This window comes from Phaseolus vulgaris, chromosome 1, assembly GCF_000499845.2.
Source record: "Phaseolus vulgaris cultivar G19833 chromosome 1, P. vulgaris v2.0, whole genome shotgun sequence".
Taxonomy (NCBI): Eukaryota; Viridiplantae; Streptophyta; class Magnoliopsida; order Fabales; family Fabaceae; genus Phaseolus; species Phaseolus vulgaris.
In genome coordinates, this window is record NC_023759.2 from 29,665,867 (window position 1) to 29,737,955 (window position 72,089).

At 39.9% G+C, this 72,089-nt stretch overlaps 3 protein-coding genes across 3 annotated transcripts; 2 read left to right on the forward strand and 1 right to left on the reverse strand.

The window, feature by feature from the left end:
• The first annotated feature begins 8,092 nt into the window (after window positions 1–8,092).
• Window positions 8,093–11,747, forward strand: LOC137813874 (alpha-L-arabinofuranosidase 1-like). The gene is made up of 15 exons (XM_068616340.1): window positions 8,093–8,191; window positions 8,330–8,445; window positions 8,550–8,700; window positions 8,865–8,934; window positions 9,227–9,372; window positions 9,464–9,509; window positions 9,611–9,663; window positions 9,755–9,899; window positions 10,056–10,174; window positions 10,296–10,367; window positions 10,475–10,578; window positions 10,680–10,736; window positions 10,869–11,067; window positions 11,211–11,351; window positions 11,470–11,747. Exons 1-15 carry the CDS (start codon window positions 8,114–8,116, stop codon window positions 11,566–11,568), a joined length of 1,596 nt encoding a protein of 531 aa, XP_068472441.1. The 5' UTR covers window positions 8,093–8,113; the 3' UTR covers window positions 11,569–11,747.
• Window positions 11,748–21,440: 9,693 nt separating this feature from the next.
• LOC137815841 (uncharacterized) lies at window positions 21,441–22,253 on the forward strand. The gene has a single exon (XM_068618953.1). The coding sequence runs from the start codon at window positions 21,441–21,443 to the stop codon at window positions 22,251–22,253; it is 813 nt and encodes a 270-aa protein (XP_068475054.1).
• An 11,578-nt stretch (window positions 22,254–33,831) lies between these two features.
• LOC137816136 (alpha-L-arabinofuranosidase 1-like) lies at window positions 33,832–38,405 on the reverse strand. Its single transcript, XM_068619225.1, has 17 exons — window positions 38,201–38,405; window positions 37,717–37,771; window positions 37,388–37,593; window positions 37,134–37,249; window positions 36,879–37,029; window positions 36,645–36,714; window positions 36,207–36,352; window positions 36,070–36,115; window positions 35,916–35,968; window positions 35,680–35,824; window positions 35,405–35,523; window positions 35,212–35,283; window positions 35,001–35,104; window positions 34,843–34,899; window positions 34,512–34,710; window positions 34,228–34,368; window positions 33,832–34,109 (listed from the first exon to the last, which is right to left on the reverse strand). Exons 1-17 carry the CDS (start codon window positions 38,384–38,386, stop codon window positions 34,011–34,013), a joined length of 1,965 nt encoding a protein of 654 aa, XP_068475326.1. The 5' UTR covers window positions 38,387–38,405; the 3' UTR covers window positions 33,832–34,010.
• Window positions 38,406–72,089: the final 33,684 nt, after the last annotated feature.

Below are 72,089 nucleotides of genomic sequence, written 5' to 3' on the forward strand. Positions count from 1 at the left end.
TGTTATGATCATTTTGTTAATTAGTTAAAAGAATAAACCTTTGATAGATAACAACTCTAAATAATTTAATGAAAATATCTCTCATTATTATTTTCAAGTAAAGCATCAACATATTAAAAGTTTTTCCTTTAAATTATTTAATAAAAATATATTTTTATATCTAAAAAATGAGTAATGTTTTCTTACAGGAAAAATAAACCTTTATCTTAGTTAATTAAAGGAAAAACTTTAAAAAGGAGTTTATTGTTTTCCATTGATACTTATTATGATTTATTCATATCTGATCACACTTATGCCAGCAAGAGAAATATTAAAAACAAATATTCAATGTATACTTTTAAAGATACTTTTTTGGTTCTTATCTGGTTTTAAGATTTTATATTGAAATAAGTCAACGATAGATTTTCTATATTCTAATTTTATCAATTATCATTTTAACTTTATAAACAAAATGCAGACATGTAAAAAATTAATTAATTATTAAGTAGAAAATAATGATAGGAATAGTTAAAGAAAATATTAATTAAAATATTAAACATATAAATTTTAATAGATAAACCAATGAGAAGAGTTTGCTTATATAAATCTATATTTTGTAGAAACATTAAAAGTATTTAATGTTTTTAAAGTGTTTAAAATGTATTTAAGTTTTTTCCTTTTCTCAGAATTAAATAGACAAACACAACATTTTGGTTGCTTATATATATGAGGTATTTGTGAGAGAAGGATGTATCATCATACAATCTTGTTAAGAATGGCGTTTTGTTGTTCAAAAGTTTCATTACATGTTATATTATATTCTTTATTGGCCATTTATTTTCTTAGTTCTGAGAATTGCTGTGTTGATGCACACTCAACACACTCAACCCTAGTTGTGCATGCTTCTAATAATGTGTCTCCAAGAACAATTCCTAACACTTTCCTTGGAGTATTTGTTGAGGTAACCAATTATTTTTCTTAACGGATATAATTTCTCCTTATTATAATCATTTTATGTTCATTTTAAACATAAAAAATAAATTTTCCACTTCCATCACGTATACTCATTTTTTAATGAAAATATAGTAATGATTACACTTTGTAATCCCATATTTTTTTTATGAATTATGTGGAATACCTCTGTTATTTTTATTTATATAATTACTTACATATATATTCTTTATAATATTATATGTTTATTAAATGTTATATTACTTGAATTTAGTACTGTATTTTCCAAGTTGTATACTCATTTATATTATCCAATACATTTACATCTAATATATTATATAGACCAATCTCGTATATTCGCACAGAAAAAAGTATCACAACAAAATCAATTTCATTTTAATATCTTAGAAGTCACTAATTTCTTTGAATTTATATTGCAGGAAATCAATCATGCATGTGCTGGGGGACTATGGGCAGAACTTGTCAGTAATAGAGGTTATTTCTTTAAAAAAATGATTCATCTTGTCTATTCATTCAAGAGATTCAATTCAGTTATATTTTAATATTTTTTTTATCATTTTCGAAAATTTTCTAATAATATTATGAATTTAATTTCAGGGTTTGAAGCTGGAGGCCCGAACAACACCTTGAATATTTATCCTTGGTCAATTATAGGAAAGAAATCATCCATTTCTGTATCAATTAACTAGAAACAAAGAATTATTAGAACTTGGAGGCTTAAGGAGAGAGAGCGGAGAGAGAGTGGGAGAAGTTTGAGGGTGATGGTAGAAGCTTCTTTCTTTTTCACTAATTTTCCAAATGATTTTCAAGAAAAAGATTTATGGAGAGTTTTTCAACATTGGGGAAGGGTTGTAGACGTCTTCATTTCTAGAAAGTTAAATGCCAGGAAAAAACGTTTCGGTTTTGTCAAATTTCATGAAGTTAAGGATGAGTATGCTTTGGAAAAACAGCTTGATTCCATTTGGATTGGTACATGGAAGCTTCAGGCAAACAAACCGAAATACAGAAGGCGAGAGAAGTTATTGCACATTCCGCGGAGTCCGACTTTACATCGAAAAGTCTGGAAACAGAAGAATCAACAGTGCTCTTATGCACAAGTAGTTATGGGTGGAAAAGCAGGTCGCGTTCAGAAGGAAGAAGATGTTGTTTTGCCACATGTTAGAGTTAATGCGGAGACGTCATTTTGGTTGGAGAGATGCTTCATTGGGAAAATGTTAAGGGCAGCGGATGTGCAAAAAATCAAAGAGAATTTTATTTTGGGAGGTTTTAATTCAGTAAGGGTGAGAATCTTAGGAGGAATGTTTGTGTTACTATCAAGTGAAGAAGAGGGACAAATTAAGAGGTTGATTGCAGACAACAAAGAATGGTTTGAAGGATTTTTTGAGTCAATTGTTCCATGGGATGACTCTTTTGCGGTCTCTGAGAAGATAGTTTGGTTCCGATGCAGGGGTATACCGTTGGCTCTTTGGAGCAACCAATGTTTTGAACGCATTGGGGCTCTTTTAGGCAAGCTCGTAGAGGTTGATGAAAGAACAATTTCTAAGGAGGTGTTAGAATATGCAAGGTTGTGTATTACAATCCCTTTGGGCATGGAGGTAAGTCAGGCGAAATCAATGAAGATAAATGATAGGTTATGTCAGGTTTTTTTCGAGGAAGAAATTTTCCCTGTTTCTTCACTTGGATTTCCATTTCACAAGTGGGGGGTGGCTTCAGAGGATGAATCGGAAGCACAATTCGACTCCAGCATAGGTGAAGTTTTATCAGAGTTTGAGTACTCAGATCATGATGGTAGACAAGGAGAGAGGAGAAGGGAGGAGACGACTGTTCAGTATCCGGCAGAAGAGGGAGAAAATTCAAAAGGCGGAACATGCATTAATGGAGGAATTATTTCTGTTGGAAAGAGTCACAATGATAGTATGTTGGAACCAAGGAAAGAGGGGATTATCAACTTGGAAAAAAGGGAGGCACAAAATAATATATTAGTAGAGAATAATAGTGGAACGGCTACAGTTGGGAATATTGTTGGGGGATGGGCAGATGACCTAATCTGCAGTGGGCCGGTTCAAGCCCAATTGAGTGCAGAAAGTTGGGTAGGGGAAACCCTAATTTCTGACCCAATTTCAGACCCAATTGCTGACGTGGCAATGCAACTAGGGTTTGGAATGGAAAGAGTGGAGAACATGGTGGAAGGCGGAGGCGGCGGCGGCGGAATCCTCGATGACTTTCGAGGGTGCGACGGAGAGGTAGGGAGAGAAGAAAGGGTGGAGACGTCGACGGAGAAGCTAGCTGCAGTGGAGAAAGTCGTCGGCATCCCTTCTCAATCACAGTCGAAGGTGGGCGACGCGGGGAAGAAATTCACGGCGTCTGGAGCGCCGACCGACGTGGGAACGGTGATGGGCGGTGGTGAAGGAGCACGGGTCGCTCCAGAAACGCAGGCGACGGCGACGGCGTACACTGGTACTGGCTTTTGCGAGCCTGGAACGCCATGGTGCGTCGCGGGGGGTGGCGCCAGCGAGAGCTCAAAGCGGGGCGGTGATACGAAGGGAATCAGCGACGTGGAGGTGAACGGTGGTCGCGAGTTCGAAGAGGCTGGACAGCTTGATGAGGAAGAAGGTGAGTTGAGAAGGTTTGATCAAGGAAGCAAAGAGACCGTCGAGTGCGAGACCGACGACGAGACAACAAAAGTTACGAAAGAGTTGAGCATGGAGGGGTCAGTACAGGGTGCAATGATTGCGGACGTTGAAGGGATCGTTGTGTGCGAGGTAGACGACGAGACAACAAAAGTTACGGAAAAGATGAGTACGATGGGGCTAGTACGGGGCGCAATGGTCACGGATGTTGATGATAGAGCTGTGGTGGAAATTACACCAAAGAATAAGATGTGTGGGATGGAGTTAATTTCTGCTAGTTGTCCGGTAGGGAGGTTGTTGGACAATATCGGAGGAGGGGTAGGCGATATATCGATTCTAAGAGATGGAAAGTCACCGTTGGTTGAAAGATTATCTAAGTCAAATTCGTTAAAGGGTTTAAGGTCAGAAATTTCTATCTCAGTTAGAGATGTTAGAAAATATAGAAAAATGTTGAGATTAAAAGATGAACAGGGTGAAATCAAGAGGGCGTGGAAATCTGGTAAGGAGATGGGTTTCACGTTGTTAAAAGAAGAAGAGGTAGTTTTAAATAGACTGAGTACCTTGGAGAGTCGGGACTACAGATGTTGTCAGATGGAGAATAATGTTTTAGATGATGAGTCTAATTAGTATGAATATAAGGGGGATTGGTGGAAGCACGAAAAGAACATACTTAAGAGACTTGATTAGAAAAGAGGAGGTTGGAATGGTATGCCTACAGGAGACAAAGTGCTCAGAGATTAGCAAGGAGCTATGTTATTATTTGTGGGGTTCAAACGAAATTGAATGGTTAGAGAATGGGGCAGTTAATAATGCAGGAGGAATTATTACTATGTGGAGAAGAAGCAGTTTTGATATGACGGGATTTTTTAATGGAAAAGCTTATTCGGTTATTGAAGGAGTTTGGAAAGCAGGAGATGGGGTACAACTTACGATAGTGAATGTGTATAGCTCCGGTTCGTTGAAAGCACGGAATGAGGTATGGGAGGAGATTAGTGAGATCAGGAAGAGACAACAAAACAGGGTGTGGTGTGTTGTTGGGGATTTCAATTCAATTAGAAGGAAGGAGGAGAGAAAAAGCACAGTTTCAGTATCAGATTATAGTAGAGAAATCAAGGGGTTCAATGGTTTTATTGAAAGTACAGAATTGTTGGATATCCCGATGGTTGGAAGAAAGTTTACTTGGTACAAGCCGAATGGTACGATTAAGAGCAGAATTGACAGGATTCTTGTTTCAAGGGAATGGTTGGATGTATGGCCGAACAGTAAACATTTAGTCCTCAGTAGATCAGTTTCTGATCATTGTGCCATAGTGCTCCAAACAACATCGGTAGATTGGGGGCCGAAACCTTTCAGAAGTCTAGATGTGTGGCAAAGAGATGGAAGATTTTTAGATTTTGTTCGGAGCAAATGGCAGAATTATGAAGTGTTGGGAGGAGGGATGTTTGTACTAAAGGAGAAATTGAAGAAGTTAAAGCTTGATTTGAAGAAGTGGAATAGAGAGGTTTTTGGGAATGTCAATCAAGAAGGTATCTTATTACAAAAGAAAATTCAAGAGTTGGACTCAAGAGATGACGAAGGTTTTTTAGATGAGTTTGGGCGGGAGGAGAGGAGACTTTTGTTGGCTGAACAAAGTCAGAACTTATTTAAACAAGAAGCGATTGTGCAACAGAAAGCAAGGAAAAATTGGTTGAAACAAGGTGACTTAAATACAAAGTTTTTCCATTCATCGGTGAAATGGAGGAGAATGAGAAACGAGATTAACGGGGTAGAAGTGAACGGTCAATGGTGTGAGGAGAAGGAGGTGGTAATGAATAAGGTCAGGGAGTTTTTCGAGGCTAGATTCGTTGGGGAGCCCGAGCCAGTGGTTAGGTTGGACAATGTTCAGTTCTCCTCGTTATCAAAAGGAGATAATGAGTCTCTAGTCGGAGTTGTCTCTGAAGAAGAAGTTAAAAATGCTGTTTGGAGTTGTGATGGTTCGAAGAGCCCTGGTCCTGACGGTTTTAATTTCAGTTTCATTAAGTTTTGTTGGGATTGTCTTAAGGAAGATTTTATCTCAGCAGTAAATGATTTTATGGTCAATGGTAAGTGGCCTAGGGGTTCAAATGCTTCTTTCATCTGTTTGATTCCTAAGAATGATAATCCGCAACAGCTTAATGATTATAGACCGATTTCATTGGTAGGGTGTGTGTATAAAACAGTTTCGAAGATTTTGGCTATCAGGTTGAAAAAAGTGATCAGTAAAGTTATCGATGTTAGGCAATCTGCCTTTCTTCAAGGAAGGGGGTTATTGGATAGTATTCTGGTAGCCAATGAAACCTTAGAAGAGTTGAAAAGGAAGAAGAAAAGTTGTGTGTTTTTCAAGGTGGATTATGAGAAAGCATATGACTCTGTGAGGTGGGATTTTATATACTATATGCTAGGAAAGCTTGGTTTTTGTGAAAAGTGGATTTCCTGGATTAAAGCTTGCTTGGAATCAGCGTCGATGTCAATTCTCGTAAACGGGAGTCCTACTAAGGAGTTTATTCCGAAGAAAGGGCTGAGACAAGGTGATCCATTAGCTCCATTCTTGTTTCTTATTGCGGCCGAAGGGTTAGCTGGGGTATCTAGAACTGCAGTAGAGAAGGACTTGATTGAGAGCTTGGAGATTGGAAATAAGTCGGTAAAAGTAAATATGCTTCAGTATGCTGATGACACTTTGTTCTTTTGTAAGGCAAAGAGCAAAAGTGTTTTTAATTTAAAGGTTATGTTGAACTGTTTTGAATTGGCATCTGGTCTTAAGGTGAATTTTTCCAAGAGTAGACTTGGTGGGATTGGGGTGGAGCAGACGGAGATTCTTCACTTTGCGAAAATTCTAAATTGTGAGGTAATGAGCATTCCTTTTAAATATTTGGGGATGCCTGTAGGGGGATGTCATAAGAGGGGTGAGTTCTGGGATGAGGTGGTTAACAGGGTAAAGAAAAGGTTAGGCAGGTGGAAAGGAAGATTTATCTCGATGGCGGGGAGGATTTGTTTAATTAAGTCAGTCTTGTCGTCAATACCACTGTTTTATCTTTCTCTTTTTAAGATTCCGTCTATTGTTTTAAAGAAGATTGTGAGTCTGCAGAGGAATTTTTTGTGGGGATGGGGGTCAGATGGAAGGAAGATTGCCTGGGCGGCATGGGATAAGGTTTGTAAACCTAAGGAAGCAGGAGGGCTTGGTATTATAAATGTCAGACAGTTTAATTTGGCTCTGATGGGAAAATGGATATGGCGCCTGAAAACAGAAGCAGGAGGGTTGTGGAAGGAGGTATTGGAATCTAAGTATGGAGGATGGAGAGGTTTGAAGGAGCAGCGAGATAATAAAAGTAAGGTCTCTTTGTGGTGGAGAGATTTAAGGAAGGTCTGGAGGTCTGAGGATTGGGGAGGGAAGTTTGAAGATCGTTTGAATTTGGAGGTCGGAAACGGGAGAGAGATTATGTTTTGGTCAGACAATTGGATTGTCTCAGAAGAATTGAAGAGCACTTTTCCAAGGCTATATTCTTTATCTGTTAATAAGGAGGCAGTTTTATGTGATTGTGGATTGTGGGAAAACGGGACGTGGAAGTGGAACTTAAGGTGGAGAAGGGGTCTGTTCGCTTGGGAAGAGGAGCAAGAAAGTCAACTTTTAGAGTTGATCTCTAATAAGACACTAGAGACAGAAACAGTGGATAGTTGGGTTTGGAAGGATAGCGATTCAACTGAGTTTTCAGTTAAGTCCGCTTATGGGTTTTTAAGGGGAGAAGGTAGTGAGGAAGACTTAAGAAGGTATAAATTTTTCTGGAAAATTAAGGCGCTTCCCTCAGCTCAAGTCACAGCTTGGAGAGTGATTGAAAACAAGGTTGCTTGTAGGGTTAATATAGAGAGAAGAGGAATTGAGATCGAGAGTAATTTGTGTTGCTTGTGTAGGAGGTCAGAGGAGACAACAAATCATTTGTTTTGCGAATGCAGAGTTGCTTGGCTAATTTGGAATCTCTGTTATAACTGGTTAGGAATAAGATCAGTGGATTGTATGGATCCTGGGTCTCATTTTGAACATTTTAAGATTCTGGATGCACCTATTTCAGTTAATCTTATTATGGGAAACCTGTGGATTGCGTTGGTTAGTGAGATATGGAGGCACAGGAATAATTGTTTATTTAAAGGTGGAGTGGTTGATCACACTGAAATTTTCTCTCTAACACAGATTAAGGTTTGGTCATGGATCTCATCAAAGATACCGTCAGCTAATTTCTCATTCTCTGATTGGTGTCTTGAACCCTTGGTATGTATGTATTCTGTTTAGTTTTTATGTAAAAGGTTGTTTCTGGGTTTCTTTTATTATTGATTGAGATGGGAAAGAGAGTAGGAGGTCTTTTGGTTGATATGTAGATGGAAAGGCTCTTTGAGAAAATCTGTTTTGTTGTATAAGGGTTGGACCACCCCTGAAGTGGTCTTATTTAATTTCATTGCTATTTGCTGATAAAAAATCAATTAACTATTCCTCATGCTTTGAACGTAATAAAGCTGCATTACAAATGGAGGTGTATTGTAGTGATCAGAACCCTTGTCCAATTGGTGGCGTTGGTATTTCTAACCCTGGTTATTGGGGCATGGTAAGCAAGATTAATATATACTTCATATTCACACACACACATATTATAGAACTTTTATTTTCATAAGAAAATGTATTATTAGTTTATATTATATGAACTAACTTTTCTCCTTCTAAAATTACTCCTTTTCATGTTCAGAATATCGAGCAAGGGAAATTGTACAAGGTGGTGTATCATGTTAAATCAGAAGGAGAGTTTGATTTTCAACTTTCATTCACGGGTGTTGATGTTATAAACATGGTATCAAATATCACGTAAGTTTATCATTTTTATATGCTTAGAAGACATTGTGGAAATTCTAATTTTTTTAATGACATTAAATAATACTAACTTAAAAATATTTGTTGTGATGATTCAGAGAAATTTCTGAAGATGGAAAATGGAAAAGGGTGGAGACGGTGGTGGAAGCAAACGCTACCAATCACTATTCAAGTCTTCAAATAACCACAACCAATGAAGGAAGTTACTTGTTAGACCAAGTGTCAGTGATGCCATTGGACACTTACATGGTTAGTACAACAAACAAACACACCTTATAAATCAACAAATGCAACTATTAAATTTTAAGAAAGTTTTTGGATCAATAATGATAGATTAATTCTCTTTTATCATCTAAAGAATGAATAAGAATATGCTAATTCCTTCACATCAATTCAATCTTCTCTTCAAGCAGGGTCATGGCTACCGAAAGGATCTTTTTCAAATGGTGGCAGATTTGAAACCAAAATTTGTCAGATTTCCTGGTATGTCCAAATTCTATGATTCCAAGGGAGGTTTGACATACAAATTTTCTTCTAGGGACCTTTATACGTTCAATCCTCATTAAATAATATAATTGATTAAGTACTTAAATATGTTTGTATAGAACTATAAATCATTAAAATAAACTTAGTGTCATGATGGTAAAATAAACCCTAGATTTTAGTTGTGCAGCAGTTTCACATGTAATTAAAAATAGTGAGGTAGAAATATATAAGATTCACTTAAAAATCCTGAGACCTAATTAACTCTATTTATCCATGTCCATTGCATAAGGTGGAACGTATGTTGAAGGAGACTATCTCAAGAATCACTATATGTGGAAAGATACAATTGGACCATGGGAAGAGAGACCAGGACACTACAATGATATTTGGAACTATTGGAGTGATGATGGAATTGGTTATTTAGAGTATCTCCAAGTGTGTATATATTTTTCTTTTATAACTATGGTTTTAAATTTGCCATACCTTATAGTTGAATAAATATAATAATTTAATATTTCTTGAGCAGCTAGTAGAGGACCTTGGTGCATTGCCCATATGGGTGTTCAACGCTGGTATATATATGTTCTTCTTGCCTTAGCTCAAATTCATTCTTAACAACACATATATTTGATTTTATCTTTTGTTTTCTAACTATTTGAATGTCTCATTTTAGGCTTCAGCCGTCATGAAGAAATTAATACAAAAAATTTAGCACCTTATGTGCAAGTATAATTTTCTTCTCGTACTCATTTCTTTTTAGGTATTTATGAAACAATACATGTTATTTACCATTGTTTTGAAATCTCTCCATTAATAGGATGCCCTTGATGGCATTGAATTTGCAAGAGGATCTCCTGAATCAAAATGGGGTTCTGTTAGAGCTAGATTGGGACATCCAAAACCATTTGATTTGAGATATGTTGCCATTGGAAATGAAGATTGTGAGTTTTCGAATTATCAAGGTAAATGCACTTTATTATTATTTAAGCACATGCATGTCTTAAACTTCTCATATATGTTGTACGTAAAAACTTGTTTTACTTGACTCATTTGATATTTCACGATTATAAATTTATAGATTTAACTACTGACATTTGTATACCCTTTTGTTTTTGCAGGAAATTACCTTAAGTTCTATGATGCTATAAAAATTGCCTACCCAGATATGAAAATGATCTCAAATTGTGATGCTTCTAGCACAAAATTAAACCATCCAGCTGATTTGTTCGATTTTCATGTAATGATACACTTCGATATGTTAATTCTTAAACTTTCTTTGTTGATTCAAATTTGGAAAAACATGCTTATTTGTCTTGTTTCATTTGTCAACTTATCCCTTTAATGTTTATTTTCATTAGATTTATACAAACTCGACGGACTTATTTTCTAAGTCTACTCAATTCGATCACACGTCACGATCTGGACCAAAGGTTTGATCAAGTTTTAGTTTTAATGAACACTATGTTATTCGCTATTTATGGATTGTAAATTTATGCACAGTTTGATACATAAATAATTAATATATATTCTTCTATAGGCTTTCGTGAGTGAGTATGCTGTATGGAGACAAGATGCTGGAAATGGAAGTCTTCTGGCTGCTTTGGCAGAAGCTGCATTTCTTATTGGCCTAGAAAAGAACAGGTTTACTTTTATTAATGTAGTTTATGTTTTATGAAGTGTTTTTAGTTTTTACATTAACCACGTACAATTTTTCATTTGTTACATTTTTTTTGCTAATGCAGTGATGTTGTCGACATGGTTTCTTATGCACCACTTTTCTCAAATATAAACGACAGGAAGTAAGTCTCTACCAATTATCACATTTTTTTGTCTACCTAGAACAAAACACTTTGAAGGTTTTGTGTGCAATTATTTGTAAATTCCACAATGACATATATAACATGAGTTTGCACAAACGTGTGTCATATCAGATGGATCCCCGATGCAATTGTGTTCGACTCTTATCAGCTCTATGGAACACCTAGCTATTGGGTGCAAAAGCTTTTTATTGAGTCTAGTGGAGCAAAACTTATGCACTCAAAACTCAAAACAGCTTCATCTAATAAACTTATTGCATCTGCAATTAGTTGGCAAAATTCTCCATATGAGAAAAAATACATAAGAATAAAGGTAAGAGGTGACTTTTTCAACTCAATTGTGATTATGACTGTTTCTAATGTGCTAGAATGTCAAAAAACATGTCTTGGATTACCTTTATTTGATCTTTGATCAATATATCTATGTTTATGAGTTATTGATTTTGATTTGCACAGGTAGTGAACTTCGGAGCAGCCACAGAGACACTTTACATACGCACGCGTGGGTTCTCAAAAATGCAACTATTTCGTTCTGTAAAGACAGTGATTACATCAACCAACGTAATGGATGAGAATTCTTTCTCACAGCCTACCAAGGTACCATTTGCTAAGTTTGTTGAATTCAAAAGAGTAACAAAAAATATTTAATGTTGGCCTAACTTACGTAAACAAATCATGTGATTTATAATTTATGGTCTTTTGATTTTAAATGCAGGTGGTGCCACAAACAAGTTCCGCAGTGAATGTTAAAAGGAAGATACGTGCAATTGTTTCTCCCTATTCAGTCACATCATTTGATTTGTTAGTTTATTAGAGGATAATTACTACACAGGAATGAGTAATGTAAAAAATTAAGAGATTGTGTGCCCTTTTTTATATTATCAATAATTGTAATATATGGCCTATTGCTTTCCATTTAAATTTTTTAGGATGCCTTTATGTAATGTTTCTCTATAGTTATCTTTAATACATTACTCATCCAATTTTATTTTATTTTCTCCTTTTTCTCCTTTTATTCTCTTTCCTCCATTTTTATCTATTGTCTCATAATTTTAAATAAAGAAAATATTAATTATTAAAGTGTAAGTGTATTAACATCAGATTAAGTTAAATGTGTCCAAATGAAATATATTTTTTTAGTAGTTTCTATTTTTCATTCTAAGACCGGACCCAGAACTTTAAATGTGATATGGTTAGTGTGATGGTTATTGAAATTTTCATTTTTTTTAATATTTAAATTCATAATCATACAGTGAACTATGTTTTTTTTAATTATTATACTATCATCACCAAATCACTATTGTTAATAAGTTATTATTTTTTCCAATATTTTTTTTTCTAGGAATGAAAGTGTGAAGTTTCAAGAGGGGAAGTCAACTATGAAGGTTTACCCTCTTAGTAATATGAAGTTGTTTTAAATCAAACACTTAAGATAAAATTTGTATAAAAATCTTAATGATTATTTAGTTGAGTTCATGAAATCTAAGAATGAGATCAACCATTTGATGTACTTGCAAATTCTTTGAAAACACTACAAGATGTTTTACCTTGTCGTGTTAATGGTAAGATTATAGTTAATTATTTATATCAATCTTCATTTCAAAATCCTTTAAGTCTTTATTACAAGTAAGTGCAAATATATAAAGAACAAGTAGAACACATAATAAGAAAGGAGTCTCGATTTTTGTATTAAAACCTTTTAAACATTTTCAAAATATCAACGTCTCAGGAGAACATCCAAACATAGTTTTGGCTTGATATACTCACTATCAAGCGATTTTTCGTAATACCAACGTTTAATGAAATACAATCGATGTAATTTTAACCACAGTCTTGTCAAAAGTTTTTCTAAATCTTTTTTTAAAATGAACTCTCCTTCTTCAGTAAGTTGTAGTCTCATAAAATATAATGTCAGTATTTTTTGGACCTAACTACTCTTAATTGAAATTTATTATTATTTCGACTGCAACTCTTTTAAATAAGATCGAGTATTCTTTGAAATGCAATTACTATTGTTTAAGGTTGAGTATTCTTTGAAATGTAACTACTATTGTTTAAGATTGAGTATTCTTTGAAATGTAATCACTACTGACTAACATATTGGAACACAATCACTCTTGTTGTTCTGAAATAAACAGTAGAGAAGAAACAAACCTATGTTTATTTACTAAGATATTGGAACACAATCATTCTTGTTGTTCTGAAGAAGTATAAAATATTTTGTATATTCTTTTCTTGCCTATATTCTTTTAATTATGTCACAATCCATTCTTGTATCAATCTTGCTTCCATTATAATTGCATTAAGCTTTTCAGTCTTAAAACAATTTTTATAAGAACTTCAAGAAGGCAGGTTTTTTAGAAAAAAGTCAATAAACCAATTTAAGTCCCTCCTTGGTTTAAACAAGCCATTCTTTATTTTATAACATTTGGCCTCAGAGAAGGTTTATGAAAGTTTTTCAAAACAAAGATCCGGATATAAATTGGCCTCCACTGCTTTGTTGTGAACTTTTGTTGAAAGTCAAAATACAAATATTCTGGTAATCAACTAATAGATGTATTTGGGATGCTGGCTTGAATTGTCCATTTATTCCTATGCATGTTATTAATAATATCGAGGAGGAAAAAGATTTTGTTCTCTTTAGACAATTGATGAAGCAAGAAAAGTGCAATATGATGATGTTAAGGCCAGAAACATCATTGCCTATACACTTACACTTGATGAGTTTTATAAGATCTCAATTTGTAAAAATGCTAAAGAAATATGGGAAGTCTTGGAGGTTACCCATAAGGATATAAAAGAGGTTAAAAGATCAAGAAGGATAACCTTAATCCAATAATATAAGATGTTCAAAATGCAGAAGGGTGAAAGCATATATGATGTGCAAAAAAGATTTACACTTGTGGTCAATCATGTGGTTGCTCTAAAAGAGTTTTCAATGCTGAGGAACTTAATAAAAAAAATTTGAAAAGTTTAAATAGGTCATGGAGGCCAAAGGTCACTGCAGTCTCTTAATCAAGAAACTTAACAACCATGCATATGATAACAACACTCTTTAGAAAGTTAACAAAAAAAAACTTAATGACTTTTTACGGCAAGTGCACCGCGTTGTAGAAGTAATAATGTGTTCATAAGGACGGATATCGATCCCACAAGGAACAATTGAATAATCAAGTAAAATATTCGTTAAATATACAACTGAATAATAAAGCTTTTTGGAAATGATTGGGATGACAATGATTAATAAGAAAACAAGACAAAGAGTTCGTTTCTTCAATTGGAAAAATAGGGATTGAGTTTCATCTTTCTCACTCTCATGTATTTTGATTAGCATGGTAACATTATGTTCTTTGATTAAAATTGATGCCCGTATAAAAATCTTAATGATTATTTAGTTGAGTTCATGAAATCTAAGAATAAGATCAACCATTTGATGTACTTGCAAATTCCTTGAAAATACTGTAAGAATTATTTTACCTTGTCGTGTTAATGGTAAGATTATAGTTAATTATTTATATCAATCTTCATTTCAAAATCCTTAAGTCTTTATTTCAAGTGCAAATATATAAAGAACAAGTAGAATACATAATAAGAAAGGAGTCTTTATTTTTATATTAAAATCTTTTAAACATTTTCAAAATATCAATGTCTCATGAGAACATCCAAACATAGTTTTGGCTCGATGGACTCACTATAAAGTGATTTTTCGTAATTACAACGTTGAATGAAATACAATCGATGCAATTTTAACCTCATAGATGTCTTGTCAAAAGTTTTTCTAAATCTTTTTTTAAAAAGGAATCTCCTTCTTCTGTTAGTTGTAGTCTCATAAAATATAATGTCAGTATTTTTTGGACCTAATTACTCTTAGCTGAAATTTATTATTATTTCGACTGCAACTGCTTCTAAATAAGATGGAGTATTCTTTGAAATATAATTACTATTGTTTAAGGTTAAGTATTTTTTGAAATATAATTACTATTGTTTAAGGTTGAGTATTATTTGAAATGTAATCACTACTGACTAACATATTGGAACACAATCACTCTTGTTGTTCTGAAATAAACAGTAGAGAAGAAACAAACCTATGTTTATTGGCCGATCAAAGTTTTGAAACCAATAGCGTAAGTGGCCTTACTCTTATGAAAATATAAGTAAAAAAAAAAATTCTTGATGCCTTTATTGAAATGTATGAAGAAGTAAAAAGACTATTTTATAAACAATATATTAAAGGAAGAGGATAAATGGTTAAAAAATAAAGTGAAGTAATTAAAAGAGGAAAATTGAAATCTTGAAACTGATTTCGAAAGTATTGAACTAATTTGTAATTCCTATTGTAGTTGTGAAGCTAATTTGAAAACTAAATCTTCTAAATGTGAATCTTGTAATGTTTTGGAAAAAAAAGAGTAAAAGTTCTTAAAGGTTAAAGGAGAAGTAGCAAAATTAACATTTGGGAAGTACAACATGGATGTCATCCTTAATGCTCAAAGAGATGTAAATGACAAATTTGGACCAGAATTTAAACCATTAGAAAAAGAAACAATTTATAAAAGGTCATATATATATATATATATATATATATATATATATATATCACTACAACAATTATTACTTTAGGCAACAACATAAAACCGTAGTTTAAAGCATTAAAATCGTGGCCTAAAGTTTAAACAACGGTTTTTTAGCCATGATCGAGGTGAGAGTGGTCGTTTGTAATGCCACGATTTTTATAAAGACAACAATTTTAAAATCGTTGCCTAAAATCTTTATAACAACCACAATTTTAAAAGCGTTGCTTAAAGTATTGACAAAAAGAAAAATACATTTTTTTTTTAATTTTAAAGAAATTATTCATACAAAAATTCAGGATGGAAAGAATAAGTATTGAAGGATAATGTGTACCGAAATAAAAGTGATCCAACAATTGATTTACATCATTAATCTCAAATAACATTCCCCTATTTGGATAAAACTATTAAAGAGTTGTTCTCAAAAGGGTTAACTTATCAAGTATAGCATTTTAATATATAGTATAAATAAAACGGGGAAGTGTGAAAGAGAAAGGAAAAAAGAAGAAGAAGCAATGATCGATAAGAAAACTTCCATTGATGATTTTTCCATATTTTTGACCTACCCTCATTTTCTTCTATATAATAGGGGCATCAATATAAGTTTAGAGAAAAGCAAAATAAGAGGATGATGTATGATCCTACAGTTCCTATGCCCATATATATTGACTATTATGTACCCAAAACATAAAAAAAAAAAAAATGATAGAAAAGATCCAAAAACTAAGTGTTCATCAATCTCCCACTCGGATCACAAGATGAGTCACATGGCAACTTCTGATTCAGGCACGTAACTTAGTCTTTCTTCCCACCAACTTGGATTACATGAGGTGGTGAGAACTTCAGGACACTTGGAATATCGTTGGCAGTGATAGATATAGGCAGCCACCTTCATACAATCTCTACACTTCTTCAAAGCCATTAAATTCATTTGGTGTAGTCTTTAAATATGAAGATAAGAGCAACGGTTCGACTCTTTCAGATAAATTTTTTGTTCCCAATTCAACGAGTTCTTTAGCCTTAACGTTACTGAAATTTTAATCTCTTGGCACATAATGAACCTCGTCTGGTTCCTCGTATTCAACACCTGTAAAGACATAAATTAAGCATAATTGGGCCTTTCTTTAGACCATGTAATTAAAACATGATAAAACGTAACTCACCATTCTTGTTATTGTAGTAAAAGAGTATTTGGTCTATGTACAACAGGGTGAATACGAAGAACAATGTAACAATTAAAAGTACAATAGAGTTTAATTAAAGTGCTAATTTCATGGACAAATTTCATGCGCTCGTATTATTATTAAGACGAGCGTGAGGACCGTGCCGAAGTGCGGCAATGGTGTTCCGTCGTCGGTGGCAAACTCCGATCAGTGGAGTCTGGCTAGCAGTTGGAAAGTATAAATGGCGAGCAGGGGACGTTATGGTAGATATCGTGATTTGGGGTTTGCGGAAGCTTTCTCTAACTTCTTTTTCTCAAACTTTCCTCATGGTTTTGGAGAAACGGATATGGTTAAGGTTTTTTAAAAATGGGCAGGGTCAAGGATGACTTCATCTCATGAAAACTTAACAAATGGGGGAGGAGGTTCGGTTTTGTGAGATTTATCGAAGTGAAAAATGAGGTGTGTCTGGAAAGAGAACTCGACCAGATTTACATTGGCAACAGGAAACTTCATGTCAATATATCGAAATATCGTAGGCACCAGTTTGGAACGAATAGGGGAGAGTGGAGGGCCCCGTGGGAGCAGCACAAGGAGAGTCAAAAGGAGGTAAGGAAGCGACATCCAAAGGTTGCAGAGCCTAGAGGGAAACAAAGGAGCAAGGAGATTTGGGTGGAGAAGAAAGGCAATAGGTCCTTTGCTGAAGTTGTAGCAAGAGAGTCTCAAGAGAAGTGGAAGGGACCATCGTTTAGGACACAACAACTTTCTTCCCGTGGATGGAAAAAAGTGTTGTGGGGAAACTTGGTGATGGTATGGACTTTGATAAGTTTGGAGAGGAACTTGTGAACGGGGGAATGTCTATGGTAAGGGCGAGATTTTTGGGTGATGACTTGGTCCTGCTTACCCCAAAAGAAGGGGAAGTTATGGAGGACATTATGAATATTAACAAAGAGTGGTTTGATAGTGTGTTCATTAGCATTAACCCTTAGATGGTTATCAGTGGTGCAAGCCATAAATTTGTATGGGTGAGGTGTTACGGGGTACCCTTACCTTTCTGGAACAGGGATTGCTTCACCAAAGTGCTTGGAGAATTGTCTACGTCGGCATCGCTGATGTCCATAGATGACTCTACATTGTCATGGGAGGTTCTAGAATATGCAAGGCTTCGAGTCCGCATTGTGAATAATGGCAATGTTAAAATGGCGAGAAGAATGAAGATCAATAATCATATATGTAGTATTATTGTTGAGGAGGAACCTCTCGGGTTTAGTGGAGGAGGGTGCATTGTTTCTCTTTCTTGTGGTGACTCCTCTGATAGTGTTTCCTCTTCGGAAACATATGTTGAAGAAACAACCCTCTCGGTGAGGAGTGGTGTAAAGAAGACTCGATTAAGGGACGACGAGGAATGGTGGTCAGATGGGGACGACGGTGGTGGAGAGGAGATGTGAGAAGGTGAACAGTTAACGTATAAGTCAACTTTTCCAATTATGGGATCTTTCTTGAAAAACAATGGTAGTTAGGGGAAAGCTAGGATTTCTGTCACGAAAGAGGAAGGAAAGGGACGGTAAGGAACAAGATGGCATTGACGTAGAAGAGGTATTCCAACAAGCTCAGCTTAAATCGTGGCTTTGGATGAAGCATAAAGCTCACAGGTTTAATTACTCTTTCACAGATTGGATCTTGAATCCAATGCTTTGTATCGAGAGTTATAAGTAATAGGGATCCCAAGGTAAGGGATCGGTGAACAATCTGATGGCTGCTGGTTTGCTTTGTGATAGGAGGCTTATATCAGGTTTTTACTAAAAAACTGGTGATCTTACTCTCTGCTTAATTTCTGGTCTACATAATTTTGGGTTACAGGTGTTGGGAATTACAGGTTGGACAAAGCTGCTTTGGCTCGGGTGCTATTGGTACTATACATAGCTATCTGAATTTAGTAAGAATTATTCAAAGCAATCTGTTGGCACAGACAATGCACGGGTTGGTGTTTGGTTTGTTCGTACCTTCACCTTGTTGGGAATGTGGTTGGCTGGAACAATAGCCACTGTGAAGACGCGACAAGGCCGGGCTGTTATTTTTGTTGCTATGGCAGTGCGTAAGGAAATGATGGACTAAACTTTACGGTGTTGTTGCATGGGTTGGGTGCTGCTAAGGGTGCCAGGTAATAGCTCAGAATGGAGCAAGTTGGGCTCAGTGTACTGGCTCGGGTGATAGGGTTTACTATCCCTTTGCAAGGTGATACTAAGGAGTCTACTCCTTACTTTGCAGTGTCAAAGTGGGATGTTGGTTCCGTTGGAATAGATGGATCGTGGGCCTTGGAGGTATTACATTATGTTTGACTTTCTGGGTTTGTGTTGTATAGAAAGTACATTCAGTTTTTTCTGTCCTTTTCCACTATACGAATTCTGGAGCAAAGGTTACCCATGTTTGTTTTGTTGTGGCACCATGTGAAGGAAATGGGGCCATTTTTCTTGATGCTTTATGAGGAAATGGACTTGGCTCACGCTTGTTCTTTTGTGGCCAAGGTCTGATTAAAAATCAGGATTACCTAGTTATTTTACAGTTTGGTCTTTTTCTGTTTTCTCATAAACCCTAGGTTGCCCCTTTTGGGTTTGTTTCTGTTGGTGTTGTATAAGGGTTGGGACACCCCTCAAGTGTCCCTCTTAAATTTACTTAATTCTTTGCTGATAAAAAAAAAGAAATTTTAAGTAACCTTGGCTTCTCAATTCTTAGAAAGTGAAGCCTTCTTCTCTAAAGTAATCCAAAGTAAGAAACCTATGAGTGAAATTTTTATCACTCCAAAACTTTCTAAACTATTTTCTTGATTAATCTTCACTAAAACATCCTTCTATGGATGCTAAAAGTCTATATATAGTTGGGTTTTTCCTTTGTGAATTGCAACCCTCTTGACTTCTGGATGAGAAGGAAAACTCATCATAGAAGAAATGTATGTGGAAGAGTAGTAAAAAATTAGAGATTAAATAATACTAACACAAAGCATGATTTTCGTAAATTGTAATGGTTAATCATGTTGCAAAAGTATTTAAAGACCAAAAGATTCACATTTTTACCATGAAATCTAGGTTATTAGAAATTAAGACGCATTTATGGACACAACATAGTCATTTTAATCCGCTATAACAACTCTTCACGATAATATTAATCAATTTGATTTTTCGGTAATCGATTAAATAACTCTTCAAATCCAATTAAATGAATGCAAAGGTAAAATAGATTATTACTTATGCTAAAATATTAAAATAGAAGGTTCAAGACAAAAACACTCACAAATAATCCACTAAATCGTACAATAATGGATTAAAAAAACAACATATAAAGAAACACAACACAAACAAAACAATTGATTAATATTAGTGTTAATCGATTAAACTACAACATTATGTAGAAAAAATGTCAAAGACAACCGGTTAAGGTGAAAAATAACATACATTCATTGTATGATCCTTTCTCGTATAATAGAAATAAGAGACTTTGATATATAATTCATTGTAATGAAACAGTGGTGGGAACTCAAAGGTTAAAGTGTTTGAACAGTGCACAAAGAAGTTCGAGCGCCAACAAGTCTCAGCCATCGATCGTTATACGTGTACGTGGATTAGCAAAGAATGATGAGATGTCACTTCGGTGTACTGTTCATGCTCGTTATTCAATGCCACGTAGGTCGCGCAACACGATCACTTAGTCTCTTCGCTGAAACAAATTACAGCTCGAGACTGGGGGGCTTGTGTCCCGACCAGTCCTCGGTCATCGACTCAGAGGCTGACCTCAGACATCGCGCACCGATGCTTGGTAATGAAAGGGAACCACGTGAAGTGAGCCCAGACGCACCTATCAGGGGTTTGGTTAGTCTTTGATATTACTACCCTGAGCCCGATGTTAGAGATCGATAGCGGACCTCGCCAGTAGAGGGAGAAGATCGGACATCGGTCATTTGAACAATGTGCAGGGCCACGCAAGGTGGACCTTTGAAGTCACGATGAGTTAATAGTTAAAGACATGAGATATGTGGGAAGCCTAAGTCACGAGGGATCCATGCACATGGTGTGTATCATGGTGGCACAACACATAAGGATAATCCTAGGAGGCGTTAGGGCCCATTCGGGTTAGGGTTTCCAAGGAAAGTTGCATGCATGGGACGTGAATACTTAGGGCACCCACGAAGATAATGGCGCTAGAGAATAGGTGCACAAGTTGGTACCCAAGCGGCCACTCTATCATTCGTTGCACTCAAGTTAAGGGAAGTTCATGTGCCAAATACGCTAATATTCTATGAATAGCTACGCAAGGACATTCTCCAAGGAACCCTAATCAAGGGTAACGACGCAAATGTAAACCCTAGTTTCAGCCTATATAAAGGGTGTCCAAAACCCTAGTAAGGTACGTAGTTTTTAAGACTGAAGCTAATATATACACTTGTTGTTTCTTTGCCCTAACACTGACTTGAACGTCGGAGTGCAAACGGCCACTAGGGCGCCCCTTTGTCTTTTGCTGGTGAGAGATTTCTTGATCAAGAAGGCACGTTTCTCAGGCAAGACCGAAGGGAGGCAAGAGTCGTTAGAGTCAACCGGCGGAGCGAGTCAATCGGAAGGAACATTTGGCGCCCACCGTGGGGCCCGTTAAAACAAGGTCCCACTCACAGTTACGTTAAAAGTCTTTACCAACAATATGAGGAGTACGAGACAAGCAGTTGTTAGGTCCGCGGGCAGGGTACCCTCCGGGGCAAACAACGTGATGACGCAACAAATCTTGGATACGATGCACGCTCTCCAAGCAGAAGTAGCGGCTTCCCGAGCGGACAACGCAGAATTGCGCAGGGCCAATGAGGAACTGCGAAGGGACCTACAACAAGTAGGAGAGCGCGCGGCGGGCGCGCGGCGGACGAACGTGCACCACTAGTACCACTTAGGGTACGTCCCATGCCATTCTCGCGAACGATCATGAATGCTGCTTTACCAACAACGTCCCTAGGTCCAAAGGTCTCCTTCACAGGAGTAGAGGACCCAGAGGCCCATCTCACAGCATTCCACACCCAGATGATGTTCACCAGGGGATCTGACACCGTCTACTGCAAGATGCTCATGAGCACACTATCAGCCGCGACGCTAGAGTGGTTCATTAGCCTTCCCGACAGACACATCACCAGTTTCGATCAGTTTGCCACACTGTTCAGGGAACAGTACCTTGTAAACAAGGCCCCCGCCCGACTTTCTTACGATGTTTTTGACGTCAAGCAGTACCAGGGGGAATCCATGAAGGATTACTTGAACAGGTTCGAGATTCAAGTGGTTCGATTGAAGCCCATTGATGAGGCCATTATAGTTCCTGCCTTTGTCAAGGGAATGCTACCTGGGCCTTTCAGCAAATCATTGCTACGGGTTTACCCGAAGACGTTCACGGAGATTCGACGTCGAGCGCTAGCACACATAGCCGCAGATGATCGAGTAACGCAGAAGCAAGGTCTCGTCGGCCCTGTCCGACCTCGAGCAGTCGCCCGACCTCAGCCTATGAGGGTCCACGAAATGATCGCGAAGAAGAAAGAGGCGGAAAAACCCTATGAGTGTGCCCAGGCGGGAGCACGCACAAGAAGGGATCCTTCCCCGAAACATAACTTCCAAATGGAGCTCAAGGAGTTGATCGCTATCCCAAACATAGCGGCGAGACTGAAGGTGTCGGCGAAGACCGATAGGAAGATGGGGCCCAACAAGAACGCTTGGTGCGAATTTCACCAAGCAAATGACCACTACATATGAAATTGCTTGGCCTTGGCGCAACAACTAGACGAATTGGTAAATAGCGATTTCTTGAAGGTAGTCCTTCAAGAAGCACCAGATGATTAGATGTTGGCGGCTGCGGGAGCAGATCAGGGGAACGAGGTGCCTATTCACGGAGAGGTAAGCACTATCTCGGGAGGATTCTCAGGAGGAGGATGCACCGCCTCCCAGCGGAAAAAGTATGCACGAAGGGTGACGGCATCAGAAGTACTACACACGGATCTAATTCCTAATGTCGACCTCACCTTCACGAAAGCCGACCTCCGAGATGTCATACCTCACGATAATGATCTAGTGGTAGTTTCTCTAGTTACAACCGGGAAAAGGGTGCGCTGTGTCCTTGTAAATCAAGGAAGTTTGACCGATGCTATGTTCCTGACAACCTTCAACCATTTGCAGTTGTCTATAGACCAATTAAAGCCCTACACTGGGTGTTTGTATGGTGTTGTAGGGGACGAGGTGGAGGTTCGCGGGTATATCGAATTAAGGACAACATTCACAGACGACACGTCTTCACGCACTGCTAGCATCAGGTACCTCATCGTCAACGCACCATCGACTTACAACATACTGTTGGGGAGACCATCCTTGAACAGGTTGGGAGCAGTTCCCTCCACGAGACACATGAAGATGAAATTACCTTTCCTCGAGGGTGCAGTGATCACCATCAAGTCTGACCAAAGGGAGGCTAAGAAGTGTTACGAGAACAACCTCAAGACGAAGAGAGGGGTGTTCTCTTTCACGACCAGGCCGCCGAGGGAAGACGGAGTGACCTGTGAAGAGATCATCCGGGAAAACCGGCCCGAGCCCGCTGGAGGTGTGGTTGAGAAGGAGATCAGAGGAAAGATGTTCAAACTTGGGCAGTCTTTGAGTAAGGAGTCGTAGGATCAAGTCGTCGGGGTCATAGCACGACACCTCGACGCCTTCGCATGGTCCACCGCCGACATGCCCGGTATTAACTCTGATTTCCTGTGTCATCACCTCACTATGGACCCCAACGTCTGGTCTGTCCGCCAGAGAAGACGAAAGTTCAACGGAGAGAAGCGTCAGGTCATACGGGAAGAAACGGAGAAGCTGTTGAAGGTTGGCCACATCAGGGAAATCCAGTATCCCGAATGGGTAGCCAACGTGGTACTGGTAAAGAAAGCAAATGGGAAGTGGAGGATGTGTGTGGACTTCACGGATCTCAACAAAGCTTGCCCAAAGGATTCTTACCCGCTGCCCAACATCGATGCCTTGATGGACAGTGCCTCTGGGTTCAGGTTACTCAGCTTCCTGGATGCCTTCTCTGGCTACAACCAGATCATGATGCACCCCAGGGATGAGTGCAAGACCGCATTCGTGACAGAGTCATCTTGTTATTGCTATAAGGTCATGCCCTTTGAGCTAAAAAATGCAGGGGCCACCTACCAACAACTAATGGACCGGGTACTAGCGCCCGTGTTAGGGCGGAATGTCCAAGCATACATAGATGACATGGTGGTCACCTCCCAGCAGAGGGAACAACACATAACTGACCTGGAAGAGCTATTCACTACAATAGCAAAATACAAGCTAAGGTTGAACCCGAAAAAGTGCGTGTTCGGAGTGGAGGCAGGGAAATTCTTGGGTTTCCTACTCACTGAACGAGGAATCGAGGCGAATCCCGAGAAGTGTGCTGCCATAATAGCTATGAGAAGCCCGATCTCAGTAAAAGAGGTGCAACAGTTGATAGGGCACATGGCCGTTCTGTCCAGATTCGTATCGGCAGGAGGAGACAAGGGTCACCCTTATTTCTAGTGCCTGAAGAGGAATAACAGGTTCGTCTGGACCCGTGAGTGTGAACAGCCATTCGTCAAATTGAAGGAGTACTTGCCCAGCCCTCCGGTGTTGTGCAAGCCAGAGTTAGGTACCCTACTCCGTTTATACTTCGCCGTTACAGAAAGGGCGATCAATTCGGTCCTATTACAAGAAGACTCTGCCACTACTTCCAGAGCTTCACCGTGATAGTAATGACAGACCTTCCAATCCGCAAGATTTTGCAAAAACCAGACGTGGCGGGAAGGATGGCGCGATGGGCGGTGGAACTGTCTGAATTCGACATACACTACGAACCCAGAGCTTCTTGGTGATGTCTTTGTTCACGGTGGTGGCTTTCTCCATGGGAATGATGATGATGCCTCCTTCTTCTATAATCTTCTCCATAGCCGTGAGCATTGGAAGAATGCCGAGAAGAATGATGTCTTCCATAAATGGAATGTGAAGATCTTTCTTGCTTCAATTCAACTTTTAAAGATCTTTCTTCCAACCTTTGCATAACATCGTCTTTGATAGCCAATCTTTCTTCTAACTTTTGCATAGCTTCATCTTTGAGAGCAAGGGCTCGTTTTGCTTCTTTTAACTCATTAAGAACATAAGCCTTATGAGTAGAATGTGGTTTGGAAGATTCAGCACTTGAATATGTATCCATTTTTAAAAGAAAACAGCAAACACAATAGCAAACAATATTAAGAAAAAAAAAACAAGGTTAGCAAAAAGAACAATTATAGAGATGTACTGAAAATTAAAAGTCACTCAAGGCACTCCAAGAAAGAATACTTCCCTCAACCAATCTGCTCTTGAAGTCTTGTAACTCTCAAATGAAATATGTCAAAGAAAAAGCACTCTTTCTCAAAGCCAATACACCACAAAACTTAAAGACACAATAAAAGACAATCAAGAAAAGGTGTAAACAAGAAAAGGCTATAGCAAAAGGAATACAAGATATATGACAAACTCAAAGAATAGTGAAGAAAAGACAAGCAAGAAAAATAAGGTACTCAATTAAAGGATGGCACACAAAAGAAACCTAAAGAAAAGCACTAGAATAGATGAAGAAAAAAAAACAGAACTACTGGATATTTTTATTTCTTTTTATAAAATGTGCGTGACTTCACAGATTTATCTGGAACTGTATAATGCAAACTGGATTAAGAAATTTAAACTACAGAAATTTCCAGATCTTATCTCTACAATAGCACTGGAATTACACAAAAACAGTAAGCCAATTAATTGTGATAAATTTTGCAAAATCACTGTCAGATTACCGTATTTTTTCGCCAGAATTACACACTGGACGTATTTCATTTATCATTTTTTTTGTACTTGGAATTTTGATGTACTTCTTTTTTTCTACTTCTTTATAACACTCTTAAGAACTCAAATCCATAATTTCAGAAATTTCCAGTAAGCCAAGAAATTGAAATAAATCGAAACAGTCAGCACGTTTTCAAGATAACAGAGGAAACCTAACTGGAATTAAAAACAGAATTAAGAACTTCAAAAGACATAATAGAAGTTATGTTTAAGAACTTGTATAGATCTATTACACAAGTATGAACTCAAAACTAAAATGAAAAAGCACCAAAGGATCAAGAAAGCAAACACATAAAACTGTACTCAAAACAAAATCAAGAAACAAAAATTATCAAGAAAAGGACTACATAGAATTGATAACACTTTTGGAGAAACATGACTTTGACAAACTTATAAGGATTCAAAATTCAAAATGACACAAACACAATGTAATAAAAACAAGAAAACAGCAAGAAAACTCAAAAAATAAACCTAAAACAGAAAGGTAACAACAAGAATGTAAAGTTCTTGAATTAAAAGTGCCAAAACAACTTAAACACAAACAAGAACAAACCTAAGACTCATGATACCACATGATATGATTCCAATAACATGATAGAGATATAATATGGACATGTTATGTCGATAAAAAAAAATATGGACATGTTATGGATTCAACAAGAGTTGGAATATGATTAGGCACTTTCTAAGAATTGGATCAATGTTCTTATCATTCAAGAACTCACCAAATCACAAGTAACCAAGCCAAACTCATATAGAAACCCATAACATGGCAAATGAACCGATTAAAACACAAATGAACCGATTAAAACACTGGGAAACTCAATGAAAGTCACAGCAAACTAAGATGAACTACTGAATGGAAACACAAAACAAGCAAGTTTAACCGATTGAAATGGAAAGAAACATCAAAGACATGTTTTAGGATTTGTTTTGGAATGAAAATGGATGAAGAAGATGAAACGAAATAGGAAACTTATGTGGTTGGAGTTCTTGGAGATGTGCACGCCACTTGAAGGATGAAAGGCTTCAAGATGAGTGTAGGTGCCGCCACTTGAGGTTCCAAGAATGCACTCAAGATGAGACTAGAAGAGGAGAAGACATAAGTCTCTCAATCACTCATCAATTTGGGAGAGGTTCTTTACTCAAAATATCAATTCTATTATTTCAAGGACTCAAGCCCTCCTTTTATTAGAGAAAGGACCGGTCATGATTTACAAAGAAGCTTACAAGAGAAGCTTTTTAAGGTTGCCTACAACTCTTCCACTTCTAGCGCCTAAAATGGAGAGTGAAGGGGCACCTTCTAGACTCTTCCTAAAACTAACGCCTATAGATGCTTTACACAAGAGGTATCTTTAGGTTTCCCTCTTTAGCACCTTTCCTAAACACTACTCTATGTATTTTTAAATTTTATACAAAAGAAACTACAAAAAGAGAAAACATTTGAAGTCTATACTTCCTAATTCTTTAGTTTTGCTCGTTGTAAAACTTTGAGGTAAAAATGATGATGAGCTAATATGTCTTTGAGCATCTTCAACTTCAACCTCATTCTCTTCTTCTTCTTGATCTCCATCAGAGAGCCCTTTCTTTTTACACCGACGTGGTGGGGAATTGGATTTGCATTTCTTGTTTGCTCCGTTCACACCTAGCTGAAGGGGATACAACTCGCCTGGCGACGTTACCCCTACCTCACCGTCATCAACACTGACTCCTTGCACAACATGGCAATTGAGTTGACTTTTACCCTCCTGCTTCTTATACGACCTACCACCCTCTGGTGCCTGGGTTTCTGGAGTTCTTCTTTCAGAGGTTACCTTTTGGGCTTTATTGCTTCCACTCACCTGCAAACCTCCTAAGGAGCTTTCTCTCCCATAGCCAAAATTACCTTTTGTACCCCTTTTCCCGAAGGCCACTTGCTTCGGTTGACCCACATGCTCTCCATCTTTTTTATCCTCTTGGGTTGAGGTATAAGGCACCTCACAGAACCGGGCCATTAAGGTGCTAACCCAACCCAAAGGCTCGGAGGTGACCTTTTGGTTAATGAAACACTCTGTCTACAACCACTTTAGCCACATCAGATTGTGTAGGATTACTATAACAAGCAGCTTCACAGGCTAAGTCAAGGAATTTGACAGAGTCAATGCCATCTTGTTCCTTACCGTCCCTTTCCTTCCTCTTTCGTGACAGAAATCCTAGCTTTCCCCTAACTACCATTGTTTTTCAAGAAAGATCCCACAATTGGAAAAGTTGACTTATACGTTAACTGTTCACCTTCTCACATCTCCTCTCCACCACCGTCGTCCCCATCTGACCACCATTCCTCGCCGTCCCTTAATCGAGTCTTCTTTACACCACTCCTCACCGAGAGGGTTGTTTCTTCAACATATGTTTCCGAAGAGGAAACACTATCAGAGGAGTCACCACAAGAAAGAGAAACAATGCACCCTCCTCCACTAAACCCGAGAGGTTCCTCCTCAACAATAATACTACATATATGATTATTGATCTTCATTCTTCTCGCCATTTTAACATTGCCATTATTCACAATGCGGACTCGAAGCCTTGCATATTCTAGAACCTCCCATGACAATGTAGAGTCATCTATGGACATCAGCGATGCCGACGTAGACAATTCTCCAAGCACTTTGGTGAAGCAATCCCTGTTCCAGAAAGGTAAGGGTACCCCGTAACACCTCACCCATACAAATTTATGGCTTGCACCACTGATAACCATCTAAGGGTTAATGCTAATGAACACACTATCAAACCACTCTTTGTTAATATTCATAATGTCCTCCATAACTTCCCCTTCTTTTGGGGTAAGCAGGACCAAGTCATCACCCAAAAATCTCGCCCTTACCATAGACATTCCCCCGTTCACAAGTTCCTCTCCAAACTTATCAAAGTCCATACCATCACCAAGTTTCCCCACAACACTTTTTTCCATCCACGGGAAGAAAGTTGTTGTGTCCTAAACGATGGTCCCTTCCACTTCTCTTGAGACTCTCTTGCTACAACTTCAGCAAAGGACCTATTGCCTTTCTTCTCCACCCAAATCTCCTTGCTCCTTTGTTTCCCTCTAGGCTCTGCAACCTTTGGATGTCGCTTCCTTACCTCCTTTTGACTCTCCTTGTGCTGCTCCCACGGGGCCCTCCACTCTCCCCTATTCGTTCCAAACTGGTGCCTACGATATTTCGATATATTGACATGAAGTTTCCTGTTGCCAATGTAAATCTGGTCGAGTTCTCTTTCCAGACACACCTCATTTTTCACTTCGATAAATCTCACAAAACCGAACCTCCTCCCCCATTTGTTAAGTTTTCATGAGATGAAGTCATCCTTGACCCTGCCCATTTTTAAAAAACCTTAACCATATCCGTTTCTCCAAAACCATGAGGAAAGTTTGAGAAAAAGAAGTTAGAGAAAGCTTCCGCAAACCCCAAATCACGATATCTACCATAACGTCCCCTGCTCGCCATTTATACTTTCCAACTGCTAGCCAGACTCCACTGATCGGAGTTTGCCACCGACGACGGAACACCATTGCCGCACTTCGGCACGGTCCTCACGCTCGTCTTAATAATAATACGAGCGCATGAAATTTGTCCATGAAATTAGCACTTTAATTAAACTCTATTGTACTTTTAATTGTTACATTGTTCTTCGTATTCACCCTGTTGTACATAGACCAAATACTCTTTTACTACAATAACAAGAATGGTGAGTTACGTTTTATCATGTTTTAATTACATGGTCTAAAGAAAGGCCCAATTATGCTTAATTTATGTCTTTACAGGTGTTGAATACGAGGAACCAGACGAGGTTCATTATGTGCCAAGAGATTAAAATTTCAGTAACGTTAAGGCTAAAGAACTCGTTGAATTGGGAACAAAAAATTTATCTGAAAGAGTCGAACCGTTGCTCTTATCTTCATATTTAAAGACTACACCAAATGAATTTAATGGCTTTGAAGAAGTGTAGAGATTGTATGAAGGTGGCTGCCTATATCTATCACTGCCAACGATATTCCAAGTGTCCTGAAGTTCTCACCACCTCATGTAATCCAAGTTGGTGGGAAGAAAGACTAAGTTACGTGCCTGAATCAGAAGTTGCCATGTGACTCATCTTGTGATCCGAGTGGGAGATTGATGAACACTTAGTTTTTGGATCTTTTCTATCATTTTTTTTTTTTTTATGTTTTGGGTACATAATAGTCAATATATATGGGCATAGGAACTGTAGGATCATACATCATCCTCTTATTTTGCTTTTCTCTAAACTTATATTGATGCCCCTATTATATAGAAGAAAATGAGGGTAGGTCAAAAATATGGAAAAATCATCAATGGAAGTTTTCTTATCGATCATTGCTTCTTCTTCTTTTTTCCTTTCTCTTTCACACTTCCCCGTTTTATTTATACTATATATTAAAATGCTATACTTGATAAGTTAACCCTTTTGAGAACAACTCTTTAATAGTTTTATCCAAATAGGGGAATGTTATTTGAGATTAATGATGTAAATCAATTGTTGGATCACTTTTATTTCGGTACACATTATCCTTCAATACTTATTCTTTCCATCCTGAATTTTTGTATGAATAATTTCTTTAAAATTAAAAAAAAAATGTATTTTTCTTTTTGTCAATACTTTAAGCAACGCTTTTAAAATTGTGGTTGTTATAAAGATTTTAGGCAACGATTTTAAAATTGTTGTCTTTATAAAAATCGTGGCATTACAAACGACCACTCTCACCTCGATCATGGCTAAAAAACCGTTGTTTAAACTTTAGGCCACGATTTTAATGCTTTAAACTACGGTTTTATGTTGTTGCCTAAAGTAATAATTGTTGTAGTGATATATATATATATATATATATATGACCTTTTATAAATTGTTTCTTTTTCTAATGGTTTAAATTCTGGTCCAAATTTGTCATTTACATCTCTTTGAGCATTAAGGATGACATCCATGTTGTACTTCCCAAATGTTAATTTTGCTACTTCTCCTTTAACCTTTAAGAACTTTTACTCTTTTTTTTCCAAAACATTACAAGATTCACATTTAGAAGATTTAGTTTTCAAATTAGCTTCACAACTACAATAGGAATTACAAATTAGTTCAATACTTTCGAAATCAGTTTCAAGATTTCAATTTTCCTCTTTTAATTACTTCACTTTATTTTTTAACCATTTATCCTCTTCCTTTAATATATTGTTTATAAAATAGTCTTTTTACTTCTTCATACATTTCAATAAAGGCATCAAGAATTTTTTTTTTTACTTATATTTTCATAAGAGTAAGGCCACTTACGCTATTGGTTTCAAAACTTTGATCGGCCAATAAACATAGGTTTGTTTCTTCTCTACTGTTTATTTCAGAACAACAAGAGTGATTGTGTTCCAATATGTTAGTCAGTAGTGATTACATTTCAAATAATACTCAACCTTAAACAATAGTAATTATATTTCAAAAAATACTTAACCTTAAACAATAGTAATTATATTTCAAAGAATACTCCATCTTATTTAGAAGCAGTTGCAGTCGAAATAATAATAAATTTCAGCTAAGAGTAATTAGGTCCAAAAAATACTGACATTATATTTTATGAGACTACAACTAACAGAAGAAGGAGATTCCTTTTTAAAAAAAGATTTAGAAAAACTTTTGACAAGACATCTATGAGGTTAAAATTGCATCGATTGTATTTCATTCAACGTTGTAATTACGAAAAATCACTTTATAGTGAGTCCATCGAGCCAAAACTATGTTTGGATGTTCTCATGAGACATTGATATTTTGAAAATGTTTAAAAGATTTTAATATAAAAATAAAGACTCCTTTCTTATTATGTATTCTACTTGTTCTTTATATATTTGCACTTGAAATAAAGACTTAAGGATTTTGAAATGAAGATTGATATAAATAATTAACTATAATCTTACCATTAACACGACAAGGTAAAATAATTCTTACAGTATTTTCAAGGAATTTGCAAGTACATCAAATGGTTGATCTTATTCTTAGATTTCATGAACTCAACTAAATAATCATTAAGATTTTTATACGGGCATCAATTTTAATCAAAGAACATAATGTTACCATGCTAATCAAAATACATGAGAGTGAGAAAGATGAAACTCAATCCCTATTTTTCCAATTGAAGAAACGAACTCTTTGTCTTGTTTTCTTATTAATCATTGTCATCCCAATCATTTCCAAAAAGCTTTATTATTCAGTTGTATATTTAACGAATATTTTACTTGATTATTCAATTGTTCCTTGTGGGATCGATATCCGTCCTTATGAACACATTATTACTTCTACAACGCGGTGCACTTGCCGTAAAAAGTCATTAAGTTTTTTTTGTTAACTTTCTAAAGAGTGTTGTTATCATATGCATGGTTGTTAAGTTTCTTGATTAAGAGACTGCAGTGACCTTTGGCCTCCATGACCTATTTAAACTTTTCAAATTTTTTTTATTAAGTTCCTCAGCATTGAAAACTCTTTTAGAGCAACCACATGATTGACCACAAGTGTAAATCTTTTTTGCACATCATATATGCTTTCACCCTTCTGCATTTTGAACATCTTATATTATTGGATTAAGGTTATCCTTCTTGATCTTTTAACCTCTTTTATATCCTTATGGGTAACCTCCAAGACTTCCCATATTTCTTTAGCATTTTTACAAATTGAGATCTTATAAAACTCATCAAGTGTAAGTGTATAGGCAATGATGTTTCTGGCCTTAACATCATCATATTGCACTTTTCTTGCTTCATCAATTGTCTAAAGAGAACAAAATCTTTTTCCTCCTCGATATTATTAATAACATGCATAGGAATAAATGGACAATTCAAGCCAGCATCCCAAATACATCTATTAGTTGATTACCAGAATATTTGTATTTTGACTTTCAACAAAAGTTCACAACAAAGCAGTGGAGGCCAATTTATATCCGGATCTTTGTTTTGAAAAACTTTCATAAACCTTCTCTGAGGCCAAATGTTATAAAATAAAGAATGGCTTGTTTAAACCAAGGAGGGACTTAAATTGGTTTATTGACTTTTTTCTAAAAAACCTGCCTTCTTGAAGTTCTTATAAAAATTGTTTTAAGACTGAAAAGCTTAATGCAATTATAATGGAAGCAAGATTGATACAAGAATGGATTGTGACATAATTAAAAGAATATAGGCAAGAAAAGAATATACAAAATATTTTATACTTCTTCAGAACAACAAGAATGATTGTGTTCCAATATCTTAGTAAATAAACATAGGTTTGTTTCTTCTCTACTGTTTATTTCAGAACAACAAGAGTGATTGTGTTCCAATATGTTAGTCAGTAGTGATTACATTTCAAAGAATACTCAATCTTAAACAATAGTAGTTACATTTCAAAGAATACTCAACCTTAAACAATAGTAATTGCATTTCAAAGAATACTCGATCTTATTTAAAAGAGTTGCAGTCGAAATAATAATAAATTTCAATTAAGAGTAGTTAGGTCCAAAAAATACTGACATTATATTTTATGAGACTACAACTTACTGAAGAAGGAGAGTTCATTTTAAAAAAAGATTTAGAAAAACTTTTGACAAGACTGTGGTTAAAATTACATCGATTGTATTTCATTAAACGTTGGTATTACGAAAAATCGCTTGATAGTGAGTATATCAAGCCAAAACTATGTTTGGATGTTCTCCTGAGACGTTGATATTTTGAAAATGTTTAAAAGGTTTTAATACAAAAATCGAGACTCCTTTCTTATTATGTGTTCTACTTGTTCTTTATATATTTGCACTTACTTGTAATAAAGACTTAAAGGATTTTGAAATGAAGATTGATATAAATAATTAACTATAATCTTACCATTAACACGACAAGGTAAAACATCTTGTAGTGTTTTCAAAGAATTTGCAAGTACATCAAATGGTTGATCTCATTCTTAGATTTCATGAACTCAACTAAATAATCATTAAGATTTTTATACAAATTTTATCTTAAGTGTTTGATTTAAAACAACTTCATATTACTAAGAGGGTAAACCTTCATAGTTGACTTCCCCTCTTGAAACTTCACACTTTCATTCCTAGAAAAAAAAATATTGGAAAAAATAATAACTTATTAACAATAGTGATTTGGTGATGATAGTATAATAATTAAAAAAAACATAGTTCACTGTATGATTATGAATTTAAATATTAAAAAAAATGAAAATTTCAATAACCATCACACTAACCATATCACATTTAAAGTTCTGGGTCCGGTCTTAGAATGAAAAATAGAAACTACTAAAAAAATATATTTCATTTGGACACATTTAACTTAATCTGATGTTAATACACTTACACTTTAATAATTAATATTTTCTTTATTTAAAATTATGAGACAATAGATAAAAATGGAGGAAAGAGAATAAAAGGAGAAAAAGGAGAAAATAAAATAAAATTGGATGAGTAATGTATTAAAGATAACTATAGAGAAACATTACATAAAGGCATCCTAAAAAATTTAAATGGAAAGCAATAGGCCATATATTACAATTATTGATAATATAAAAAAGGGCACACAATCTCTTAATTTTTTACATTACTCATTCCTGTGTAGTAATTATCCTCTAATAAACTAACAAATCAAATGATGTGACTGAATAGGGAGAAACAATTGCACGTATCTTCCTTTTAACATTCACTGCGGAACTTGTTTGTGGCACCACCTGCATTTAAAATCAAAAGACCATAAATTATAAATCACATGATTTGTTTACGTAAGTTAGGCCAACATTAAATATTTTTTGTTACTCTTTTGAATTCAACAAACTTAGCAAATGGTACCTTGGTAGGCTGTGAGAAAGAATTCTCATCCATTACGTTGGTTGATGTAATCACTGTCTTTACAGAACGAAATAGTTGCATTTTTGAGAACCCACGCGTGCGTATGTAAAGTGTCTCTGTGGCTGCTCCGAAGTTCACTACCTGTGCAAATCAAAATCAATAACTCATAAACATAGATATATTGATCAAAGATCAAATAAAGGTAATCCAAGACATGTTTTTTGACATTCTAGCACATTAGAAACAGTCATAATCACAATTGAGTTGAAAAAGTCACCTCTTACCTTTATTCTTATGTATTTTTTCTCATATGGAGAATTTTGCCAACTAATTGCAGATGCAATAAGTTTATTAGATGAAGCTGTTTTGAGTTTTGAGTGCATAAGTTTTGCTCCACTAGACTCAATAAAAAGCTTTTGCACCCAATAGCTAGGTGTTCCATAGAGCTGATAAGAGTCGAACACAATTGCATCGGGGATCCATCTGATATGACACACGTTTGTGCAAACTCATGTTATATATGTCATTGTGGAATTTACAAATAATTGCACACAAAACCTTCAAAGTGTTTTGTTCTAGGTAGACAAAAAAATGTGATAATTGGTAGAGACTTACTTCCTGTCGTTTATATTTGAGAAAAGTGGTGCATAAGAAACCATGTCGACAACATCACTGCATTAGCAAAAAAAATGTAACAAATGAAAAATTGTACGTGGTTAATGTAAAAACTAAAAACACTTCATAAAACATAAACTACATTAATAAAAGTAAACCTGTTCTTTTCTAGGCCAATAAGAAATGCAGCTTCTGCCAAAGCAGCCAGAAGACTTCCATTTCCAGCATCTTGTCTCCATACAGCATACTCACTCACGAAAGCCTATAGAAGAATATATATTAATTATTTATGTATCAAACTGTGCATAAATTTACAATCCATAAATAGCGAATAACATAGTGTTCATTAAAACTAAAACTTGATCAAACCTTTGGTCCAGATCGTGACGTGTGATCGAATTGAGTAGACTTAGAAAATAAGTCCGTCGAGTTTGTATAAATCTAATGAAAATAAACATTAAAGGGATAAGTTGACAAATGAAACAAGACAAATAAGCATGTTTTTCCAAATTTGAATCAACAAAGAAAGTTTAAGAATTAACATATCGAAGTGTATCATTACATGAAAATCGAACAAATCAGCTGGATGGTTTAATTTTGTGCTAGAAGCATCACAATTTGAGATCATTTTCATATCTGGGTAGGCAATTTTTATAGCATCATAGAACTTAAGGTAATTTCCTGCAAAAACAAAAGGGTATACAAATGTCAGTAGTTAAATCTATAAATTTATAATCGTGAAATATCAAATGAGTCAAGTAAAACAAGTTTTTACGTACAACATATATGAGAAGTTTAAGACATGCATGTGCTTAAATAATAATAAAGTGCATTTACCTTGATAATTCGAAAACTCACAATCTTCATTTCCAATGGCAACATATCTCAAATCAAATGGTTTTGGATGTCCCAATCTAGCTCTAACAGAACCCCATTTTGATTCAGGAGATCCTCTTGCAAATTCAATGCCATCAAGGGCATCCTATTAATGGAGAGATTTCAAAACAATGGTAAATAACATGTATTGTTTCATAAATACCTAAAAAGAAATGAGTACGAGAAGAAAATTATACTTGCACATAAGGTGCTAAATTTTTTGTATTAATTTCTTCATGACGGCTGAAGCCTAAAATGAGACATTCAAATAGTTAGAAAACAAAAGATAAAATCAAATATATGTGTTGTTAAGAATGAATTTGAGCTAAGGCAAGAAGAACATATATATACCAGCGTTGAACACCCATATGGGCAATGCACCAAGGTCCTCTACTAGCTGCTCAAGAAATATTAAATTATTATATTTATTCAACTATAAGGTATGGCAAATTTAAAACCATAGTTATAAAAGAAAAATATATACACACTTGGAGATACTCTAAATAACCAATTCCATCATCACTCCAATAGTTCCAAATATCATTGTAGTGTCCTGGTCTCTCTTCCCATGGTCCAATTGTATCTTTCCACATATAGTGATTCTTGAGATAGTCTCCTTCAACATACGTTCCACCTTATGCAATGGACATGGATAAATAGAGTTAATTAGGTCTCAGGATTTTTAAGTGAATCTTATATATTTCTACCTCACTATTTTTAATTACATGTGAAACTGCTGCACAACTAAAATCTAGGGTTTATTTTACCATCATGACACTAAGTTTATTTTAATGATTTATAGTTCTATACAAACATATTTAAGTACTTAATCAATTATATTATTTAATGAGGATTGAACGTATAAAGGTCCCTAGAAGAAAATTTGTATGTCAAACCTCCCTTGGAATCATAGAATTTGGACATACCAGGAAATCTGACAAATTTTGGTTTCAAATCTGCCACCATTTGAAAAAGATCCTTTCGGTAGCCATGACCCTGCTTGAAGAGAAGATTGAATTGATGTGAAGGAATTAGCATATTCTTATTCATTCTTTAGATGATAAAAGAGAATTAATCTATCATTATTGATCCAAAAACTTTCTTAAAATTTAATAGTTGCATTTGTTGATTTATAAGGTGTGTTTGTTTGTTGTACTAACCATGTAAGTGTCCAATGGCATCACTGACACTTGGTCTAACAAGTAACTTCCTTCATTGGTTGTGGTTATTTGAAGACTTGAATAGTGATTGGTAGCGTTTGCTTCCACCACCGTCTCCACCCTTTTCCATTTTCCATCTTCAGAAATTTCTCTGAATCATCACAACAAATATTTTTAAGTTAGTATTATTTAATGTCATTAAAAAAATTAGAATTTCCACAATGTCTTCTAAGCATATAAAAATGATAAACTTACGTGATATTTGATACCATGTTTATAACATCAACACCCGTGAATGAAAGTTGAAAATCAAACTCTCCTTCTGATTTAACATGATACACCACCTTGTACAATTTCCCTTGCTCGATATTCTGAACATGAAAAGGAGTAATTTTAGAAGGAGAAAAGTTAGTTCATATAATATAAACTAATAATACATTTTCTTATGAAAATAAAAGTTCTATAATATGTGTGTGTGTGAATATGAAGTATATATTAATCTTGCTTACCATGCCCCAATAACCAGGGTTAGAAATACCAACGCCACCAATTGGACAAGGGTTCTGATCACTACAATACACCTCCATTTGTAATGCAGCTTTATTACGTTCAAAGCATGAGGAATAGTTAATTGATACAGAAATGGATGATTTCTTTCCTATAATTGACCAAGGATAAATATTCAAGGTGTTGTTCGGGCCTCCAGCTTCAAACCCTGAAATTAAATTCATAATATTATTAGAAAATTTTCGAAAATGATAAAAAAAATATTAAAATATAACTGAATTGAATCTCTTGAATGAATAGACAAGATGAATCATTTTTTTAAAGAAATAACCTCTATTACTGACAAGTTCTGCCCATAGTCCCCCAGCACATGCATGATTGATTTCCTGCAATATAAATTCAAAGAAATTAGTGACTTCTAAGATATTAAAATGAAATTGATTTTGTTGTGATACTTTTTTCTGTGCGAATATACGAGATTGGTCTATATAATATATTAGATGTAAATGTATTGGATAATATAAATGAGTATACAACTTGGAAAATACAGTACTAAATTCAAGTAATATAACATTTAATAAACATATAATATTATAAAGAATATATATGTAAGTAATTATATAAATAAAAATAACAGAGGTATTCCACATAATTCATAAAAAAAATATGGGATTACAAAGTGTAATCATTACTATATTTCATTAAAAAATGAGTATACGTGATGGAAGTGGAAAATTTATTTTTTATGTTTAAAATGAACATAAAATGATTATAATAAGGAGAAATTATATCCGTTAAGAAAAATAATTGGTTACCTCAACAAATACTCCAAGGAAAGTGTTAGGAATTGTTCTTGGAGACACATTATTAGAAGCATGCACAACTAGGGTTGAGTGTGTTGAGTGTGCATCAACACAGCAATTCTCAGAACTAAGAAAATAAATGGCCAATAAAGAATATAATATAACATGTAATGAAACTTTTGAACAACAAAACGCCATTCTTAACAAGATTGTATGATGATACATCCTTCTCTCACAAATACCTCATATATATAAGCAACCAAAATGTTGTGTTTGTCTATTTAATTCTGAGAAAAGGAAAAAACTTAAATACATTTTAAACACTTTAAAAACATTAAATACTTTTAATGTTTCTACAAAATATAGATTTATATAAGCAAACTCTTCTCATTGGTTTATCTATTAAAATTTATATGTTTAATATTTTAATTAATATTTTCTTTAACTATTCCTATCATTATTTTCTACTTAATAATTAATTAATTTTTTACATGTCTGCATTTTGTTTATAAAGTTAAAATGATAATTGATAAAATTAGAATATAGAAAATCTATCGTTGACTTATTTCAATATAAAATCTTAAAACCAGATAAGAACCAAAAAAGTATCTTTAAAAGTATACATTGAATATTTGTTTTTAATATTTCTCTTGCTGGCATAAGTGTGATCAGATATGAATAAATCATAATAAGTATCAATGGAAAACAATAAACTCCTTTTTAAAGTTTTTCCTTTAATTAACTAAGATAAAGGTTTATTTTTCCTGTAAGAAAACATTACTCATTTTTTAGATATAAAAATATATTTTTATTAAATAATTTAAAGGAAAAACTTTTAATATGTTGATGCTTTACTTGAAAATAATAATGAGAGATATTTTCATTAAATTATTTAGAGTTGTTATCTATCAAAGGTTTATTCTTTTAACTAATTAACAAAATGATCATAACAAAGATAATATTGCCTTAAAGTATATATCATTTGTTCGTAATAATATAGCCAAAGTTTTTTTTTAAATAAATCTGGTTAAATATGAAGTTTGATTCTTACAAGCCTTCATTAGGTATTATCTTATTACTATTTTATATATTATCTAATTATTATTTTATAAACACTTGTAAAAGATGAAATATAAATATTATAACTAAAAAAATATCAAATTTATTTTTAAAGAATAGTGTTGGTTAAAATGTAATTTTTTTTAAACGTATATATTTGTTAAACCAACACTCAAGAATGTGACAAATTAACATTAAAGCAATGTGTATGCTTAATGTTAGAAAATAATAGAATAATTTTAATTAGTTTAACATGACATTAATTATTTTTAATTTATTTTTCAATAAATAAAAGTATTTGTGTTATTGTTAAATTAATTTTAGTTTGATTGATGTTAACTAAAATAAATAAAGACAGATAAGAGAGTCAACAAATATGTTTAAAAATATTGAAGATTTGTTTTTAGTATTTCTCTTCATTGTATAAGTGTGAATATAGATAATCACATATGAATAATTATATAGCCATAATTAAGTATTTATGGAAAACATTGAACCTATTTTTAAAGTTTTTCCTTCAAACTAACAAAGGATCTGGTTTGTTTTTGTTGTAAACAAATTGTTTATGTTGTGGATAGAAAAATGTTTTTAATTAGTTTAAAGGGAAAACTTTTAGTACATTCCTTCTTTGGATAATGCCTCAAAATATCAAGGAGATCATATTAATATTTTGGTTAGAGTATTTAAAGTTTTTATGTATCTATGATTTATTCTTTTAACTAATTAAGAAAATAATCCTGTTAAAGATTATATTGTTTTAAAGTATGCAAAGTTTCCTTTTCTTTCTCAAAACCAAAATATTTTCATCAAACATATTAATGATGAAAAGATAATATTTCTTGTTCAAATATTTCTTGTTCAAATATGTTTTTTTATAAAAAAAAATACATTTTTTTAATCTTAATAGAATGAGTTGATTTTTGTTTTGATGCATTAAAATATTTTTTCTTTATATTTTAACCCTTAAATAGTTACTTTTAATTTCTAAATCCTATTTAAAATAAATAAATAAATAATATTTATTTTTTTGCCATATGTTAACATTACATAAAATATTAACTTGACATTTTCACTAATATGAGTAAGGTGAAAATAAGGACTAAATAAAGTTTCAATTTTTCAGGAATCAAATCTAAAACAAACTTGAAATTGAATTTAACAATTTATCAAATGACAGGTAAACTTATTTCCTTTAACATATTTTCCTACATATATGTTCCCGCCGGTTGACTCGCTTCGTCGGTTGACTCGAACGAAAGTCTTTGCCCCTCCTATCTCCTTCTGAGAATCGCACTTCCTTTATCGAAGAATCTCTCACCTGCAAAGACAAAGGGCGCCTTGACTTCGACGCTCAAGTCAGTATAAGGGCAAAGAAACACCAAGTGTATAAACTAGTTTCAGTCTTAGAAACTGTGTACCTTGCTAGGGTTCTTAGCACCCTTTATATAGGTTGAAACTAGGGTTTACCTTCGTTCCTTTACCCACATCTAAGGTTCCTTAGAGAATGTCCCTGCGCTGCTATTACATAATCTTAGCGTAATCTGGCACATGGAACTTCCTTTAATTGGAGTGCAACGACTAACAAAATGGTCGTCTGGGTACCAACTTGTGCACCAAGTCTCTGGGGCCATCTGTTGCGCGGGTGCCCTAAGTATTCACGTGCCATGCATGTAGCTTCCTTCGAAAACCCTAACCCTAATGGGCCTTAGCCCCTCCAAGGACTGTTTACTCGTGTCGCCCCTAAATGCGCTATACACACCACCTGCATGGATCCCTCGTGACTTAGGCTTCCCTCATATCTGTCGTTTTAACTGATAACTATGTAATTTTGGGACCCACCTTACGTGGCCCAATATAACTGTTCAGACCGTCGACGTCCAATCTCACACTCTTCTGGCGAGGTCTGATGTCGATCTCCAACGTCGAGGTCTATGGCATTGATGTCCGAAGGCTGACCAACACCCCGATATGCGTATATAGGGCCCACCTTGCGTGGCCCATTTTTGCTATCAAGCACCGATGCGCGATGTCTGAGGTCAGTCTCTAAAGTCGATGACTGAGGACTGATTGGTACACAAGCCCCTTAGTCTCGAGCTGTAACTTGTTTCAGCGAAGAGACTAAGTGATCGCCCTAGGCGACCTACGTGGCACTAGGTAACAGGACGTGAACAATACATCGAAGTGACGTCTCACCATACTTTCTAGATCAGTGTACACGTGGCAAGATCAACGGCTATCGCTTGTTGGCGCTTGCGCTTCTTCGTATATTGTTCAAACCTTTAAACCCTTACGCTTTCTTCACTGTTTCATTACTTTCCCTTAAGCAAAACATTTCTCAAGCATTTCTCTCGTTCGAAAACGCTCTATCTTCCTCTTTCAAAACTTAGAACTTCAAACCCTTCTCGATAAAAGGTACGAACTTTGCTTGTCACTTGCTCTTGCTTTATGATTCTGCTTCCCATAACATGCTATAACTGTTCTGGGACTGTTTATGTTTTCTGCATTTTAGGGTTTCTGCACTTTACGTTTCCTCTGCTTTGAGTCTCTGTTTTTCTGGGTTTTGTCGAGTCACGCCATCTTCTTCCTTTAAAGTTTCATTTTTTCTTCTCTTGTTTAGCTCTCTTATTTGAGATGGCTCAATGGAAACCTTCTCCGGCTTCCACTTCAAATTCTAACTCAACTTCATCTCCAACCCCCGTTCCACCCTCGACACCAAACCCACCTCCTTCTGCCTCTGACTATAAGTCCCTATATCATTGGGCACCTGACGCCCTTTTAAAGCAGACCTCCAGCTTTACTTCCCTTGTGAGTATTGCTGCTTATAGGAAGAAACAAACTTGCCATAAGTCACGTGTCTTTGGCAAAGACCACGACAAGTTCGTGAGGATGGTGCCCTGTAGGGTAGGTGAACCGGTGTGTTCCGATGACTCCTCAGATCCTGAAGGTCCCTTCTACTTCGTTTACTCCACGGTCTTTTGAAGACTTGAGCTACAACTCCCCTTCTCCCCGTTCGAGCGAGCCCTCCTCACTGAGGTGAATGTCGCCCCTACACAACTGCACCCTAACAGCTGGGCGTTCGTGAGGGCCTTCGCTATCTTGTGCCACTGTCTTGACCATACGCCATCAGTGGACGCGTTTCTCTACTTCTTCGAAGCAAAGAGCCCGGGTCAGAAATTGTGGGTCAGTTTCAATGGCGTCGTTGGGAGGGTGTTGCTGATACTCTTCCAACAATCATACAAAGGATTCAAGAAGCACTTTTTCAAGGTGCGGTGCAACTAGAGGGACCCCACTCTCTTAAATGGGTTCCCTCTTTACTGGGTGGAGCAGCCCAACCTTTAGAAGCCTCGGTGCCTCGAGGACCTTCCTCCTCAAGAGCGGGAAGTGTACAACCTCATTTCTGGCCTCCAAGCTCCAATTAACACGGTGGAGCTGCTCAAATTTGAGTTTAGCCCTAAGGCCCTCAAGGGTTATATTGGTACCTTTTCTTATTCCTGTTTCATGTTTGCTGCCACTTGCACGTTGTTTAATTTCTTACCTTTTGTTGTTAAAATGCAGGCATGGCCTTTAACAAGGATAAGAAGAAGAAGTTGGCTGCGCTGCTTGCCAAATGTAGGGCTCCTGCTGCTGGTGTGGGTACTTCAACTCCTACAAATCCTCCCCTCATGCCACCTCTGCCCCAAACACATCTGAACCAGCCCCTGTTGACAACAGGCTAAATGGGGTGGTGGCGGCCGTTGGCACCGAAGACGAGGATACCGACTCGGGCCTTGTCTTCAACAGGCAAAAGGTGGGCGACATGGAGGCGCCAGCACATTCCACTTCTGATGGTCGTGTGCCATCCTTCCAAGACAACCCTCCAAGCGCTTCTTCCCCTTGCGACCTTATCGTGCATGAAGACGGGGGGGAGAGCGCTCCTGAAGATCGCCAGGCACCTCACGCTGTCGAGCTCCCCGCCATCCTTCAACAAGCCCTTAGCCATTTCCAAGACAAAGAGGTGGTGGAGAGCTTGGGTGGGAACTTCTTCCAAGACCGCGTAGCTCAAAGCCTTTGAGACTTCCTCATCGCGTCCAACCTTGCTCTGAGTAAGGCGCAAGACGCACAAGACTCGCAGGCTGAGATAGCGAAGCTGAGGGAAGAGTTGACCCTCCAAGCCAAGGCCTTCTCCAAACGTGAAACAGCCATATATTAGGAGTTGACGAGTCTTCGTCAATCTGAGAAGGAGGTCAAGAGGTTTCTCTTTGAGAAGTCTCAACAGGCCCTTCAACCTGAGGCGAAGATCTTACCTCTCTGCAATGAGGTGGTCGACCTAAAGGAGAAGGTCGAGGACATGCAGACAAAGATGGCCAAACTGGAGGAGAGAGCCACCCAGCATGAGGTCCAACTGGGCCAAGTGGAGGGGGAGCTGGCAGAGAAGATTGAACTCTTCCAGAAGACGGAGGAAGAGCTTACCAACGACGTCACTGATGCTTATGGCGAGGGGTTTCAAGATGCCATGACTCAGTTTGCCTGCGTGCATCCTGAGATGGATCTTTCCGCTTTCGCAGAGTCGAAGTGGGTCGTTGAGGGGCAACTCGTGCCCAGAGAGTAACTTCCTCCTGTAAATTTAACTTCTTGGTAAACAGTTTGCACCTCGTGTGTATATATATATTTATGAGCGTCTGCTCTTTCTTTAATTTCTTTGTCTTTAATTGCTCGTGCTCGCATTAACTTTGACTAATAGTGTCTTTGACATAGGTTTACCGCTGAACCTTGTTTGCTTTAACTCTTGACCTTTATTGTCTCACTCGTGCAAACCCTTAACCGGTCTAGTCTTTGTCATACAAGGATAAGGAAAACTCCTCCTACTGTTTTGATCATCCTCTTGCAAGATAAGGGAGAGGTCTCCTTGTTGATCTCGCCTTTGCGCTCTTTAGGTCATCGAGCCTACCTTGTTAGTAACACTGGAGAACCACACTGTCCTCGACCTTGCTTCGTGAGGGCAAGAGTGAATTTGACTGTTGAACCATACTGTTCGACCTTGGCGTTCCCATGCAAGAGGGAGGCTCACTGAGGAACCATACTATTCCCAATCTTGGTGTTTCTAACCCAAATGAACGGTTTGCACCTGACCTCGTCCTCGCCCATGGGGCAAGGGTGGATGCAACTGTCGAACCATGATGTTCGACCTTGGCGTTCCCACGCGAGAGGGAGGCTTACTAAGGAACCATACTATTCCCAACCTTGCTGTTTCTATCCCAAGTGTACAGTTCTTAACTGACCTCATCCTTGTTGTACGAAGTCAAGGGACGGATCTAAATAACTTACCGCAACCTTGTTGTAAAAATTCAAGGGATAGGTCTGAATAACTGACCGCAACCTTTATATAAAAAGTCAAGGGACAGGCCTTTAACGGTTTGAACGATACTATTCTCAGCCTTGGTGAACTCACACAAGAGGGAGACTCACTGGGGAGCCATACTATTCCCGACCTTGGTGTATCAATCTCAGGGAGAGGTTCATTAACTGCACTGCACAACATATTTCTTAACTGAATAACTGAAATTTTATTGTGTGACCTCGTTAAAAAACCCTTGTAAGGGAAAAAAAGTGTTCCCTAAAGCTGTGTACAATACAAACAACTTAACTGAAATAAAACTTAAGGTTGGTCGCGTTCCAAGTACGAGGAATCGCCCCACCTTTTAATGTCTTGAGCCTGTATGCTCCATTCCCAAGGGCCTCTGTCACTCTGAAAGGACCAGTCCACTTGGGGGATAACTTGTTCTCTAGCTGGTATGGGTGGGCCTTTCGCATCACCAGGTCGACGACCTGAAACTACCGAGGCCTCAGCTTGGAATTGTATTTGTAATCCACGCTCCTCTTCAAGGCCTCAGCCTTGATCCTTGCTTCCTCCCTTACTTCGTCCAGTAGATCTAGGTTCAGCTTCCTTTCTTGACTCTTCGACCACGAAGTTCTGGAAATGTGGCAAATTCTCTTGGATTTCTAATGGAATCATCGCGTCTGAACCGTACACCAAGCTAAAGGGTGTTTCTCTAATTGTGGACTAGGGAGTAGTGTGGTAAGCCCACACAATTCTAGGAACTTCTTCTGCCCAGGTCTCTTTGGCTTTATCTAGCCTTTTCTTCAGACCTCTGAGCAATACTCGGTTGGCAGACTTGACCTGCCCGTTCGTTTAGGGTGTTCGACAGATGCGAACACCTACTTTACTCCCAGCTCCGTACATAGTTTGCCCAACTGTTGGCTCACAAACTGGGTACCATTATCAGACACCAAATGTTTTAGGATTCCAAAGCGGCACACTATGTTCTTCCACACAAAGTGTTGGATCTTGTGGGCTGTGATCTATGCTACAGGCTCAGCCTCTATCCACTTTGTGAAATATTCTATGGCAACCACGAGGTACTTTAACTAACCAGAATTTCGATACCCCAAGTATGAAATGGCCATGGGCTATAGATCGACCTCAGCTCCTCTAGAGGCGCTTTGTTCCAATCGGCATGTTACTGGCACTACTTGCACCGCTATGCATACCTCGTGCAATCTTCCCTTATGGTTGGCCAGTAATATCCTGCACGAATGGCCTTCGACGAGAGAGATCGGTCGCCGATGTGGCTACCGCATATCCCTTCATGCAGTTCTGTCATAATGCGCGTGCATTGCTCACCACTTACACACACCAAAATAGGGTGGGTGAACCCATGCCTAAACAACTTTCCATCGATCAAGGTGTACTTGCTCGAATTTTTCTTGATTTTTCTGGCCTCTGTGGGATCTAGCGGGAGTATTTCATCAACCAAATAGCGTTGGTAGGGTGTCATCCAAGTTTCTCCTGTTTTGACTTGGTAAACCTGCGACGGCCTTTCCTCAGTGACTGGGTACACACTTTTTCTGTGCGTTTTTAACGTCTCCTGCGTTAACGACCGATGAATCCTCCTCACCTCCTCCGATGTGCTGATCTGCTGGACTTTTGTCGCGTTTTCTGTGGTAGTTCGAGGTGTTCTCAGGGTCTCCTGAATGACTTTCCTCTGTCTGCCCCCCTTGCCCGAACTGGCGAGCTTTGCAAGCAAGTCTGCTTGGGCATTCTGTTCTCTGGGTACGTGGACTAACTCGAACACCTCAAACGTCTCCCTCAAGACCTGAACGTACTCTAGATATGCGACCATCTGAGGGTCTTTAGCTTGGTATTCCCCGTGACCTTACCTGTGACTAACAAGGAGTCACTCTTCACCAACAAACCTTTTGCACCCATCTCCTTTGATAGCAGCATTCGAGCGATTAGGGCCTCAAACTCTGCCTGGTTGTTACTGGCCTTGAAAGTGAACCGTAGGGCCTGCCCCTTCCAAGATCACTCCAGCCCCACTACCTTGTTGGTTGGAGGAACCATCTACAGAGAGTACCCATCTGAAACCTGCTCATTCTTGGTGCGTGGCTGTCGAGGAGAGCTCTACCACGAAGTCAGCATAAACCTGGCCTTTGATGGGGCCTCTAGGCTCATATTGCACATCGAATTCTGATAGCTCTACCACCCATCACACCATCCTTCCTGCCACATCTGGCTTCTGTAAGACCTTGCGGATTGGAAGGTCTGTAATCACTATTACGGTAAAGCTCTGGAAGTAGTGGCGAAGTCTTCGTGCTGAGAATAGTACTACCAGGGTTGCTTTCTCTATGTCCTGGTATCTCACCTCTGGCCCCTGCAACACTTTGCTAACAAAGTAGATCGACTTTTGCACCTGGTCCTGCTCTTGCAGCAGAACCGAACTGATCGCTTTTTTTGTAACTACGAAGAACAGGCAGAGTGGAGTACCTAGTTGTGGCTTGCACAACACTGGTGGACTGGCTAGGTACTCTTTCAACTTTAAGAACGCCTCTTCACCCTCTTTGGTCCATACGAACCTGTTGTTTGTCTTCAGGCACTAGAAGTAAGGATGTCCCTTATCCCCTCCTGCCTATACGAATCTGGACAGAGCGGCCATGCGCCCTATCAACTGTTGTACCTCCTTAACTGAGATCGGGCTCCTCATGGCTATTATCGCAGCGCACTTCTCAAGATTCGCCTCTATCCCACGTTCAGTGAGTAGGAACCCCAAGAACTTGCCTGCTTCTACCCCGAACACACACTTCTCTCTCTGGGTTTAGCTTTAACCTGTATTTGGCTATTGTGGTGAATAGCTCCTCCAAGTCTGCTATGTGTTGTTCTCTCAGCTGGGAGGTGACCACCATGTCATCTACATACACTTGGACATTCCGTCTTAGCATGGGCGCTAACACTCTGTCCATCAGCCTCTAGTATGTCGCCCCTGCATTTTTAAGCCCACAGGGCATCACCTTGTAACAATAACAAGACAGCTCTGTCATGAACGTTGTCTTGCACTCGTCCCTGGGGTGCATCATGATTTGGTTGTAACCAGAGAAGGCATCTAGGAAGCTGATTAGTCTTAGTTAAAATACCAAATTAATTTTTAAAGAATAGTGTTGGTTAAAATGTAATTTTTTTTAAACGTATATATTTGTTAAACCAACACTCAAGAATGTGACAAATTAACATTAAAGCAATGTGACTGCTTAATGTTAGAAAATAATAGAATAATTTTAATTAGCTTAACATGACATTAATTATTTTTAATTTATTTTTCAATAAATAAAAGTATTTGTGTTATTGTTAAATTAGTTTTAGTTTGATTGATGTTAACTAAAATAAATAGTAAAAATAAATAAAGACAGATAAGAAAGTCAACAAGATAAGAAAGTCAACAAATATGTTTAAAAATATTGAAGATTTGTTTTTAGTATTTCTCTTCATTGTATAAGTGTGAATATAGATAATAACATATGAATAATTATATAGCCATAAGTATTTATGGAAAACATTGAACCTATTTTTAAAGTTTTTCCTTTAAACTAACAAAGAATTTGGTTTGTTTATGTTATGGATAAAAAGATGTTTTTAATTAGTTTAAAGGGAAAACTTTTACTATATTCCTGCTTTGGATAATGCTTCAAAATATCAAAGTTTATGTGATTTTAGACCTATTTCTCTGGTTGGATGTCTATATAAGATCATATCGAAGTTGCTATCTCTGAGGCTTAAAAAGGTGATGAGTAAAATCATTGACTCGAGTCAGTCTGCGTTTCTAGCTGGTAGGGGAATTTTGGAGAGTGTGTTGGTGGCCAATGAAGTCTTAGAGGAGGCGAAAAGGAGGAAGAAGAGCTGCTTATTTTTCAAAGTGGATTGTGAGAAGGCTTATGATTCGGTAAGGTGGGATTTCATCAGTTATATGCTTGAAAGATTAGGTTTTTGTGAACAATGGATTGCTTGGATTAAATCTTGTCTGAAGTCTGCAACGGTATATGTGTTGGTTAACGGCAGCCCGACTAAGGAATTCGTTCCTTCAAAGGGTTTGAGACAGGGTGATCCTTTGGCTTCGTTTCTTTTCCTTATTGTAGCTGAAGGTTTAGCAAGAGTGGTAAGGAATGCTGTCTTGTTTGACTGGGTGGAGAGTGTGGAGGTTGGGAGGAATAAGGTTAAGGTTAATATGCTTCAGTATGCAGGTCTAAAGGTGAACTTTCTGAAGAGTAGCATTGGAGGTGTGGGGTTTGATACTTTCACGATCAATTGTTTCGCAAAAATGCTTCTGTGAAGTGATGAATTATCCTTTCAAGTATCTTGGGTTGCCTGTTGGGGGATGTCACAAGAAGGAAGCGTTTTGGGATGGGGTGGTCGAGAAGATAAAGGAAAGACTGGGAAGATGGAAAGGCAGATTTATCTCGATGGCAGGAAGGATTTGTCTGATTAAATATGTTCTCTCTGCTATACCCTTGTTCTATATGTCTTTGTTTAAAATCCCTGCTATTGTTATGAAGAAGATTGTGAAAATTCAAAGAAATTTCCTATGGGGTTGGAGGTCAGGTGGGCGAAAGATTGTGTGGGCTTCTTGGGAGAAGGTGTGCGAACCCCGTGGAAATGGTGGTCTCGGGGTTATTAATATTAAATTTTTCAACATTACTTTGTTGGGGAAATGGATTTGAAGGTTGGGTTTTTCTAAAGGTGGTCTGTGGAAGGAGGTGGTAGAATCTAAGTACGGGGTTGTAGAAAGTTGAAAGGGCCAAGTTCAAAAACGATGGGGTCCCTTTGGTGGCGGGAGCTAAAGGCGATTTGGTCGTTGGAGGAATGGGGGGGAGAGTTCGACGACCGTTTCAATTGGAAAGTCGGTAATGGGAAGGAAATCAGGTTTTGGGAAGATAAATGGGTGGGCGATTTTGAGTTGAAAAACAAATTCCCGAGGTTATACTCTCTTTGCAGGGATAAAGATGAATTGTTGGAATGTTGTGGGGTCTGGGAAGAAGGAGAATGGAACTGGAAGTTTGGGTGGAGAAGAAATTTATTTGATTGGGAGAAGTCTCAGGTAGGCTAACTTTTTTGAAGAAATTAGAGGTTTGAGTATTGATCCGGATATTGATGACTCGTGGGTTTGGAGGGATGGTATGCATACTGATTTCTCGGTTAAATCGGCTTATAGTGTTTTAAGGGGACATAGTGAGGGGGATTTGTCAAAATTGTACAACTTTTTCTGGAGTATTAAGGCTTTGCCTGCGACCCAGGTTCTAGCATGGAGGGTATTGGAAAACAAGATTGCTACTAAAGTCAACTTGGCACGGCGAGGGGTGAAGATTGTCGTTTTAGTTTGCTGTTTTTGCAGGTTGAAGGAGGAATCTACTAGTCATTTACTCTTTGACTGTAGAATTGCCTGACTCGTTTGGGGTCAATGTTCCGCGTGGTTAGGAATGTCGTCGGCTTCTTCCATTGATCCTTTCGCTCACTTCTTGCAATTTTGTAACGTTATAAAACCGTTTAACTCTGTACTAGGAAGTGTGTGGATCTCGATGGTTAGAGAGATTTGGTGTCATAGGAACAATGTTATTTTTAAAGGAGGTGTGGTGGATCATTCTGAAATCTTCACTTTGGCTCAATTGAAGGCTAGGTCATGGGTAACTTCTAAAATACCCTCTGCTTGCTTCTCCTTTTCTGACTGGTGTCTTGCTCCTTTATCGTGTTTGAAATTGATTTAATTGGCATGACCCAGTTTAGGGTGATAGGTATCTCTATTTCGATGGTTTTTGTGGGCTGTTGGGCTGGTGTTTGGGTTGGTGGATAAGGGTTGTTGTTCTTTTTGCCCCTTGTTTTGGTTGCAGTGAGTTTATTTTGGGTTTGTTTTGAGTTTGTACGGGTTTGTTTTGAGTTTGTACGAGTTTGTTTTGAGTATTGTACGGGATTGTACAGGTTTTTTAGTGGTAGAATTTTTTGCCTCTCTCATTTTGTTGGTTTAGGAGACTTGAGATTTGATTCATATTATATAGGTATGTATAAGGGTTGAACCACCCCTTAAGTGGTTCCTGTTATTCAATTCTTATTGCTGATAAAAAAAAGGAAATAATATTAATATTTTGGTTAAAGTTTTTATGTATCTATGATTTATTCTTTTAACTAATTAAGAAAATAATCCTGATAAAGATTATATTTTTTTAAAGTATGCAAAGTTTCCTTTTCTTTCTCAAAACCAAAACATTTTTATCAAAATAATTAATGATGAAAAGATAATATTTTTTTTTCAAATATTTTTGGTTCAAATATGTTTTTATAAAAAAAAATACATTTTTTAATCTTAATAGAATGAGTTGATTTTTTTTTTATGTTGTACTGACCACACCTTGGTCATCGGCCTGAGAGAAAGACATCGGATATCGGTGGTTTGATAGTAATGGTGGGACCCACGAACAGTATGAGTTAACAAGAGTTAACACCCAGATACCAAAAACACCTAAGTCACGAGAGGATCATGCATGGGGTGTGTATGATACATTCAGGTACGACACAAGCAAGTGTTCCTTGGAGAGGATAAGGCCCGTTAGGGTTAGGGTTTCCAAGGAAAGATTGCGTGCATGGCACGTGAATGCTTAGGGCACCCACAAAACAGATGATGCCGCAACGCTGGTACGTAAGTAGGTACCTAGGCGGCTAAGTTGTTAGGTCTATGCACTCTAGAAAAGGGAAGTCTTATGCGCCAAATTACGTTGAGATTGTGTGATAGCAACGCAAGGACATTCTCGTAGGAACCCTAAGCCCACAAAAGTAACCCTAGATACAATCTATAAATAGGGTGGTAAGAACCCTAGCACGGTACGCCATTTCTAAAACTGAAACTACTTTACACACATTACTGTTTCTTTAGCCCTTACTGACTTGAGCGTAGGAGTGAAAACAACCGCAAGGGCGCCCTTTTGTCTTTGCAGGAAAGCGTCCTTCAACCTAAGGATGTTCGATTCTTAGGAGGAGACAAGCGGGTCTGCGACTGCTGTTCGAGTCAACCGACAACCAAGTCAACCGGCGAGAACATTTGGCGCCCACCGTGTTGAGAGCCACCAGCAACATGAGGAGCACGAGACAAGGATCTGTTGCGCCCTCAAAAGGGGACAACGTCACCATGCAACAACTCATGGAGACCATACGTGCCCTTCAGAAGGCAGTAGCAGCGTCCAAAGTCGACCAAGATCGTTTCCAGGTTGATCTGGCTAGATCGAAAGCAAACAATGAAGAGTTGCGCAGAACCAATGAGGAACTGCACAGAAATTTGCAGAACGTAGGAGAACGCACTGTGAATGAGCGAGCCCCGCCGCTGCCAATTAAGGCTCCCCTCCCATGTCGTTCTCTCAGGTGATCATGGACACCGTGGTACCAGCCACATGCATGGGCTCGAAGGTCACCTCCACAGTTGTAGAGGACCCAGAGGCGCATATCACAGCGTTCTACACCCAAATGATACTTTCAAGAGGTTCCGATATCGTGTACTGTATGTTATTCATGAGTATGCTGGCAGGCGCAGCGTTGGAATGGTTCGTCAATCTCCCTGACGGACACATTACTTCATTCGACCAATTCTCAACGTTGTTCAGAGAATAGTACATTGTCAACAGGGCTCCTGCTCCTATCTCTTACGATCTCTTTGACGTAAAGCAATACCAGGAGAGTCCTTGAAAGAGTTCTTAAACAGGTTTGGGGTACAAGTGGTGAAACTCCACACCAAGGACGAAGCCATGACGGTGCATGCCTTCACCAAAGGAGTGTTGCTAGGACCCTTCAGCGACTCGCTGATAAGATGTTTCCCGAAGATGTTTTGCGAGTTCAGGCGTCGGGCCATGGTACACATCGTTGTAGAGGATTAGGTCACAGAAAAACGCGGTAGCATTGGCTCCATCGGACCTCGGGGAACAGGTTGTCCTCAGCCCATGAGGGTAACTTAGGCCACGACGGAAGCAAGGAAACCCCAAACCAGGGGACACATGAGAGAGATAGAGAGAACATTCCACCCAGGCACAATTTTCGAGTGGACCTTAAGGAGTTGATCGCCATCCCTGATGTGGAAAGCAGACTAAAGCCCCCGCCGAAGACCGATAAGAGGCTAGGGCCCAATAAAACTCCTTGGTGTGAGTTCCACCAAGCCATTGGCCATAAACTACGCAGCTGTCTGGCGTTGGGGTTCCAGTTAGATGAACTAGTAAGAGGCGGTTTCTTGAAAGACTACCAGCAAGAGCCGTAGGGGGCCCTGACGACAACGGCCCCAACGGGAGATTAGGGGCACGAGGTGCCCATCCACGGAGAAATGAACACCATCGCTGGAGGTTTCTTTGGAGGAGCGTGTACCACCTCCTAGTGTACGAAGTACACCAGAGGTGTGATGACAGTGGAAGTCCAAGGGTCAGACCTGACGCTCGAGCCCAACCTCGTCTTCACAAAGACCGACCTACGGGACGTAGTCCCACAAAACAACTACCCCGTGGTGATTTCAGTAGTGACATCGGGCAGAAAGATACACCGCGTCCTGGTAGATCAAAGAAGCTCGGTCGATGTGATGTTATGGTCGACCTTCAACAAGCTGCAGCTGTCCCCTGATCAGTTGAGGCCTTACGTTGGCTGCCCGTACGGTTTCGCGGGAGACCAGGTGGAAGTGCGGGGGCACATAGAGTTGAGGACAACCTTCACTGACAGCACCGCGTCCCGCACCGCCAACATCAGTTATCTCGTCGTTAACGCTCCTTCAACCTACAACATTCTTTTGGGCAGATCTGCTTTGAACAGGATTAGAGCAGTGGCCTCGTCGATACATATGAAGATGAAGTTGCGTTCCCTCGAAGGAACCGCGATCACCATGAAGCCTGATCAGAAGGAGGCCAAGAGGTGCTATGAGAACAGCCTCAAGACAAAGAGAGGAGTGTGCTCAGTCACCACCCAACCTCCAAGGAAAGAAGGGGTCACCCGTCTTGAGGTCGCTCGGGAGTAACGAGTCCAACCTACAGAAGGGGTTTTGGAGAGGGATATCAGGGGCGACAGTTCTAGGTCACCGACCTGGTGATGCGGAAGCCCACCCTTACCAGTTAGAAAACGAGTTGTCTCCCAAGGGGACTGGTCCCTTCCGTGTGACAGAGGCCCCTGGGAATGGAGTATATAGGCTCGAGACTTTAGAAGGTGGAGCAATCCCTCGTACGTATAACGCAACCAACCTTAAGTTTTATTTCGGTTAAGATGATTGCATTGTACACAGTTTTAGGGGACACTTTTTTTCCCTTATAAGGGTTTTTTAATGAGGTCACCCAATAAAATTCAAGTTATTCAGTTAAAGAGAAATATTTTGTACAGTGCAGTAATGAACCTCTCCTTTGGTTTGGTACGCAAAGACTGGGAAGATTATGGTTCTTAGTGAGCCTCCCTCTTGTGTGAGTTCACCAAAGTTGAGAACAATATGGTTCACCAATTAAAATCCTCCCCTACCTTTGTACAGTTAGGGCAAGGTCAGCGAAACGAACCTCTCCCTTTTGATACGCCAAGATCGGGAATAGTATGGTTCTTAGTGAGCCTCCCTCTTGTGTGAGTTCACCAAAGTTGAGAACAATATGGTTTACCAATTAAAATCCTCCCCTACCATTGTACAGTTAGGGTGAGGTCAGCGAAACGAACCTCTCCCTTGGTTTGATACGCCAAGATCGGGAATAGTATGGTTCTTAGTGAGCCTCCCTCTTGTGTGAGTTCACCAAGGCTGAGAATAGTATGGTTCACCAGTTAAAATCCTCCCCTACCTTTGTACAGTTAGGGCGAAGTCAGCGAAACGAACCTCTCTGTTGGTTTGATACGCCAAGCTTGGAAATAGTATAGTTCCTAAGTGAGCCTCCCTCTTGTGTGAGTTCACCAAGGCTGAGAATAGTATGATTCACCAGTTAAAATCCTCCTCTGCCTCTATACAACAAAGACGAGGTCAGTAAAACGAGCACCTCCCTTGGGTTAGAAACACCAAGACTGGGAACAACATGGTTCTTAGTGAGCCCCCCTCTTGTGTGGGAATGCCAAGGTCGAGAACAAAACAGTTGCCAGTTAAAATCCTCCCCTACCTCTACACGGCTAGGGCGAGGTCGGAAAGAAGGATCACTTCCTTGTATTGTAAGGCAAGGCTAGTAGGGGTTCTAGTTACATGTCTCCCTTATCCTTGTATAAAAAGGTTGAGCACGACTAAGTGCAGACCTCCTTTGCCTTCTAAGGGAAGGTCGAGAACAACATGAATCATGGTCAAAGGTCTCCCTTGTCTTGTAAGACGAGGTTGAGAGTGGCGCGGTACCTAGTTAAAGATCTCCCTTGACCTATGAGCCAAGGTCGAGAACGATACTTCCCTTACCTTTGTTTGGCAAAGGATGGGGCGAAGAAGGAATTCGAATGAAGCACTGCCTCTACCCTAAAATGATGAAGAATAAAGTCAAGCGAGCGGTAAAGAAGCGTGCTACCTTAGTCATGAAGGCCCTAAAGCGTTGTTAGACTAAGCAAGCCAGACAAACCAGTTAACAACGAAAAGGAGGCAAGTTAAGAATACAACAGATTTCATAAATAAACAGATACATATACAGGTTACTAAAATTGTTCACTAATAAGTTAAGTTACAACAAGGAGGGAGCTACTCCTGAGCGTCGACCAGCTGCCCATCAATGACTCTCTTGGTCAGGCCTGTTTGAGATAGGTCCACCCCAGGATGCACATAGGCAACCTAGGCCATGGCATCTTCAAACTTGGCACCATAAGCTCCAGCAGCGTCGCTGGTGAGCTCCTCCTTGATCTCACTGAAGAGTAAGTCCTTGCGAACGCACCTCCTACTGGGTCGCCCTTTCCTCTAGCCTGGCCATTTTAGCCTGCGACTCCTCGACCTTATCCTGCAAGTCGATGACCTTGTTTCGAAGAGACAAAATCTTCACATGAGCACTCAAGGTCTCCTGAGACTACTCAAATAAGAGCCTCTTGGTCTCCTTGTCAGTTTGGCGAAGGTTTGCCAGCTCTAGGTACAATGCGGTTTCACGCTGAGTGAGCTTTTTTATCTGGAGCGCATCTTGACTTGCTGCCTCCCTCAGCTTCAACATCTCAGCCCTCAGTTCCTGCACTTGGGTCAAGGCACGACTGGATGTGACGAGGAAAGCCACAAGACCCCTGGCTGCATGCCCTTGCAGGGGGTCTTCGCCCTGGCTCTCCACCATTTCCCCGTCTAGGAAGGTTTGAAGAACCTCCTGGAGAAAGGCGGGCAACTCAGCAGAGGAAGGCGCGCCAGAATAGCCTCCAGGGGAACTCTCCCCTCCGCCTTTGTGTATCACCAAGTCACGAGGAGAGAAGGCGCTTGGGGGGTTCTCTCTGAAGGAGGGGACGCAGCCATCTAAGGTTGAGAGCATTGGGACCGCGATATCAACGCCCCTTTTCCTCTTAAAGACTAGGCCTGAGCAGGTGTCCTCGTCCTCAGAGGCAGCAGCCTCAACCACACCCTTTTGCATAAGGTCCGCAGGGGCAGGAGCATAAGGGTTTGGGGCAAAAATAGTCGCAGCAAGAGCATCAGCAGGGGCCGCAGTGTTGGCATCAGAGGGGCCAGCACCAGCTTTGAGTTTGGAGGCTGCCTCAGCTAGCATCCTCCTCTTCTCCGCGTTTAGCACCATGTCTGCACAAGAGAACAGGCGTAAGAAAGCAAACCAACACAGTGTGCAAGTAAGTAAAAGCAGAAACAGGAAAGAATACCAATATAGCCCTTGAGGTGTTTGGGGCTGTACTCAAGCTTGATCAGTTCAGCAATGTTAAACATCACCCCCTAGCTTGAAAGAAGCTGGCACACCTTGCGATCGAGCGGGGCTAAGTCCTCGAGACTCCTAGGCTTCTTTTCGCTCTGTTTTCTCCACCCAGTAAAGTGGGAACCCATCCGACAAGGTAGGATCATGCTTGCTACATCATATCTTAAAGAACTTCCTTTTGAAGCCCTTGTAAGACTGTTGGAAGAAGGTTAGAAGGACTCTCCCTTCCACTCCATTGAAGCTCATCCACAACTTATTTTCATGACTCTTTGCCTCGAAGAAGTAGAGGAAAACATCCACGGATGGCGTATGGCCAAGGTGGATGCAGAGAATGGCAAAGGCCCGCAAAAAGGCCCAGCTGTTGGGGTGCAGCTGGGCAGGGGCCACGTTGATTTCAATCAAAAGAGCGCACTCAAACCATGTGAATGGGAGGCGAAGCTTAAGCCGCTTGAAGACAGTCGCGTACATAAAGAATAAAGGTTCCTCGGGGCTTGCGCAGTCATCGATGCACACGGGCTCACCCTTCTTGCAAGGTAGAACCTTCACGTATATGTCGAGCTCCCTCCCAAATACGCGGAACTTCTCGTCAGCCTCGCCCTCCTTGTACGTTCTTATATCCTCAAAGGAGGTTATTTTGGAGGTCTCGGCTAAGAGTGAAAGAAGCGTAGGGGTTTGAAGGGTTTAAACGTATATGAGGAAGCGTAAGCGGCAATGAGCCTTAACCATAGATCTTGCCATGTGTACGCTGATAAAAAAGTATGGTGAGATGTCACTTCGGTGCATTGTTCACATTTCGTCAATCCAGCGCCACGTAGGTCGCCTTGGGAGATGACTTAGTCTCTTCGCTTAAACAAGTTATAGCTCGAGACTGGGGGGCTTGTGTATAGGCCAGATCTCAGTCATCGGCATGAGAGAAAGACATCGGACATCGGACATCGGTGGTCTGATAGTAATGGTGGGCAACGTAAGTTGGGCCCCACAAACAGTATGAGTTAACATGAGTTAACACCCAGATACCAAAAAGACCTAAGTCACGAGAGGATCATGCTTGGGGTGTGTATGGTACATTCGGGTACGGCACAAGCAAGTATTCCTTGGAGGCGCTAAGGCCCGTTAGGGTTAGGGTTTCCAGGGAAAGACTGCATGCATGGCACGTGAATACTTAGGGCACCCATAGAACAGATGATGCCACAACGCTGATACGTAAGTAGGTACCTTGGCGGCTAAGCTGTTAGGTTTATGCACTCCAGAAAAGGGAAGTCCTATGCGCCAGATTACGCTAAGATTGTGTGATAGCAGCGCAAGGACATTCTCGCAGGAACCCTAAGCCCACTAAGAGACGTGGGAGCATCACAGAAGTAACCCTAGATACAATCTATATATAGGATAGTAAGAACCCTAGCAAGGGACGTCGTTTTTAAGACTTTTTAAGACTGAAACTGCTTTACACACATTACTGTTTCTTTAGCCCTTATTGAATTTAGTGTCGGAGTGCAACGGCCGCAAGAGCGCTCTTTTGTCTTTGCAGGAAAGCGTCCTTCAACCCAAGGACGTTCGATTCTCTGGAGGAGACAGGTGGGCCTGCGGCTACTGTTCGAGTCAACCGGCAACCAAGTCAACCGGCGAGAACAGATGCATTAAAATATTTTTTCTTTATATTTTAACCCCTTAAATAGTTACTTTTAATTTCTAAAGCCTATTTAAAATAAATAATATTTATTTTTTGCGATATGCTAACATTACATAGAATATTAACTTAACATTTTCAGTAATATGAGTCAGGTGAGAATATAAGGACTAAATAAAGTTTCAATTTTTCAGGAATCAAATCTAAAACAAACTTGAAATTAAATTTAACAATTTATTAAATGACAGTTAAACTTATTTCCTTTAACATATTTTCCTACATATATAATCATTTGTTAGTCAATAGTTTTCTTTTATCGGCAAGAAAAAATAAATAAATATGAATCACTTTAGGGCTGGCTCAACCCTTATACATAACCATAACACAACAGGCTCTCAGGACCCCTTCTAACCAACCTAATCCTTATCAACTTAAAACAACAAACACCCCACCCAAAGGAATTAACCTTGCAAAAGCTCACTTAATTGAAAACATACAAGTCACAGGATCAATGCACCACTCAGAATAAGTAAAACAAGCAGAATCAGATTTAGATGTTACCCAAAACCAAACCTTTAATTGAGCCAAGGTGAACATTTCCGAATGGTCGATCACTTCACCTTGGAAAATATGTTTATTCTTGTGCTTCCAGATTTCATTAACTACTGCAATCCAAATGCTACTCCAAACAACGTTAACCTGGGCAGAAGCATTTAACAAATTAAACTGCAAGAAGTGAGAAACTGGATCAACCAATGTAATCCCCATCCATGTAAAACACTGTTTCCAGACAAGCCAAGCAATCATGCATTAAAAAAAAGATGATTTGCCGACTCCACTTCCATCCTGTAAAAACTACATAGGTTGCTATCAACTGAAACCCTACGCCTTTCCAAGTTAACTTTTGTAGCAACCGAATTAATCAACACCCTCCAAGCAGTAAAATGGGCTAAAGGCAAACCATAAGTCTTCCAGAGGGAGACAAACAGACTATCTCCTTCGTAGGGGCCTCTTAATTTAGCATAGGCGGACTTTACCGAAAACCCACTATCCTTACCTACCTTCCAAACCCAGTTATCTTCAATACTCAAGATCGGGGCCTTTCCATGCACCTCTTGTAACAACTGGACTTCCTAACTGTTTTCCCAATCAAACAGACCTCTCATCCAGACTAACTTCCACTCCCAACTATTATTAACCCACTCTTTGCAAGACTCTAAATTACCTTTTTTATTACAACATAAAGAATACAGCCTTGGGAATTTACTTTTCAAATCTTCGTTGCCCACCAAACATATTTTCAGAACAAGACATCCTTCCCATTTCCCACTCTCCACTCACAACATTTCTTAAAGGTTCTACCCCATTCCTCCATCCCCCAAACCCCCTTCAAATCTGTCCACGAGCTGGAATACTTAACATTACTCCTTTGTTCTTGCAAGATTCTCCAACCTCCATATTTAGAGTTGAGAATTTCCTTCCACAAACCACCTTTCTCGATCTCCAGACGCCAAATCCACTTTCCCAACAGAGCCGCATTGAAAAGCCTTAAGTTTAAAATACCAAGACTGTCAACTTCTCTAGGCTCGCAAGCCTTTTTCCACGAAACCAACGTTCTTTTCCTTCCTTCTGAACCTCAACCCCACAAAAACCTTCTCTGAATTTTTTCAATCTCCTTTAGCAAAACAAAAGGCAACTTATACATAGATATATACAAAAACAGGATAAAAGAAAGAACCAACTCAATGAGACAAACTCTCCCGGCCAACGAAAGAAATCTACATTTCCATCTTCCTAACATACTCTTAACACTTTCTGGCACACTGTCCCAAAATGCGACTCTCTTGTGGCTCCCCCCCACAAACAAGCCCAAAAATTTGAAAGGAGTTTTCATCACTTTGCAATTAAGGATTGCAGCAAACTGCTGAATCATAGTGTGGTCAACTCCCAAACCAGAGGCTAATTCAAAACAGAGCATAATGGCTTTCAAATTGTAAACAGATTTAAAGTTAGCTTCACAAAGAAACAAAGTTTCATCTGCATATTGAAGCATGTTTACCTTAACCTTTTGTACCCCAACCTTCAGACTCTGCACCAAATTCTTCTCTACAACTTTCCTTACAACACCTGCCAATCCTTCCGCCACAATAAGATACAGAAAAGACACAAGAGGGTCGCCTTGACGTAAACCCCTCTTCGGGTAAAACTCTGAAGTAGGACTCCCATTTACAAGAACCGACACAAAGGAAGACTCCAAACAGGATTTAATCCATATGATCCATTTTCACATAAGCCTAACCTTCCAAGCATGTAATATAAAAACTCCCAACTTACAGAGTCATATGCCTTTTCGTAATCAACTTTAAAGTAAACACAACTATTCTTCCTTCGGTTCACCTTCTCTAAAACCTCATTGGCCACGAGGACACTATACAATAAGTCCCTAGCAGATTGCCTAGTATCAATCAACTTACTTATCACCTTCTTCAGCCTAAGAGACAAAACCTTTGAAACAATTTTGTATAAACAACCTACCAAAGAGATAGGTCTGAAGTCACTTAGTTGTTGCGGATTGTCAATCTTTGGAACCAAATAGATGAAAGACACATTTGACCCCCTGGGCCAACTGCCTCTATCTGCAAACTCGTTCACTGCCTTCAAAACATCCTATTTTAAAATCTCCCAACAGAGCTTTAAAAAGCCAAAGTTAAAATCCGTCGGGAACAAGAATCTTCGAGCTTTCACAACTCCATATTGCAAATTTCACTTCTTCTTCAGATATATCTTTGACCAGCATTTTATTCTCCTCCCAAGAAACTGAGCTAAACTTAACATTATCCAATCTGACATGAACCCTGTTCTCGCCGGTTGACTCAGCCTCCGTTGACTTCAGAGGCAGGTGGTGGCTCCTCCTATTCTGGTGGTTTTTGTTCTCCCTTCAGGTGATAGAGAGTGGCTCCGTTGAAACAGAGGAGACCCTACCTGTTGATTGCACTCCGACGATCAAGTCAGTACTGAACCAAGAAACAATAAGTATGTAGAACAATTTCAGTCTTAGAAAAGGCGTACCTTTACCAGGCATTTCAACTCCCTTTTATAGGCTTTTTTTAGGTTAACTTCCTTGTCCCACGAGGACCTTTCCTTAAGTGGAATTAGGGTTACTAGCAAGACATCCTATTGCGTGTTGCACAATCTTAGCGCAGCTGCCGCACATGACTTTCCTCTTCTGGAGTGCAAAATCTTAACAGTATGGGCGTCAGGGTACCAACTCGTGCACCAGTGTTGCGGGGCCATCTGTTCTATAGGTGCCCTAATTATTCACGTGCCATGCATGCAGCTTTCCCTGAAAACCCTAGCACTCATGGGAGTTGACGCCTCTAGGGAATACTTACTTGTGCTAGATCTGAACGTACTATACACTCCACATGCATGAACCCTCCCGCGATTTAAGTCTTTCTTATATCTACATGTCAGCTCATTACTATTTTTGGGGCCCCGCTTACGTGGCCCATTATCGCGACTAGACCACCGATGTCTGATGTCAATGTTTGATGCCGATCTCTGATGTCGATGTCTGAGGTCTGGCTAGTACATAAGCCCTCCGGGCTCAAGCTGTAACTTGATTCAGCGAAGAGGCTAAATGACCGCCCATGGCGACCTACGTGGCGAATGAGTGACAAGATGTGTAAAGTGCGCCGAAGTGACGTTTCACCACACTTTTTTATCAGCGTACACGTGGCAAGATCAACGGTTGAGGCTCGTTGCCGCATGCGCTTCCCCTTATACGTTAAACCCCTCGACTCTTACACTCCTTTCACTGTTTCATTCCTTCTCTTAAGCATTTTTCAAACATTTCTGCCTCTCAAATGCTCTGTCTTCTTCCCTAAAACGTTTCACCTCTTCAAAGCATAATTACTTCAAGGTATGTTCTTTACTCCATAATTGTCTTCGCCTGGTGTACCGACCAGTTCTCGGGCGTCGTTGACCACGGGTAATATTGGTGCAACGTAATCAGGGTCCTACGAGCGATGTGGGCCAGTATCATGCGAAGCACGTGCGCCAAGGAACCAAAGAGTGGTCAGTCATCGGTCACCAGGATGTACCGACGTGCCACTAGACAGTGTGGAGAGCTCGGACATCGGGACCCGAACAACAGAGTTGGGCCACGAGAGGTCACGAGAGTCCATGCGTGTAGAGTGGATCACGTGTTTAGGCGTAACACAAGTATAGAGCCACTGGAAAGATATGACCTGTGAGAGTCGCGTTCCAGGGATGAGTTGCATGCATGACACGTGAACAGCTAAGGCAGTCCTAAAGGCGGGTGACCCCAAAGATCAGGTGCACGAGGAGGCACCCAGGTGGTCACCCCCTTAGAGGTTGCACTCAAGTTAGGGAACCCACGCGCTAGGTTATCCTAAGAGTGGGTAACAACAGTGTTAGGCCTACCCCCTCAGAAATACCATTTTGGGGAAAGAGGAAACCCTAGTTTCAATCTATATAAAGGAAAGCAACAAACTTAGCAAGGTATGTTATTCAATTGCGCCGCTTAACACACACACAATGACAGTTATACAGTTTTAGTGTTTCCTAGCCCTAAGATTGACTTGAGCATCGGAGTGCAACCGGCCTCTAGAGCACCCTTTGTCTTTGTGTTTTCAGGCATAAAGCACGTGTGAAGCGTAGGGATTCTCGACGTGAGAGTGACGTATGCGCACGAAGACGTATTTGGTCAACCAGCAGGAACATTTGGCGCCCACCGTGGGGCACGATACAAAACATTGTCCCACCAGCAAGAACCAGACAGATCCAAGAGATGAGAAGTACGAGGCAAGGGCCTGTTGCACCGAACGGGGGTGAAGGCCTCACTCTGCAACAGGTTATAGAGACGATGCGAGCCCTTCAGGAAGAGATGGTCGCGTCGAGAGCGAACCAAGAACGCATCCAGGCTGACTTGGTGGCGTCACGAGCAACGAGTGAGGAACTACGTCGTTCGAATGAGGAACTGCGCAGGGATCTGCAAAATCGCGCAGACGAGGCTGAGGAGGAAGATCAAGAACCTGCGACGCTGCCTAGGGAGTTCCCAATGCCGTTCTCACAAGAAATCATGGATGTCGTAATACCAGCCACGCTGGTAAGGCTCAAGGTGACCTTCACTACTACAGAGGACTCGGAGGCCCATCTCACGGCTTTCCATACACAGATGATGCTGGTTGGGGGCCCCGATACGGTGAAATGCAAGCTCTTCATGATCACCCTGGTGGGAACAAAGACGGATTGGTTCATCAGCCTCCCTGATGGCCATGTAACATGTAACGTCGTTCCCACAACTTACAAAGTTGTTCAGGCCCCTTCAGCGAGTCACTTATCTGAAACCACCCTAAGACCTTCGCCGAGATAAGGCGTCGCGCGGTGGCTCATATTGCGGTGGAGGAAGAAGTTAACGAGAAGCGCACGTGCGAGGTTCCCACACACCCGCGTGCGACAGGTCGCCCTCAAACCCTAAGGGTGCATGAGGCAACGACAAAGAAGAAAACCCCCGTGAAGCAGCAACCCTATCAACCAAGGAAGCCTCAAACTAGGGGACGTGAGAGGGAGAACGTGCCACCAAGGCACGACTTCGTGGTAGAACTAAAGGACCTCATCGCTATCCCAAATGTAGCGGAGAGGCTGAAGGTACCCCCCAAGACCGACAAGAGGCTCGGGCCCAACAAGAACGCCTGGTGTGAGTTCCACCAAGCATTTGGCCATCCCATACGCAACTACTTGGCACTAGGACACCAGTTGGATGAGTTGGTGAAGAACGGCCTCCTGAGGGATTACTTGCAAGAAAAGCAGGGGACTGAGGACGTGACGGTGACAGGGGGTGGGCCGGGGCACAAAGTCCCCGTGCATGGTGAGATTCACACCTTCGCGAAAGGTTTCTCGGGAGGAGGTTGTACTGCTTCTCAGTGGAGGAGATACGCACGGGCGGTGATATCAGTAGAAGCACAAAGGACCGATAATGCTTTTGATGTCGACCTTGTCTTCACCAAGGCTGACCTTCAGGATGTTGTTCCCCACGACAACGACCCGGTGGTAATCTCAGTGGTAACCGTAGGAAGGAAGGTGCACAGAGTGCTAGTCGATCAGGGAAGCTCGGTAGATGTAATGTTTTGGACGACTTTCAACAAACTACAATTGTCCCTTGACATGTTGAGGCCCTATGATGGTTGTCTGTACGGTTTCGCGGGAGACCAGGTAGAGGTGCGTGAACACTTAGAGCTGAGGACCACCTTTACGGATGGTATCGCGTCACGTACGAAGAGCATCAGGTACCTTGTCGTCAATGCCTCTTTTGCTTATAACATGTTGTTGGGCAGACCTATGCTGAATAGGTTGGGGGCGGTGCCGTCGATGAGGCACATGAAGATGAAGCTTCCTGACTTGGCAGGAAAGGTGATTACCATCAAGTCATATCAGAAGGAGGCTAAGAGATGTTACGAGAACAACCACAAAACAAAGAGAGGGCTATTCAAGGTCACTACTAGACCACCGTACACAAAGGAGGTCCCCTAGCCCGAGGCCAGTTGCACCGAAACCACCTGGACCAAAGCAGAAATTGCCCGCGGGAAGATAGCCCAGGAGAGCAAACATGATCCGTTTGGCAACCCAGGGGAAAGAGAGATTGGAGGGAAGGTCTCCAAGCTTAGCGACACCCTCGATCAAACGGCGAGGATCTGAATGCCGAGGTCCGACCTGTCCACCAGAGGGCGAAGGAACAGCACCTGATTTACTTAGAAGGTCTATTCGTAAAGATAGCTGAGTACAAGCTGAAACCAGACCCCGAGAAGGGTGTGTTCGGAATAGAACCAGAAAAGTTTTTGGGTTCCTTGCTCACTGAGCCTGGTATGAAGACAAACCCAGAAAGGCGCGCACTGGTGAGGCGCATGTCTGTCTTGTCTGGATTTGCACCAGTTGGAGGAAGGGGCGACCTCCCTTACCAAGAGTGTAAAGAGGCGTTCATCAGGATGAAGGAGTACTTAGCCAACCCTCCAGTCCTATGCAAACCACAACCAAGCACGTCATTTAGTTTGTATCTAGTGGTGATCGATCAGGCGATCGGTTCAATCCTTGTTCAGAAATAGGACCAGTTTCAAAAACTCATATGCTTAGTGGGCAGAGTACAGCAAGGACCTGAGGAAAGACACCAGGTACCGGAGAAGGCAGCCCCATTGGTTTCATGTCAGGTCTCCCCCGTATGGACTGGTTCTTTCAGAGTAACGGAGGTCCTCGGGAACAAAGCATGCAGACTTGAGATGTTGAAACGAGGCCCAATTCCTCGCACATGGAATGTGGCCGGCTTCAAGTTTTATTTCAGTTAAGCAGTAACGTTGTACATGGTACTAGGGGACACTCTTTTTTCCTTATAAGGGTTTTTTAATGAGGTCACCAAATAAAATTCGATTGAAATATTTTCTCGAGTTATGTACAATTCAGTTAAGGACTTGTTTTCCTTGCGTTAGAAGTCTTGTGAGCGAAGAGGTAGGTTCGTAAGAGAACACCTCCCCTCTTTAGTGAAAGCGTCAAGGTTGAACGAAATAGTTTACCAGATAAATCCTCCTCGCCCTTAAGCGAAGTCGAGGTCAGTTAAGGACTTGTTTTCCTTGCGTTAGAAGTCTTGTGAGTAGAGAGGTAGGTTCGTAAGAGAACACCTCCCCTCTCGAGTGAAAGCGCCAAGGTTGAACGAAATAGTTCGCCAGATAAATCCTCCTCGCCCTTGAGCGAAGCCGAGGCAGTTAAGGACTTGTGTTTCCTTGCGTTAGAATTCTTGTGAGCGAAGAGGTAGGTTCGTAAGAGAACACCCCCCTCTCGAGTGAAAGCGCCAAGGTTGAACGAAATAGTTCGCCAGATAAATCCTCTTCACCCTTGAGCGAAGCCGAGGTAAGTTAAGGACTTATTTTCCTTGCGTTAGAAGTCTTGTGAGCGAAGAGGTAGGTTCGTAAGAGAACACCTCCCCTCTCGAGTGAAAGCACCAAGGTTGAACGAAATAGTTTGCCAGATAAATCCTCCTCGCCCTTGAGCAAAACTGAGGTCAGTTAAGAACTTGTTTTCCTTGCGTTAGAAGTCTTGTGAGCGGAGAGGCAGGTTCGTAGAGAACACATCCCCTCTCGAGTGAAAGAGCCAATGTTGAACGAAATAATTCACCAGATAAAGCCTTCTTGCCCTTGAGGGAAGCTGATGTTAGTTGAGGGTTTGTTTCCCTTGCGTTAGAGGCCTCGTGAGTGGAGAGGTAGGTTCATAGAGAACACATCCCCTTTCGAATGAGAGCGCCATGGAGGAACGACCTAGTTCACAGTTAAACCCCTTCCTTTCTAGATTTATACAGTTAGGGCAGGGTATCAAAGAACGCTAGAAGAAACATCACGGTGCCAAGCACCACAAGTTAGCAGTTGAGTGAGTTAAAGAGCAGTTTTCGATTTAAGGAAATAAAAGCAGCTAGACGTCCGAGAAAGTAAATTTACAGGCGGATGATAAACTGTTCGTCTGACAACCAAATACAAGCTAAGGAAGAATCCTTGGAACGATCTGCCCATTTACAACACGGTTTGATACCGCGAAAGGTGAAGCGTCCATCTCGGGGTGCACACAAGCAACCTGAGCGAGGGCGTCCTTGAACCCCGCGTCCTAAGCATCAACAGCATCAACAGCATCTTCGGTCAGCTCAGCCTCGGCTTCTTCGAACCTCTTGGCTTGTGGAAGGAGCTCGGCCTCCACACAACCCAGCTGCACTTCTCGATTAATGGACCTTTTTTCAAGCCCCGCCATCTTGGCTTTGGATGCCTTAGCAGCCTCTTCCAGCTCAAAGACCCGGATTCGCAGGGGCAGGATTCTTGCTTCCAGCTCGACAACCTCTTGGCACTTAACATGAAGTTGTTTAGAGAGATCCTTTTCAGAACGGCGGAGGCAAGCCAACCTCTTGGCACTTAAAACAGGAGCGCATTCAGTTTGAAAACAATCGATTGATTGCACAAAACAATCGGTTGATTGCACAAAACAATCGATTGTTTTGGTTTGACAGCAAGTCAACCAACCAAAACAAGTTTCAACCTTTTCAAAAATACCTAAGAGTGAAACAATCGGTTGTTTCGACAAAACAATCGGTTGTTTCGACAAAACAGCAGGTTGTTTTTCACATAGTTTGGAAAACACTTTAAACTTAAAAGATTTGAAAATACTTTAGCTTTAGATTCAACAAAGAGTGGATTACACAGATAAACTACCCAGATCCTACTCTAAAACACAGCAACAACTTCAACCAACTTCAGCCTTCCATCAAAGGAACAGAGGACGATTGAAATGCAAAAAGTTAAACAGCACCAGGCAGTTATCAAGCATCAGAATTAATAGATAAGTGCGATCAACGATCAAAGTTCGTACCTTTTGATTACATAGGATGAAGATGCTGGAGTTTGTAGGGAAAATGCGAGAGTGCTCTAAGAAGAAGATGAAGCAATCAATAGTGTTTCAGAGAATGATGGAACAGTGATTGGACGCGCGCGTTTTCTAACATTTAAAAGAAACAAAGAAGCGTAAGCGACGTTAAGCCCTAGTCGTTGATCAAAACGCGTGTGCATATTAAAACAGGTTCAGAAAGACGTCACATTGGTGCAGTATTCACGTCCTGTCATACAGAGCCACGTACGTCACCAAAGGCAAGGACTTAGTCTCTTCGCTGAACAAGTTACAGCTCGAGACTGGGGGGCTTGTGTACCGACCAGTCCTCGGGCGTCGTTGACCACTGGTAATATTGGTGCCACATAATCAAGGTCCCACGAGCGGTGTGGGCCAGTATCTCGCGAAGCACGTAAGCGAAGGAACCAAAGAGTGGTCAGTCATCGGTCACCAGGATGTACCGACGTGCCACTAGACAGTGTGGAGAGGTCTGACATCGGGACCCGAACAGCAGAGCTGAGCCACGAGAGGTGGATCCCAGACCACACACCAGTTATCAGAAAGGGAGAAGCCTAGGTCACGAGAGTCCATGTGTGTAGAGTGGATGACGCGTTTAGGCGTAACACAAGTATAGAGCCACTGGAAAGGTATGACCTGTGAGGGTCACGTTCCGGGGATGAGCTGCATGCATGACACGTGAACAGCTAGGACACTCCCAAAGGCGGGTGACCCCAGAGATCAGGTGCACGAGGAGGCACCCAGGTGGTCACCCCCTCAGAGGTTGCACTCCAGTTAGGGAACCCACGCGCTAAGTTATCCTAAGAGTGGGTAACAGCAGTGTTGGGCCCACCCCCTCAGAAATCCCATTTTGGGTAAAGAGGAAACCCTAGTTTTAATCTATATAAAGGAAAGCAACAAACTTAGCAAGGTACGCTATTCATTTGCGCCACTTAACACACACACAATGACAGTTATACAGTTTTGGTGTTTCCTAGCCCTAAGATTGACTTGAGCGTCGGAGTGCCCATTGTCTTTGTGTTTTCAGGCATAAAGCACGTGTTAAGCACAGGGATTCTAGACGTGAGAGTGACGTAGGCGCACGAAGACGTATTTGGTCAACCGGTAGGAACACCTGGTAATTTCGATGTTCTTAATCTGCTTTAATTGTTTTAGGAGTGTTTATGTTTTTTGCATTTACGATCGTTATTCTTCGTTTTTTTGTATATTTGTTTTCCTTTCTGGGGCGCACACACTTCTCCTTCTAAACTTTGTATTTCTTCTTCTTCTTTGTTTTAGATTTTCCTCATAAGATGGATCAAGCAAACCCAACTCCTCCCTCCCTCGACAATAAATCCCTATATTGTTGGGGACCTGACAACCTTTTAGAGGAAACCTCTAGTTTTATCACCCATTCGAGCATTGTGACCTATAGGAAGAGCGAGGATTGCCATTAGTCTCATATCTTTGGGAGGGAGCATGAAAAGATCGTGAGGGTTGTGCCTTGTAGGGTAGGTGAACCCGTTTGCTGTGATGAGTCTTCGGACCCGGAGGGGCCATTCTATTTTATCTACTCCACCGTGTTCAAAAAACTCTCCCTCCGCTTACCCTTCACTGGCTTCGAGCGAGCTCTCCTCACCGAAATCAACGTTGCCCCTCCCAACTACACCCTAACAGTTGGCCGTTCGTTAGGGCCTTCTCAATCCTGTGCCACCACTTAGGCCATTCACCGTCAGTGAATGTCTTCTTGTACTTCTTCGAAGCCAAGAGCCCAGACAAGAAGTTGTGGGTGAGCTTCAACGGAGTTGTTGGGAGAGTTCTATTGACACTCTTCCAGCAATCATATTAAGGCTTCAAGGGGAAATTCTTCAAGGTTCGATGCAACAAGAGAGATTCTACCCTCTTGAATGGGTTTCCCCTTTACTGGGCGGAGAAGCCTAAGCTCAAGAAGCCCAGATGCACCAGGCCCCTCTTCCCCTGGCCCCTCTACCAAAGATAAGAGGCTCAAGGGAGTGGCTGAAGCAGCCGAGGTCGTTCCTTCTGAGGACGAGGATACTTGTCCAGGCCTTGTCTTTAGAAGGAAACGCAAGGCTGATGCTATCGTTCCTGCGCAATCGGGCTTTGATGGTCAATCCCCTTCTTACAGGGAGTGTCCTCACAGTGCCTCTTCTCCCCGCAACATCATAATGCAAGAAGGTGGGGGGGAGAGCGCCTTGGGGGTGACCATGGTGACTCCTTTGCTAATCTGCCAGCCTCCCTCCAGCAAGCGTTGCAATCCTTTCGATCCTAGGAGAGGCTGGAGAACTTGGAGGATGACCCCCTACTGGAGCACGTGTTAAGGCACCTTGGGGAGACCCTTGTCGGATCCAGCATTCTCCTTTAAAAATTGCAAAGGTTAAAGGAAGCAGCTAGCCAGGAAGCCCTTCAAACCAAGGAGCTTAAACGTCGTGAGACTGACATGATTTTAAAGATGGAGGAACTTCACAAATCTGATCAAGAGACTAAGAAACTTTTGTTCAAGAAGTCCCAAGAAACTTTTTGGATTTATGCCAGGAACACTGATCTTCGGGCTGAAGTGGATGGTTTGGAGGAGACCCTTGGCAGTAGGGACGAAGAGGTGACCCAACTGAAGGAGAGGTTGGCCAAGCTAGAAGAGGAGTTGGTCCGCAAGGATGAGCAGTTCCTCCAAACTAAAGATGAGCTTACCCGCGATGTCGCTGAGTCCCGCGATGCATCCTGGGGTGGATCTTTCTCTGACTGGTTTGACCAAAACAATTGCTGATGGGCAGCTAATAGATGCCGAATAGCGATGGCGATTCTCTTTTGTCTTTATTTTGTAACCTGATAAACAATTGATGACTTTGTACATATATTTTTATTTATAAGTCTTTTCCCTTTCGATTTGTCTCTTGTATTTGTTGTCAGCTATCTTGCCTGTCTTGGATTAGTCTTGTTAACTAACAACGCTTTGATGACTGTCCTTACCTAAGTAGCACGCTCCTTCACTAACCTACTTGATCTTTACCATTCTCGATTTTTAACACATAGGGGTAGAGGAGATGTTTTCTCGAACTCTAACTGGTCTCATCTTTGGCATACAAAGACAAGGAAAAGGTTTACTCGTTGTTCTCGACATTGGCACATAAGGACAAGGGAGATGTCTTATTTTGAACCATGTTATTCTCGACCTGGGCGTGTACAAGCTAGGGAGAGGTTTGTTTTATTGTTCTCGACCTTGGGGCATAAAGACAAGGGAGATGTCTTACTTTCAAACCGTACTATTCTTAATCTTGGCTTATAAAGGCAAGGGAGAAGTTCACTTTTACTTGGAACCTTACTGTTCTCGACCTTGGCTTATAAAGGCAGGGAAGAGGTTCACTTTTACTTGGAACCTTACTGTTCTCGACCTTGACTTATAAAGGCAAGGGAGAGGTTCACTTTTACTTGGAACCTTACTGTTCTCGACCTTGGCTTATAAAGGCAAGGGAGAGGTTCATTTTTACTTGGAATCTTACTGTTCTAGACCTTGACTTATAAAGGCAAGGGAGAGGTTCACTTTTACTTGGAACCTTACTGTTCTCGACCTTGACTTACAAAGGCAAGGGAGAGGTTCACTTTTACTGATCTCGGCCTTGGCGTATAAAGGCAAGGGAGATTTTTTAATGGGAAACATACTCTTCTCGACCTTGGCGCATAAAGGCAAGGGAGAGGTTCACTTTTACTTAGAACCTTACTGTTCTCGACCTTGGCGTATGAAGGCAAAGGAGAGGTTCACTAGCTGCATTGTACAACACATTTGCAAATATATTTTTCAATTAATTTTTTATTGGGCGACCTCATTAAAAAACCCTGATAAGGGAAAAAGAGTGTCCCCTTAATTGCGTACAATGACAAAATTATCTGAAATAAAATTTTAGGTTGTCTCCGTTCCAAGTTCGAGGAATTGTCCCACCTTCTAAGGTCTCGAGCTTGTACGCCCCATTCCCAAGCGCCTCTGTCACACGAAATGGACCAGTCTACTTGGGAGATAAATTGTTCTCAAGTTGGTAGGGGTGGGCCATTCCCATAACCAAGTCGACAACCTGGAACAGCCGAGGTCTCAACTTGGAGTTGTACTTTTACTCCACCCTTCTCTTCAAGGCTTCAGCCTTGATGCGTGCTTCTTCACTGACCTCGTCTAATAGATCTAGGTTCATCTTTCTTTCCTCGTTGGATTCCTCGACCACGAAGTTCTAGAAGCATGGTGAACTCTCCTGAATTTCTACGAGGATCATCGCGTTCGAACCATACACCAAACTAAAAGGTGTTTCCTTGGTGGTGGACTGGGGAGTGGTGTGGTAGGCCCACACAATTCTTGGGACCTCGTATGCCCAAAATCCCTTAGCTTTTTCCAGTCTTCTCTTTAGACCCCTGAGCAAAACTCGGTTGGCAGACTCGACCCCATTCGTCTGGGGGTGCTCAACTGATGCAAACACCTACTTTATTCCGAGCTCTGTGCACAGTTTGCCCAGCTGCTGGCTTATAAACTGGGTGCCATTATCGGTCACCAAGCATTTTGGAATTCCAAAATGGCATACTATGTTCTTCCATACGAAGTGTTGAATCTTGTGAGTTGTGACCTGTGCAACGGGTTCGGTCTTTATCCACTTT

Bases quoted from the DNA above. Each gene is read 5' to 3' on its own strand.
- LOC137813874 (XM_068616340.1), top strand. From the start codon at position 8,114: ATGGAGGTGTATTGTAGTGATCAGAACCCTTGTCCAATTGGTGGCGTT. The intron at 8,701-8,864 runs GTTAGTACAACA...CTCTTCAAGCAG, and splicing joins TGCCATTGGACACTTACATG to GGTCATGGCTACCGAAAGGA. The intron at 10,175-10,295 runs GTAATGATACAC...TATTTTCATTAG, and splicing joins CTGATTTGTTCGATTTTCAT to ATTTATACAAACTCGACGGA.
- LOC137815841 (XM_068618953.1), top strand. From the start codon at position 21,441: ATGAATGCTGCTTTACCAACAACGTCCCTAGGTCCAAAGGTCTCCTTC.
- LOC137816136 (XM_068619225.1), bottom strand. From the start codon at position 38,386: ATGGCGTTTTGTTGTTCAAAAGTTTCATTACATGTTATATTATATTCT. The intron at 35,825-35,915 runs GTATAATTTTCT...CTCCATTAATAG, and splicing joins ATTTAGCACCTTATGTGCAA to GATGCCCTTGATGGCATTGA. The intron at 34,900-35,000 runs GTTTACTTTTAT...TTGCTAATGCAG, and splicing joins ATTGGCCTAGAAAAGAACAG to TGATGTTGTCGACATGGTTT.